Genomic DNA, 62,906 nt, shown 5'->3' with positions numbered 1-62,906 from the left:
GCTTGTTTGGAGTAAATAGTTCTGGGGTTAAAGAAAGTTGCCTTTTCTGATGGTTTCCTGCCTCTCAAAAGGTTGGAATCAGGGGGTTTCTGATCGTTTCCAGTGGTATTCTGAACCCGAGAAAGAAGCACAATACCTTCACCCTCACTGGGCTGGTCTCTGGACGGCCACCAGACAGACTGGAGCATGAATTTAGCAATATCGACATCAAACTAGCCTATAAGAATGTAAAAATCCAAAATTGATGTGGACCAAGACTCAGAATCAACCTCACCTGACACAGAACTCCACACCTGTTTCAAACTCGGGACTTCACTGCAACTCTAAAGTGCTGCCACAATACCCACCCTCTGGAATACTGCAACAATAATCCCAGTGCCAAAACCTTCAGACCAACTGAACTTCATTATTACCGGTCCATCTGCCTCACATCCACAATAATTAAGTTCCTGGAGGAACAAAGCATCCTGCCATATCTCAAACCTCCTAGACCCCCTCCATCTTGTCTATAAGGCCAAAAGAAGCCCAGAAGCTGTGGCCTCCCTGCTGCACCTCTCCTCCTCCTACTTCGGCCAGGATCCTCTGCTTTTAACAGTTTGGGTAGGCACCATACCTTCTGGAGCACTTCCGGGTTGTCTGCTAAATCCATTACTTTCCACGCTCAAATACTGAAATTCCGTCTCTCATCACGAACAACAGCGGTGATTGGACTATCACATTATTATTATTCTCTCCACTTGGAGAGAAAAGAATCACTTCCACATACTGGCTTTAGGGAGCCAGTCAGAACCCTATCCGCATCAACAAGGGAACCTCTTAAATGTTTGACAGCTTCAACTACCTTGGACTCTGTGATAGAAATTTTACTATTAGGGCAATGATTGATATGAGGAACTACTTTGATGTTTAGAAAGATAACAAATGTCACCCTGAGAAGTCAGGGTTGCACGCAAACTGAAACTCTTACCTCAACCTCCCTAAACAGTTTGGAGACGTGGGGACTGGATGCTGAAGAGAAGGAGAGCCCTCTCACTGAAGTGATCAAGCGAACCGAGTACGACAAGCTACAGTTTCTTTCTGGTGAGTCAAATTATTGTTTTAGATCTTTAGAAAAAGGTCAAGGGTTAAGAGATCCACTCATTTAGTGAGGAACAGATGTGTTTGCATGTCAAGTTTTTTAGTTACAAAATCGGTCTAGGATCCAGGGGCGCTCCAGGTTGGAACCTTTCAGGAAAAAGGTCCAAATGTTAACGGGTTTAACAAGGTATATATAAATGTATGGAGTTGTTTATTAATTTAAACACACCTTTAAGATTGAGCTCTGACGTCGAGTTCATGATACAAATAACTGTAATCATAAAATAAATAAAAGTATTTCCAAGTATTTAATACCTGGAGGCGTATTACTAGAGAGAAGTGTGTGTCTAGAGATTTGAATGATATTTCTCTAAAAGTATTATGATGCACTAAGGGTATTTAAAAAAAGAGGGAAAAAAAAGGGGAAAAGAGATTTTCTAAAACCTCCTATTAGGAAAAGTAACTAAATACGAGATAGAATTGAGTTTATTAAAGCTAAAAAGGAAAAGAAAATAATCTCAAATCAAAATTCGAATTTGACTGGTGGGGGAGCTGGGGACAGATACAGATCTAGGTGTGGCAAACGTGGAGAGAGAGTTTCAACCCTCACAGCAGTATCGTAAGAACACTGCCACACACACACACACCATGCAAATTAATGTTGGACACAGAGCAGATGATTATGAAGGCTATCAATCATTGTGAGGTTAAACAGGATATGAATAAAGGTGGGCTCATTGAGCTTTAAGCTAAATATTCACACGGTGCATATAAACAAATGCCAGAACATACGATTGTAGTGAGTGGTAAAGACATCACATTTTTGGTAGATTCCCCAAATCATCATATAGACCTGTTCGAACACCTATTTTTTTGCTGTTAGGAAAATGAAGGAACCTTGACAACCATAAGCATGGAGATTTGTGCAGGACTTGCAAGCAGTGAATGCTGCAGTCCAGGCTCGTGCACCAAATGTTCCCAATCCTCATACTATTCTTTCACAGGTTCCATCCCAGAGTAAATGGTTTTCTGTGGTTGATTTGTCAAATGCATTTCTCAGTATACCCATTCACCCCGAAGGTGAGTTCTGTCAGACAACTCACTTCGATCATGTAATATATTTATTACAACAGATTTAGTGTTTGGCGTCTAGGCTCCAACTTAATCACTCCCCCATATGATTACATAGGAATGATGGGAGTGATGAGCAAATACTTGTAACCCCCCGTTGGAGCCTACAGGTGGATGCTGGGGTGGTGGAGGGACTGAAGCAACATGTAGCAATACTGCAGCAGCAGTGCGAGCAAGAGGGGTTGATGGGAAATGTCTCCCTGATAAGGTGGGTGTGTATTATAGATGGTTGTGGAGATTGAGGTATGTCACATGATTTATGTCACATGATTGGCGCAGCGCAGCTCGAGTTGCCTGCAAGAACTAGCTCGCAGGCGTCGCCATATTTCTGGTTTGCATTTTCTTTTGAGGGAAAAATTTACACATTTACACGCCTTTGCCAGGGGTTCTGTGAGGCACCCACAATCTTTAATGCAGCATTAAGGGACAATCTGGAAATCTGGTAATGCCCTTTTGCAGTATAAGGATGATTTAATGATCTGTTCCCCCACAAAGGAGACATGTGTACAGGACACAGTGGCTTTACTCAAACATTTAGCGACAAATGGTCATAAAGTTAGTTTATCTAAAATGCAGTTTGTTTCGGAAAAAGTTACCTTTCTGGGTCATATAATCACTTCAGAGGGTAAAACCCTCTCATCCAAACGAATTGAAGCTATTCAAACTATCCCAAAGCAGGAAACAAAGAAACAAGTCATGAGTTTTTTAGGGATGACTTTGTATTGTCGGCAGAGGATTCCACATTATGCTGAAAAAGAGGCACCATTAGCAGCAATTGTGTATGGAAAAGGTCTCACTGCAAATAACAGAGTCACTTGGACACCTGATGCTGAGAAAGCGTTTGTTGATTTGAAGTTAGCTATGCAATCTCCTCCAACATTAGGCCTACCAGACTGTACCAGGCGTTTTACACAGACTGTGGATAAGAGAGGCCAGGGCCGGTCTTTCCTACAGGCGACACAGGCGGTTGCCTAGGGCGCCACTCAGAAGGGGGCGCCAAAAACTGCACCGAGCAAAACAAATTAAAAAAGTTTTTTATTTATTTTTTGCTAGGCAGAGTTTTTTGCGCCCCCTTCTGTATGTGGTATGGCCAAAAATATTGTATTTAATTACTTTAACAGTAATTTAAGTAGTTTCATTAGAGAAATCAGTGAATGACAGCAGCACTCAGGTGGAACGTTTGGCACCGGAGCAGTTGCACCTTGTCCTGTCTCTTTGGCCAGATGCAGTCAAGATGAGGAACTGAATGCTCCATGTCTTTATTGCTGCTTCATACATCCTGTATTCTACAGATTAGTAGTGGGTGAGAGTCACCTACGTTAGCTCCTAAAGCTTCGCTTGATCACCACGAGTGTCATTGAGACGTGTTGATGTTGTTTTGATTATCTACTTAGATTGGTAAAACTAAGAAACTCCGCTGGGCAGTGAGGGGAGACACTCGCACACTAGGTGGGCGGGGCTACATTCGCCTGTATAGGTGTTTATTTTACCTGCACGTCGTCTTGCAGGCGGGTCGCGATAGTATATTGTTTACTTTACAGTGTGTAGTTCAGCTCCGACACACACAGACTCTGTAATTCATGTATTGTTATTGTGCCTTATAAAGACCAGTTATGAGCTAAACTTCAATAGGTCTGTATTGTAAATGTTTATATTTCTTTATGAGTGATAATGTATATTAAGATGTTTGGAGGAAAGAGACACCATCATAATTGAATGTATGTTTTATGCACTTTAAAATGCAGTTACACTCAAAGAAATGCTTGTACGCCAGGAGTGAAGCTTGCCTAGAGCGCCAAATGTGCTAGGGCCGGCCCTGAAAGAGGCGGGTATATGACAACTGTGCTGCTGCAAGACCATGGGGGACGACTGAGACCGGTAGCTTATTTCGCCTCACGACTTGACTCTGTGGCAGCAGGACTCCCAACTTGTCTCAGAGCTGTTGCTGAGAAAGCTCTGATTGCATCACGTGATATTGTGGGTTATGCTGATTTGACATTACTGGTGCCACATGCTGTTTCAATGATTTTGCTTGAACAGAAAACTTCTCACCTTTCAACAGCTAGATGGCTCAGATATAATACAGTGTTACTTGAAATGCCAAACATCACTATTAGGAGGTGCACTGTTCTTAACCCTGCTACTCTCCTCCCTACACCAGGTGATGGAGAGCCACATGATTGTGTTGCAGTAATAACTGAAATTTGTTCTCCCAGACCAGATTTACAGGATAAACCGCTGATAAATGCAGACATGGAGCTGTTTGTTGATGGCTCAGCATCAAGGGATCCAGCAACTAGTAGAAACCTAGTTGGTTTTGCAGTAACTACTTTGTATGATACAATAATAGCTGAACCACTTCCATCACAGTATTCTGCACAGGCCGCAGAATTAGTTGCGTTGACTGAAGCATGCAAATATGCAAGAGACAAGAGTGTCAACATCTTCACTGATAGTAGATACACATGGTGGGTGGCACATGATTTTTGGCAGACTTTGGGCTAATAGGAAGTTTTTAACCTCTACAGGTAAACCCATCACACACCTTGGCCTAGTTGCTGCTCTTCTTGATGCTGTGTTGCTACCTAAACTGATTGCAATCTGTAAATGTGAAGCACATGGTAAAGAACTTGACTCAGTTTGACAGGGAAATGCAAGGGCAGATATTGCTGCAAAGGCTGCAGCAAAACGTAGCCTGCCGGTGAATGATGTTTTTGTTTTGGATGTGCCTGTGACACCTAATGCCGATTTACAGGAGCTGCAAGCGAGGGCAACACCAGGGGAGAAAATTGCTTGGAAGAAAGCAGGCTGTTCTGTTTCTGACCAAATTTGGTGTGGCCCAGATAGAAAACCTTGTTTACCGAAATATCGGTTTCCTCATTATGCTAAGTTGATACACGGTAAGGACCATGTATCAAAAGGGGAAATGCAAGCAGATATACAGAAGTATTGGTTTACAAAAGTATTGGTTTCAAACTACTACAAAAAATTCTGTCAGAAATGTGTAATTTGTGTTACAGATAACAAAGGTAGAGCTATCCAGACTGCACAAAGTGCACATCCAGCACCGAACAAACCATTTGATCATTTACAGATGGATTTTATTGAGCTAACACAAAGCGAGGGAAAGAAGATCTGTCTTGTTGTGGTTGACATGTTTTCCAAATGGGTGGAGGCTTTCCCCACATCGAAACAGGATTCTTCAACTCATTCCTCGGTGGGGAATTCCAAGAAAGATATCCAGTGATAATGGTACACCATTCGTAAGCGCAGCTTTAAAGAGAGTTTGTGAGTATTTGGGTATCGATATGAGACAGCATTGTGCCTACCATCCTGCCAGTGGAGGGGCAGTCGAAAGAGAAAACGGCACATAGAAAAAGAAACTGGTAAAATGCTGTGAGGAAACAGGGCTGACTTGGACAAAAGCGTTGCCAATTGTTTTAATGTACATGAGATCCAGGGTGAGAAGTAAGAATGGTTTGAGTCCTTATGAGATTCTCTTTGCACGTCCAATGGAGACAGGAATTGGTCCTGTTAAAAGGCAGCTTCCTCAGACCAATCAATGTGAAGATGAAATGTTGCGATATTGTGTAAATCTTTCCTCTGTTCTCTTTGATATCCACAGACAGGTGAAAGACGCCCTACCAAAATCCGTAGACGGCGAACTGCATGATCTGAAACCAGGATTGGATTGTGGTGAAGGAACTGAGTAGGACGAACTGGAGAGCACGAAGGTGGAACAGGCCATATCAAGTGTTTCTCACCACACAGACGGCAGTGAAGGTTGCGGAGAGGGCAGCCTGGATACATGCAAGCCATTGCAAAAGGGTCCCAGAGCCAGTGGAGGATTCTTCAGGACAAAACGAGCGTTGATGTCAGCAGGTGTGCTTTCAGCCTTCGATTGTTTCGTGCCCGCACCGTCAGGTTAGAAGTTTGTGGAAATCATCGGAGCTACATGTCTCTAAAATTCAAAGAGAGGCGACACACTGATTAAGAAGTTGACAAGCAGAACACTGCTGATATTCAATGGCGCCGACGGACAAACAGTGGCATCTGATGGGACGGCTGGTGCGCGGTTGGAAGGAAGGGAAGTGCTCCCTGTTCTTGCTGACTGTCATCTTCGTCCTACCACTGCTGCTTTGGAGAACAAGCCAAAACAACTCGAGCATAGAAGAAATAATCAAAAGAGAACTTTCGTTTGACCTCTCTGATGAACAAATAAAACCTGAAAATAATGCATGGTATGAGTCCATAAAGGTAATCGCTAGAAAAATAACTAATGAGAGCTGTTATGTCTGTGCACAACTTCCTCATGGTGTGGGTACTACTCTCCCACTTAAGACCATCCCACTAAACACTTCAGAGACATTAGGAGTACTGATAGCTTTCACTCAGGGGGTTTCACTAAAGAATAGAAATGTGAGAGACATGACTAGTACACTTAAACTACTGAATATTAGTGTAGTTAATTATTGGGGTTCCACAGCACGATTCTGGGATATGTCTTTGGTGGCAGATCAGGAAATTCACCAACCTGTGATGACAATAAACCCCACCGAACAGTTAGGCACTGTTTGTTTTTCTAGACAATGTTTTAAAGCTGAGGATCGCTATCTGGGAACTTCACCATGTAGGCAAAAGGTTGTAGCTACTTGTGGTTTGATATGGGATCGGGGAGCAGCAGGAACATGCAAATATAACGTACCATTTGTTGCTCCGTTAAATTTAACTAATACCATCAGTTTACATAGACCAGGTTATGACAACCCGGTCGTTAGAATGCCCTCTAGTGATGGATATTGGTCTTTGAGGGAACATGTGTGGGTGTGTGGGAAACATGTTTACCAGTCACTCCGACCGGGGTGGTGTGGGACTTGTTATTTTGCCAAATTAGTACCCTCTGTTACTTTGTTATCTAACCTCACCCACTTCCATACAGATTATGCTCACTATTATGTGCCATTCAGACATAAGCGTTCCACAGTAAGAGTGTCTCCAGGAGAGAAAGGATTCAGAGGATCTTGAAAACCGATATTACATTCCGGGGGTCTGGGAAAGAGTAGGTGACAGGATATTGGTCACCTATTACTTCACATCAAAGAGGTTGATGGATAACATTTGTTTCCTCTCCAGGAGGGGCTTGGAGATGTATAAAGTGCTGTTTTTCTTGTATGTCATGGCTCATTGTATGAAATCTATCTCACGGTCTTGTACATTGATGCCCATCTGCAGATGTAGAATAAACTTCCAGAAAGACATTGTAATGACTTGTGCTTGACTATTGAGAAATTCCCATGACAGACTCACACAAGACAGGAAACAGCTTTGAGCAGTCCACAAAGGAAATACAAAAAAGGAGTCACCAAAGTCACCCACAAAGGTAAAAAAGGCTCACACATCATCTTCTGCTGTTGTACAAAAGTATCATCCAGCACATTTCGCTTCACTGTTCAACTTCTTCCTTCAACTTGTGTAGTTAGTCGGACAACACTAACACATGTAACCCCAAACTACTCCCAATAGAACAGGCTCTCCCACACCCAACCTGTGCAAGCTCAATGCCATCAAGACGCAGGAGCTGGTTGATAAGTTGCTGCCGTAACCTGTAGCCATAGTAGCGCTTGTCTTTGTTATTGCTGCTGTTTAATGATGTGTACTGCTTTTTATTTGTTTTATGGGATGTGGCATGTGGGGATGAATGTGCTCTGGTTGTGATTTTATTGCGTGGCTTAAGGCCAATGTATGCTTCTCCGTTTTGACGGATACGGACAGATAGGACCGCCTTCTTTGCCGTGGAACGCCCTCTCCGGGGCTCCACGGAGAGCTTTTCGTGCAGCACTGATTTTTCTAACTACACGTCGGCATGGCGGAGAGCCCATGGATAGCCCTTGGCTGTGATTGGTCCATTAACGCCAGCATTTCGGTATGACATAATTTCCGGACATCAAACTTCCAGTTTCATTCCCTAAATCACAAAAAACCTGAATCACAACTACGACTATGATTAATGTGACAAGTGTGTTAAGCCAGTGGCGTTGTCCGGCTGACGGTGGCTGGTTAGAGCACTTACGGCATGTGTGTACAGTCACATACGGTTATAACGAAATTTCATAACGAGGCTAGCGGGCTAGCCACCATGCTAACTGCGGTGGGAACAGCACAAAAACCCGCTGACTTTAATCCCACGGCTCATGACACTGTTTCTCAAACACCGTCAGGTTAGAAGCAAACACTTGGTAGTAGTTAGTATCGGGTGTCCCTGCTGACTGTGTGTGGAAGCTGGGGGGGAAGACAGCTGCCTCCGTGTAGCTTCAAGCTGTTGCAGCTGTTGAAATAGCAACGCAGTTTGGAAACAAGACCGGGGAACCGCTGCGCTAAGACACAATAACATAAGCATTTTGACCCGCTGGGTGTCACTTTATTTCAGCAAAACTGTCGCGTCATCAACAGCCTTTGTCTGTTAGTTGACATCGTTCACTGTGTGTGAGGAGCCGGGGGGACGTAAATAAACCAGCGTGGACTTCTTCTATATACCTCATGAGGTAGGCTTCTCTAAGCTCGACTTCCGTTGCGCCAACTACTGTTCTGGCGGTGAATTGTTTTCGGAACAAAAAGGCTCGTAGAACTATAAATCAAAAATTGTCCGTCCGCTCCGTCTGTCCGCAACGGACTCGGAGAAGCATACAGAGTAGTATAGTTAGTCGTACAGTCGTAAACAGATTCCTGGAGATTTTTTTTAGATATTCTGTCATGATTTTAGAAAATAATCTGAACTTCTCCACTAGCAGACCTTCTTCATTTTTCTGGTGGAGAACTGAGCTGAAGTCGATTAGGACATACAATGACATGTTGTCGCGCTGATGGTTAATTTTGAATTGTGTAAAATAAATTGTCAGAGTACGAAAGTGTTAAGCCACAGCCCAGGTGCTCTGTGACCTATACACCTGTTGTTTTATGGGTGTAAAAGTCTAAACTCAAAGACGATTAAGTGTTAAAGATTATCAGAGTGCAGACGTCGCACCCACGCTCAAGTCTTACATAAAAGAAAACAGTCCCGTTCTCTACTTTAAATACTCATTCTACAAAAATGAACCATTAACAGACCCGTTAAGAAACCCCATACCATTTTTGAAGTTAATTTGACTTTTTTTCTATAAAACAGTTGTCACTCCTCTGCTTGAGAAGTCCAAACATTAAGAACGTCCATAGTTGAAGCTACAGGCTTGAACTCAAATGTGTTAAAGAAATGGGAACTGCACTATAATACTGTGAAAAGGTTAAAGGTGTAAAAAGGGAAGGAAGTCTTTTATCAATGAGTTGTTTCTTGTGTCCCTGTTTGGTATCATGTCTGACAACCGACAATCTGCATTGATTCATTACTGTGAGACGATGGAAATCAGTTGCTCCCTCGTCCATTGAGCAGAAGATAAAACTCACGTCCAACTTATCAGGCTGTCAGGGGCCGAGCAGGTAGATCAGAGAGGTCACGGTAGTTTTTTAGATTTTTGTTTTTATTAACATAAAGGCAAAACTAAACTCGGGTACCAAGTCAACAGCACAAACTGACACATCGGGGAGACATAATGACTGATCAGGCCACTAAAACACAAAGGGGGATAGACATTCTAACATTTAAACAAATTACAGCAGCCATAAAACATGCCTGTATTATTCAGTCTAATATTAATTTTTTGACTAAAGTTCTGTTTTTTATTTCTGATAAACCCAACTGCTTTTTAACCAGTTTTTAACTGGTTTTACTTTCATTGTTACTGTATTTCATAATTTCATCTTTATTCTTCTTAATCTAATTAGGTAATTTTTTACTTTGGTAACTGGCATTTAGCACAATATATATTTATAGATTTCTCAGACAACATCGAAAGTGTTAAACAGTTGATCATCAAATTTTCTTGAGTTGAGAAACAAATTTGAAGATAATGGAAAACAGTTTTGTTATTATTCTTTTAATGATTTACCATCATTAACATGGGTGACACTTGACAAACAGTATTTATTATTATTTTTTCACAATTATTATTTGCTGATATGTTGCAAATAGTGCGTTTTCTATGATCAAATGCATGGCCATTAGTCAACACAGACAACACCCAGAGCTAATAACAAGCACAGTTGTATTAAAAGAAACCAATAAGACTAAAAGATGAACATTCCAAGTAAATGACACTTACTCTCGTCTGAATTCTTAGAAAATCATTGGCATCAAAAGGCACTGTGTCAGAAACAATCATCTCTGACTTGTGATAATACGCCGATGGAATAATTGCCGCCATTATCGGCACGGCTCCAGTACTTTTGAAAAATGCTGCCTGTAATAGTGGCGACCATTTTTCTCTGGTGACTTAATAGTAAACAAAAAATTGTCATCAGCCCTAACCCGTGGAAACAAAATAAACTTTGTACAAAATAGTGGGGCCCTCTTCCACTGCTCTCTTTCAACAACAAAGCTCACAGATCATAAAAAAAAGGCAGGAAGGTTAATCTGCTCCGATGACTTCAGACCAATGTGGCTTAATTGTTAAGATAATCTGGGAACATGCTGTGGATTTAAAGTGTCACAACATCTTCTTATTGTTTGTACAAGAACTAATCGTGAAGGATTCTCTGAATTAAATTTAAGTCTGCTTCATTAGTCAGACATGAGGCCTTGAAGTTTGGGGACCTAACAAATAATGTAAATGTCATTTTGATATACAAATATGTTGTGAATGGCTGCTATCCTCAGAATAACATCGACACTTTGCTTCGAGCACAATAACACTGACACAAGCACCACTGTTACAGTGACAGATCGAAATCAATTTGAAATAAAACAAATCAACCTCCCTGGACCCAAACAGACACGTTAACTCAAACGTTCTCTGACACTAATAAGCAGATTTTTATCACAACATTCAAAACAAGCCATATCATAGCAGAAGTGTGTATATCCCAGTATCTGGCTGTGGTGTGGAGCAGCTGTACATGCATCGATACATGGAACAAGTGCTCACATGATATTTGCAAAGTCGCACAAGTGCAAGAGTAATTGTTTGTGTGTGGGACTTTTTTTTTTTAAATGTGTATTTATGTATTTCTTTACAGCTGCCTTCATTAAGGAGTTTAAAATCTCCATAGCACATTGTAAAGATAACCCGAGAGTTCAAAAGACAGACGGCTGTGTACAAGAAAAAGCAAGAGACACACACACGCAGACAATTTAAAGTTATCCATGACGTTTGAGTCACAGCAGAAAGATAACACTTGGTTTTGCAAGGCATTTTAACAATATCACAAAGCAGCAAGGTCAGTACTAATAAGCACCTAGTACGGAGGCCCTTCAGTCCCAAATGGTGATATTCACACAAGATAAATAACTTGTCTGCACACAATACATTGCTTTCAAATGAGTCTTTCCTGGCTTCAGATACACTCAGCCACTTGATGGAGAGTACTCAGCTCATCATGTTCTATTTTCACTTATGTCATACAATGAAACTACTGCAGCTGTTAAAAGCTTTGAAGCAACTTCCCTGTGGTTTTCAATACATGCAGACTGGACTATACAATAACTAACTTTTACCACAAGGTTATCTTGTGCAAACAGGATATTGACCACGTGGGAATGAGTCAATATCTTGCATTAAAACATAATAAATTAGATCACGTTACAAAATCCACAAAGTGTTTTAAAAACTCAGACTAGTCATAAAATCCGTTTTTCAAATTGAAGATATAAACACTTTGATGTGTAAAAACCAATACGGAACGTCGAAGCTGAAATAGGAAAAATTAAAACCCAAATAGAATCAGGGAAGGCTTCACGACACCTAGTGAGAGATCACGTACTCACCTCGGCACCAAGATATTTATCTATACAAGTAAACCACACAAAATTCTATAAAATCACCTGTCAGGACTTTAGTGGCTCCGTACCAAAGAAATTTAGTGGAAATGCAGAGTATTTCTATCAATGTTGAATTCCACCCAGTCTACTTTAGTCCTCTTAGTATTCTCCTGTCAGGCCTGGAGATATGACTATATAAATATAATGTCTTTTTGTTCTCCTTTCCTCAAAATGACTTAACTGACCCTCAACACTTAAGTGGAGAACAGCTTACACTTGCATGAGCCTTTCAATCAAAAAAAAAAAAGAAAAGGAAAAGGCTATTGTTACAGTAACAACTCCGCCTTTGAATTATGTGAATTGAAAAACTGAACAAACAAACAAAAACAAATCCCCTGGATACACACGATGCCAGTGATGATGACATGTAACAGTAGTGGTGAAAAGAGGCTGACAACATCCATGAGCATCTAGGATACAAATTCATTTCTTACCATTTTCAATGGCAGTAGTTGACTAAGGGTCTGAATAACAGTTTTACTCTTTAAGTGGATCCTTTATAAAAACTGGTGTTTTTCTTGGTCAATAAAAATAACTAATTTTTAAAGTGTAGCCACTGAGAGCAAAGTTAAAACTTAACTTGACTTAACTGATATAAATCTGGATAAATATAAAGTGTAATCCTGTTTTGTGGGATGAACCCACAACATTTGATTACTAATATTCTTAGTTAAACTGTCAGTGACAATGCAACTCAACGATCATTATTTCTAACTTGAAGGTGACAAAACACACATACTGTTTTGAACAGGGACTGTAGATTTGTCAGTGTTTAGCTTTTTCCATTTACAATGGAATCAGACATATTTGATAAGGGATTTTAATTGATGACACCATGTGCAACAGATTTTGGTTCAATCTACTGCACATTTGACTTGTTACAAGTGAGGTGTGTTTGTTAAAAAAAAAAATCTAAAAGGTAAAAATTACATTGAAAGGCTCAAGCTTAATTTCAACTGTAAAAGCTGGAGAGTATTGATTTGGGAACTTTTGGAAACAAAGGAGGATAGGTCTATTTCCTGAAAGGTTTGTATTCCAGAAACTATTAGTCTGAAGTCATCTTCTGTTCAGCACCTAATATTTGGCAATTATTTTTGTATCCAACATTAATTGTCAGGAATTCCAGACATGGATGGAAAGATATGTGTCATTTTATGTTGTAACTTGTATGTAATTTTGATTAAGGAACAACAGGAACAATATCCCCATTTGGAAAGCTCACATCTGTCCAACTCACATACGTGGCAGTAAGGTTTAACGTGACGAATGCTACAGGCACTGCAAACGTACACACAAACACACATATTCCACCCCCATGAACACATTTTTTAGATGCACACTTATAAAAAGAGAAATGAAAGTTCACAAACAAAAGCAGGGATGTGGTTTTTCAGTGAGTTTTCCACAGGGTTTGCATGTTTACGTAAGGCAAAGTAGAATTAGTTCTAAATGTTTTACTCTTTTTGGGGATGGGAGGGGTGCGTTATGGCAAGCTAGTGACAAGGGGCATCTGTGCGCATCTCGCTCCTTGTGGAAGACTTGCGATCAGTTTCGACCCGTTCTGTATTTTCCTGGGGCTGCAGAGGCCCAGGCCATTTCTGGATGGGAGTCAGTCGTCAATGTCCTGGTACATGTTGTCGTCAGAAGGCCGCCCCAACGAAGGCTGTATTCTGTGCCGGGAGTACTTGAGCTGAAGCAGGTCTCCTACCTCGTTGATGACACACAGAGCCTGTCGAGACATTCACACGAGAAGAAAAGCTGACAACGTGAAGGGCGATATGTGGCCTGAGCAAATTTAAAGATGCACCTAGCTGGATTTGAACAGAGCTGTCTCCTAAGATTAAAGCAAAAACAGAAAAGACTTCCAACTCTAAAGCTGCAAATGGACGGAATATTTTGGTCCTATTGTGAAGGTGAAGCAGTGTTAGTTCTGGCTGAAACTCAGAGTTTTAGTTTATTCAGAGTTAAATTCAAACCTCTCTACATTTGAAGCTGGTAATTATAAAATGACACAGGGTTGATAAGTGTGACGTCACATGTCTTAAGCTTACACACAGTTCTCTGGAGGGATTATTAAAAAACGATTTGCCAGGGGTGGTGCACATTTACTACAGCTCAGTTACTGCAGATCACTTTTACTGTTTCAGACAGAAAACTGCTGCCAGCATCACCACAGACCAAGCAAACAGCACTTGTTTTGACTTAAAGATGCATTAATAGTATTTTGGCCACTTGGGGGCAATGCAACAAGTTGGCAACACAACAGGCACATACAATCACATTTTAAAGCTGATATGGTGAATGTGACAAGATCAATACTGTAGGCTACTTGACTCGTATCATGTGTGCACAGACAATAGCATCGACTGCAATACTAGCACCATCAAAAAACAACACAGTTGGTGTACGGAGTTAAAATGGCAGTGACAGTGGACACAAGGACAGGTAAACACTTCTTGCTACAAAGATCCCTAACTGCACCTGGGCTGACTTTCTGAGACTTCCACCACTGGTCATGTAATGATTTGTAACCTCATGGAGAAGTCCTGTTCATTTACGTGCCCAACCAACATTCCTAGGGAATGAAGGGGATGCAAGGGAGCCAGAATGTGCAAGAGAATGTGTGACCAAATCAGGTAAATGGGTGACCATGGTTTATTGTATCTGACTAACTAATTTATCTATAGAGTCTATAAATCTACCTTCAGCTCTGCTTTAATATTTACCAACTTCTGCTAAAAAAAGGTTCACAGGCATGTTTCCAACAGTGTCTGTCTGCGGCTGCGTGCTGCTGCACAGGTAGTGAACCGTGGTTCTCACCGAGGACATTGAGGAAAGTGGTGAAAATGAACCAAAACAGTTGTGGGCCATAAAACGCAAAGAATAAACTGATCGCAGAGTCTGGTGATTATTCTCCCTCTCCTTTCTCCTCACACATTAGAGCCATTAATTCCATTGCCAGAAGTGATTAGTGCAACTGGAAGGAGATGCATCTTTAAATGAGTTTGCAGCAAATGTGTCTATTCATCTCCATCCTCGTCTGTCCATTAGCTTTGTTTGCATTAATGCATCTGAATGGTGGCGGCCCGGAGGCCACAGAGTGATCTCAATTGAGTCCTCATGTCTCTGATCTTATGGTGCGAGCATGTGATATAATAAGACAAATTTGGTCAGAACTGAGGAAATTCCCAATGCCATCTCAAATGTAGCAGCTTTTTCACCTGGAGATAAATTCCCCAAACCCAGATCTGAATTAATGGGTAGATACTCGAAAAATATACTTAAGTACAGTAACAAGGTGTGGGATTTGTTGTGTGTTTGAAACTGGAATATAAATGGACACAAATAAAATGAGTGTGGAGAAGAAAAACAAAAGTTACAATGACATATCAGATTGTGAGAGAGTGACAGGGAGGAGAAGTTTTAGCACCAGGACAGACACAACCCCCCCTCCGGTCTGCAGCTTATTTCATTTTACTTTTCCGTTCAAGAAGAGGAACAGGAGCTGATAACTAGACAGCACTTCCTGGAGACACACAGTCAGCATCAGAGGCGGCTGAGCCTCAAGGACAACCCAATTAGATATGAAATGTAGGGAAAGTTCAGCCGCTGCGTGAGATGATCTATATTTATTTCTGAGTAAGAAAAGGACTGAGGAGAATCTTAGTTTGAGATGGTGAGTGGAAAAGGAAGAGCGGTGAGCCCTGCGGTTACCTCATATCAGTAAAGTAGAGTGGCCTTTTGGAGAAGTGTCACAACATCTTCTTATGTTTTGTACAAGAACTAACAATTCTGAAATTAATATATTTAAAGCTGCTTCATCAATCAGACATGAGGCCTTCAAGTTTGGGGACCTAAGAAATAATGTAAATGGCATTTTGATATACAAATATGATGATGATGATGAATATGTTGTAAATGCCTGCTAAACTCGGATTAACATCGTCACTCTTTGCTTCGAGCAGAATAACAAACTAATCCATTTTACCACAAGGTTATCTTGTGCAAACAGGGTATTGACCACGCGGGAACGAAAAAGGAAGAGCGGTCAGCTCTGCGGTGAAGTAAAGTAGAGTGGCCCTTGTTGAGAAGAGTGGGCAGCTATTGGGATGTGATGCCTGGCCAATCAAAGGTTTGCACTTTTGTGGAGCAGCACAATGAGTTTATTCATTCCAACTCATCTTCTCCTAAATCTCAGGTCTCATATCTTGACAGGGCCTCCCTTATAATGATGTCAGAGCCAGAGAGGCGGCAGCGAATCAGTGTGTCTGGAGCTGCACGAAGAATTCTACAGATTTTGAAATCTTTAAACAAGACTCAGCCCGACAGAGGAATATTATAGAACACGTAGTACATATTACTGTGTCGCTCAGCAGTGAGAAGTAATATTTACCCTGTCGAGTATCTCTTTTGTGTGGGCGGCTGAGATGCAGAAGCGCGCCCGGGACTCAATGATGGGCGTGGCTGGGAAGCCCACCACCACCACCCCGATGTTCCTCTTCAGCATCTCCCTCCCAAATGCTCTGGTGGGACAAACATGGAGGAGATGAACAAATAAGTGAGTTACAGTGGGTTGTACAGAGTGCAGGACTTAAATAGCAGGGGACTGTTATTTGTATTGTTAATAATTTTTTACAACGTCAAACTCAACTTTCACCCTTAAAGAAAAAAAAATACACAGATATATAAATAAATATACATAAACTTAATGTAGACATTTCTAATGAATATCTGTTTTCTAGATTTCACGAGATGGTCTTTTATTTGAATCTACGTAATATGATAGAATTGAATCTGTACATAATGCAATCTGTGTTTTAATCTACTGGAAACGATGACTTCTTTTTAATACATTTCACAACTGAAAGTAGCAGCTATGAGCAACAATCAAATTAAATAAAAGTGGCATCTGAAGAAATTAAATTAATTTGGAAAGCGTCACTTCTAACATATCACTCAAACTAATTATCTTTTAGAGTCGACATGATTCACAGCTTCCTACTTGTCATATTACTACTATTTCAGAGAAATTAATTATCTGATGGTGATAATTACATCATCCCTCTGACTATGCTGTTATCAAAGACATTCAAAACAAATGTGCAGTATCCAGTTATTTTATTAATCACTGTGTATTGATTTAAACTGTCTAGAGGGAGTGGGCAGACCCCCCCCCCTCTCTCTGAGCAGCAGCCAGTTCAAAGCTCACCCTATCTTTGCAGGCATGTAGAGCATCATGGGTATGACAGGAGAGTCGATGTTGCCGTAGATGATGAAGCCCATTGCCTCAAGCCTCTCGCGGAAATAGACTGTGTTTTCTGCCAGCTTCCGAACACGATCACAGCCTACGGATGATAAGAAGAACATATACTGTAATTGTAAGATATACTGTGTTTGTGTAATTAATTAGAAGTGTGCTGACCAATAGTTTAAATAGCAGGAATTTACGATAATATCATATGAAAGGGAAAAATATATTTATTTTTTATTATTTTGATAATGAAATTTAAGTCGAAAAATAAAGTCGACGATTTCAATGATGTTTTTAACAAAACAAATCAAGTCAAGTCATCAGAAAAGTTGTCTTAGCCTCCTGAAGATTCACAATTGATACGTTTGTGTACGTTTACCCTTTAGTTTTCTCCACAGGTGCATATGAACAGTCAGAGCCAAAACCCAGGCCGGGAGTCGTACAGGTTTAGATTCATTCAGGTTTTATACAGACAATTTGCCTGTCTTTTTGTGAAGGACTCTAAGCTTTAATATGACATGGCCACGTTCAAATTCGATATCAGCAAATTTTGTTTTACCTCTGCCATTAGTTAGCATCGTCAGTTAAATGTATCGCATTGACTGGATACAGACATGAGGTCATTTCTGTTGAGAAATTCTTGACCATCCTCACACATTACTGTATGCCTCTATATACTGTATATCGTATATCATATATACCCAAGGTCAGGTTATAGATAAAGGGCCAACCAACAGTACATTGTAGTGTCTACGCTCATAGACTTTCAAATCTAAACCAAATGTGTGCATCATTAGTCCTCTGTAATAAAAATAAAAAATAAAAAATCCATATTATGCATCCCTATTAACTCAGGCAGTCCTTGAAATGTGAACCTGCAATGCACACAGTCAAAGGTTTCAGTCAGATGTTTCAGTTTAACTAAACTAAAAAAATCCATATAACAAGAAGTGCAAGAGTTAAAAATGACCTTTACAAACATGTTTTCTTTATCAGATTTAATATTTCTGGTTCTAAAAAGAAAGGAAATCGCTCCGAGCTCGGCTGGTGCTTTGAAAAGAAGAAAATTGACAAGCAGCAGAAACACTATCATGAGACGAGTGTGAGAAAACATGATCCACCAGCATCCAGGCACCTGGGGGGGGGGGGGGGGGGGGAATACAGTTCTGAGCTTCGCTGTATTGTTTTCTTCTCCCACAGCAGATATCTTCACTGCGTTCTTTGAAAAGCAACGGTTGCATCGAACGCAAGGCACCAATCTCTTGTTTAGTGTGCACACGCATTAGGTCCCTGACTACACACAGGGAACTATTAAATGCTGACTGTTGCAACCAGGTGAGAACAGATAGACAAAGTGCTGACAGAAAAATCTGCTTAAAAAAATGAAAACCATTTTGGGAATAAAAAAATAGCACGAAGGCAGATTCTTACCTAACTAACATTTATCTGTATGAGCTTTGCCACAGTGCAGCGGAGTGGAAAAACTCAAACAATCAAAGTCCAGGTTATAACGTTTCACCCACTCACAATAAATATAGATTAACTAATAAATGATTGCCAACCGTGAACATTTTGTTAGGAACGCCATTAGCTGGAGGGGTGTGTGTGTGTGTGTGTGTGTGTGATGTTATTTTAAATCTTTATCTAAATTACTAGCCCTGCTCTTACAGACCGACACCTGGGACATCCGTTCAATGCCGTTAACTGCAATTACCTTCTTGAACTGACCTCATTGCTTTCAGATGGACTCAAATCAGTGTGTTACCTTTAGGTTTAAATTATAGCTGTTGAGACGTTATCAGGACTGTCCTTACAACGACATATTGCCATGGCTGACTTTCGGTCCAGCCAGTGAAGGAGATGGACTTGTGCACAGCCGGGGAGGATCACATCGAGAGAATAAGACCAAATAGTAATTGATAGAAATGGTCTGTATTACTTATCCATTAATATCCACTGAAAATCGTTTTATAGTAGAGGTGCATTTACCCATTTACACACACACTCAGATAGCATTTCTGTATACCGTGCTTTTTCTACCACATCCTTCATACACTGTGGACACAGCCATCAGGAGCAATTACGAGTTCATTATGTTGTCCAAGGCCACTTTGAAATGCAGACTGGAGGAGCTGGAGATTGAACTATCCATCTGCTAAGTGGACCATCCTCCTCACCTCCCTAGACACCCACAAAAATATGCAAAATATAATGTTGGACCCTCTGGTCATTGAGTGTTTCGGGTGGCCAGCAAACCATGACATGGATTAAACAATAGCTTCATCACCATTAAAAATAAAGAACCTACTTATGTCAAAAGTGGCATCTAAGCTTAAAGAGATGAGTGGAGGGGTTTTTACGTTTTCCACACAGAGCAAACTACAGATTTAGTCTTACTCTGTCCCTCACAAGCCCAGCTATTCTTGGCAGCCACCCTGCACCGTTGCCAAAACCAACATGTGGACAACAGGCGCCAGTGGAGCACGTCCCTAGAACTAGGCTTTGAGAAGATTTCATGAGACAGGCCAGGTTTAAATAATACGTTGATATAATACCAACACCTTCCAAAAAAAGGTAGATATTTCTTTTAGGTCAAATCCCTGAAACTGTTAGTTAATCAAGGATTTATTTGAATCATGCTCTTGTAACCTCAGATTTTCTTACTAAGTTTACTGCAGGTGGGAGTTGGATAATATGAGATTTACTTCTACTCCGCTGTTTGCTGAATAGCTGATATAAGATGAAGTAGTCGAGGTCAATGTGGAATTTGACTGGTATGCACTGACACCTGGTGGCATATGATAAGAATTGCAGCTAGGCTAGAACTAATGGAAGACAGGCATAGTAAGCAGCCTGGTGTGCTGATTGTGATGTGAATATATAAGTTTTTTTAAGAAAAGGATGATTCAGTGTTAATTTTAATAACTATCACATTTAATGAATTATCTTTCTATGGCTTCTTTGTCCATTACAGTTTTCTAGTGAGATTAAGTGATTTCTACAGATTCCATCAATACTCTCGATCTATTTTAAGGTCAAAACTTCCAATCAGTTTTCCATCATCCATTCCCAGCGTAGTGCATCTGACCTTGTAATGCTCCCATAAATCTTTAAATGAGTCATAAATGCATCTTTAAAAATGTAACGGTTGAATAAGCTTTTTGAGTTCAGCATTTGAAAGAACTCATGTCAATAACTTTATTAGGCATGACAGCTTTCTATTGTGAACACATCAAAGGGCTCATCTTCTTGTTGTGGCAGGAAAACAGCAAAAGCTTGTTTCTTCTTGTTTCCCCAAGATTTGACTGTCTTGACTTTGTCTTTTAGTATCTGTCAGAACTGGCTCAATACTTTATGTCATTAACATCTCCCTGGTTTTCTTACAAACTCAAATAGAGCTGCTCTTAACCACAGAATCCTGTGGTAAATCAGAGTCTTTAGAAACCATTTTTAAAGAGTGGAAACTTTGGACTAGTGTAATAAAAGATAGAAGACATTAGATCCACTTAATGGGGCTTCAGAGATTAAATGATTTTACACATTATGTGAACATCTTTTTTTATTGGACTTACCTATTGTTGTGCCATCCTCTCCCATAATGCACTTCATAGAAGTGATGATTTGCTCCACCACAGGAGGAGACATGGAGGCGGCGTAGACTGCACTGTGGGAATGGGAGCGCAGGTACTCAATAAGATCCTAAAGCCAGCAAATACACAGGAGGTTTGAGTAAATATTCATGAACAAAACTGATTATATTAATCTACACTCTGAACCCTGAGCACAGGGTTCTTTACATGTACTTCTTTAACCGTATTTCCTACTGTATGAGAATATGCTTGTCGTATGCTATGATTTACAGATGTTCCCTAAACAGCTGCTCACAGACTCTAGTTTCAACTCAGTTACTGCAGTGCATACAGCACAGACAGGTCTTTGACAAGGAATGAGGTAGTTTGAAGTAAGGCCTTCTGATTTACCAAACCTGAATGATTTGATCTATTTTTATCAATTTACAACCCTACATTTTCTTAACATGGGTCCAAGGTTGAAAAATTCCCCTGTAATTTACCTTGGAAACTATACGGTGTGAAACAGATTGTAAGAATAAAAAAGGCTCAGACATTCAATGCAAACTTTTATGCAGTAAAGTTGAGGAAATGTAGATCTGAAAAAAAGCTATAAAAAAATGACTCCTCAGATGTTTGTCCTTCCAAATCCAGGTTATTTGCACCTCGTTGTCAGCTACATTCTGCAGCTTGATGACACCTTTCTACACTAAACACTCATGCATTATGTCAGCTTTCTGAAAAAGGAAAAACAATAACTGAGAGACTGCCGTGAAGATTGTAAGAGGAGCTGACAAGACGCCATTTCACATTTTCATTCGTTTTAGAGTAAGCTACACATGTGCACCTGCTCACATCTCGTTGAGGAACGTTTGAGATCTGAGTGTCTCCATCTGTTCAGCATTTCACTGGGACAAAAAGTTGCTTATGTCTTGAAATCAGGATAAACCTAGTCTTGAATAGCTGCTGTCACTCAGCGATGTGACATGGAAGAGGGCTAATGCAGCGTGGAAGAACTGAATGGGTGTAAATGTACATTAATGTCTGTCACGCGACACTAACTTTTGCAACTAAAGCCCTTTTGGTAAAAAGCAGTACTGTAAACGTACTGTTCAACACGAGTATTTGATTTACACTGGGTCATTAAACTATTAACAGTAAATACTGTGACTTGCTGACCGGAGTTTAGCTGATGCTACTGAATAATGCCTCTCTCATCTTTGAGAACACATGCCCCAAAAATAATAGCCCACAATCCTTCATCCTCACCCGTTTCCCTGCAATGTATCCCCCTGCAGCACCAAAGCTCTTGGTAAATGTGCCCATCATGACATCCACGTCGCTGGGATCCAGGCCAAAGTAATCGACCACACCTCTCCCTCTCAGCCCCAGGGCCCCGATGCTGTGGGCTTCGTCGACGTAAAGGTAAGCCTGGTAGCGCTTCTTGAGGGCGATCACCTCTGGCAGGCGGACTATACTGCCCTCCATGCTGCAGGGAGGAAAAGGCAAAGTCTGACAGTCAGTGTCACACAGATGTCCTGATGTGTTCATGTTCATTGTTTCCTGAAATGTGAGCTCAAGGAAGCACTTTGTGTTGCTGAATAAACTTGATCGGTATGAGCAACACATAACTCCAGTGTCATCTTCCTACTAATTACACAAAGGTCTGTCTGTCCATGGAACACATATCTGATGGACTGTTGAGAAATTGCATGAGGAAGTGCAACGTGGACATGCCATCAATTTAATCTCAGTAGAATGTGGATAAACAGGTGATCAGTGCTCTGTAACGCTCTAACATGGTGGTTTTGACAGTTGGCAGATATGAAGGTGTTTCGATTCTCTTGTAGCTAATTTGCTTCTGCATCTGTTTGTTAAGTATTTTAAGCCCATGCAGGAACGGGCACATTTTGGCGCTTGACACCTGTAAGAAAAAGGAGACCTTTAAAGCATCTAGTTTATAAGGAGTATGGATGAATTACCTGAAAATGCCCTCCACCACTATGAGGATCTTCTTCCATGGTCTGTGAGTCCTCGGCTGCCCGTGAACTATGGCTTCTCTCAGCAGTTTCTCAAGCTTCTGCATATCTATCAGGAGTCAAGAGGCATTCAATATGAAAGTTGTGGTATCAACAGAGTTGGCTGACAGGACAAGCTGTATATGGAGATGGACGATATGACTGCTCCCCAAATGGAAGCCAAGTATCTTAAAACCTCCTCCATATTAATTGATGGGACGTGGACAACATTAAAAAGTAAAAGCACGCTGATGGATGTCCAATGGCAAGCGAAGTGACAGACTGAAATGTCATGATTGACAGCTGAGACTGACTTGTGTGTGTTTTGGCAGCCACTCGATACCACAGCTGCGTGCCCAAAACACTTCTGTGCAGACTCTTTATCCTCCCTATATACAGTCTATGGGATAAACACAGTCCAATTATTTCAACTGTGTACCTTTTCCAGCTATCTAACTATTTTCCTGCATTTACAGATAATGTTGATGTGCGACCATCAACGTTTGTGATAATATACAGAAAGATGACATGTTGTACTGAGTGTCAAGATGACTGACAAAATGACTTATATTTGGAAAAGTACAAGTGTTTCAGTAAAGCATAACAGTTTGACCAGGAGCCAGCATGTCAAAATACTAGGTTCCTGAAAATGAAGACCCTATTCACTAATTTATCAGCATTTATGCATTTCACACATTGTCATGCGAAAAACATCTTCAAGTTATATAGATCTAATGCTTATTATAAAGTACTAAAGTACAGCACTATGTAATAAACATTCTATGAGAGCCATAGAATTCACAGTTATCTTCTCAGCAGTGACAGTGACATTATAATGGGATTTACTTTACTCTGTATAAATGAGTGTGATGAGAACAACAGTGACATACAGCATTTGGAGGGCTACGTTAAATAACAACATCATTACTCGAGGTGTATCGATGAACTGGGACGATAAAAGTAATGAAAGAAAGATGCAGTTGGTGAAGATCAAATCAAAGCACTTGAGCCGAGGAACGGAAATAGACACAAGACTGCAGCAGGACAGAGAAAATAAATGGAGCTATAAATGTAATTTATAGTCAGACAGAGTCGGACCTGTTTGTAAGCACAGACTCACTGTTGTGTTTGAAGACTCGGATGGTGGAACCAGAGAGTCTGGCTCCCAGGACCAGTGACGCATGGTTCAGTTCATCACTCAGGATCAGACAGCCCTGCAGGACACCACACCAACATCAAATCACATAAATTATTTATATATATTTATATGCTTTTATAAGCACAAAGTGTTTTTATAAGCACCTACTTAAAAATCTTGTTTGGTAAAAATCATTTAATGCTCGTTTGATATTTAAGGTGAGCCGCTGGGCGACTATGTGCGATTATCACCAGCAGTTTTGCATATTTTCAAAGCAGCAGTCTGGCACTCTCAGTAGAAAGTAGGAGTGCTTTACCAAACAACACCAACTAGGTGTTGAAAGTATCTACCTGCCAAAAGACATCAGCAGCAATGTGACAAAACAGAAAAGAAAAACAACAAAGCCCTCACACCAAATACACAATCAATCTAATCGCGACTGCAAACACAGAGTTTCCTCTTGATATGACGCCCAGCTGTGGTCTTATGTCTCTGTGTATTTAGTGCTGCTGGTGACCTGTTATGGAATGTTTTTTACAGATTGTATTAACGCTGTGCCAACCAGAGTGCTGAGTTGTAAACATATTTCAGACTTAAATCCACTAAATTTAAAGAAAGGAGTGATAGTGAAAGTGCTGCAACAACATACAGGACATCTGGTTGGGAAATAAAAAGGAAGCCGAAGAGTGGAGATAAGAAATAGGTGCTGCAAGAATAAATCCCAGCTTTGCCAAGGAGCCACCTGCGCTCTTACCTTGCCTACCAGTGCTGGTATGTTCATGGAGTTGGTGGCGAACCCCATCCCAAACACCATAGCTGATTCAACGCCAAGGAACTCCGCCATCAATTTCTCCATCTCCTCGTGACAGTCCAGGTTGCCTGAGATACAGACACATGGCAGGTCACCAAGAGCACAAACCAATAGGCAGGGTTGAACAAAGTACAGTTACTTAATTACTGTACTTAAGTATATTCCAGGTACTTGCTACCCTTACTCCACAACATGTGTGTTACATGTGTTGTGTTACATGTTCACATTGCTACCTCAACCAATGAAGTTAAGTTCTGTCACTGATCTGGATCACAGGCTGGATCCAGGAATTTCTTAAATTTTCTTAAACATTGCAAGCTTTTAACATTTTTGTTGATGAAAGATTGGATCTTTCCAATCTTTCTGACCATATTGTGTGCAATATGGTGTGAATCCAAATAAAAATCTGGATCTAGTGAATTTAAATGTAGATTTATGGTAAATGGACTGTTTTTATATGGCCCTATCTAGTCTTGATGACCACTCAAAGCGTTTACAGCACAGTTTATTGCCATTCACTCATTCACACACACATTTAAAAAGTTCAATGTGAAAGAGGTGAAGGGGATTTATTGGCAGAAATTGAATAAAAGATAATCCAAGTGATGTTTTCACCAGTGTGTTTCATCCAAATTGTTTTCTTTACCCTATAATGGGCTCTTTTTTAAATACTTTATATTTACATCTCTACGGAGGCCGCCATGTTTTTTACAGTCGTCTAAAGGTGATGTGAGGTGAGATGGGGGGTATTCAGCTGCAGCATGCAACTTCAACACTAGATGTCACTAAATTCTACACATTACGTATTAACATTTAATACAGTGCATCTATGAGTAGCACTTTTTCTTCTATGAGGGGCAATTGGGGGTTAAGTATCTGGCCCAAAGACACTTCGGCTGGAGATGAGGAAGACTGGGATCAAAATGCCTGAAGGTCACAAGGGCTCTACCCCCTCAGCCACGGGCACCCTCTCATGACTCAACTGAGTGCCGTTCTAGTTGAATATATTTTTAAAGTAATCAATAACGAGAGGGGAATCGGGTTAAGGGTAGGATCCACTGATCCAATCAGAGTTGGCAGATAACATTAGACCCCGCCTCTTGCAGCAGCATCACTGAAATTGGTTCAGAAGAGGCCACCACAGTCATGATGATGAAATAGACACATACACAGTACTTTTAGTACTTCAAGCATATTTAAACGCAAACACTTACTTTGACTCAAGAAGTGAAGGGGTAATTTGATCATACTACAGTTTTGTCTATTCATGTGCTTTTACTCAAGAAAAATGTTTGAATATTTCCTCTTCCACTGCTAATAAGAACCTCTGAAGACCAGTGGCTTCAGAAAGGACATTTAGGAAATAAAAAAAAAAAAATAGAAAGCTAAACAAATTATAGCTACATAATGCCAGTCAGCTGCAATCTTTCATGTATCATAAACTCAGTCTGTCTCAGTGTTATACTATATGTCATTTCCTGTACAGTCAACTTCTGATATTTCCAGCTGAGAGCTCTTATGGAGCAAGCAAGCACACACACACACACACAAACACACACTATGGCACTATCAAAATGTGGACAGGCTTCCTCTCTGGGTAAACAGAGAAGCATCACTGGTTATACACTTTGAGTAAATATCTGCAAACCAGATGGTGGACTTCACTTCGTCCAAGCTTGTCCGGAGCTTATCTAACCTGCTCTTCCTGACATAAATTTTTAAGTAAATAAAACCCACTGTAGAGACCTCGGCCCTTATTTACAAGTTCTTAAAGCTTCATACTCTGGTTAATCTCTGGGCGTTTAAGACAAATCCATTACATGGGATTCTTTAATTAACATAATCACATTTTTATATAACAGTATATTTTTATTTCACTTATAAATGTAATTTTGTTCTAATAATATATTTTTTTCCTTTAAAAAATATTTTAATCAGAACCCATAGAGGACAACTGATCATCTGACCTTTGCTAAATGTAAATAAATATTTAGGGTTAACAATACACTTTTGAGCCTTTGCCAGTGAAGCTGCAGAGCAACAATTCTTAGGAGTGGGCCTCTATTTTGTTTGTATTGTGCACATGCAGGAGACAGTGAAGAGGGACACTGCTAGATAGCAGAAAAGAAGAGAAAGATGCTCAATTTGAAATTGCAAAAGCGTTTTTTAGAAACTGTGCTGAAACAATTAGTTGGTGATTCAGAAAACAAGTTAATGCAATGTATTTAGAGCTGATCAGGATGCATCTGGGTACGATGGATGGTAACTGGTGGCCCACTGGCAAAGATATCTGGCCCCCCAATATAATTGTGAGTATCTTGTTGTTTTATTTCAACATATCGGACTGACAGACATTTAGACGTGTCACTATTGCTAAAAGTAAAAGCATATTGTTTGCATATTTTTATTTTGAAAAGTTGTTTGAAGCAAGATTACAAATAACTGAATTTATTTCCATGAAACTTGGTAGAGGGTATGGGTCAGGACAAAAGAAACACTTTTTGTGCAGATCCAGAAATGTATTTACCCTTTCTTTAACATTGACACCATTTGCATAGACAATAATGAATGGATCTTGATTAGGCAATTAGGCACTGACTTTACTCACATAATTCATAGATTCTTACAAGCCTCCGAAGGCTTTTTCAGAAAAAAAAGTTTGTTGTGCAGCAGAAATCAAGCATTGAACAGATGCTAAAATACTAATCTGTCCGTGGCAGCAGGAATAGTGGGTGTGTTTTGGTGTGTGTTTGTACCAATCTCCTGCCTGGAGCTTGCAACTCCGACGCCGTACTTCATGGTGACTTCTGCCGCCGAGTCAACACACGGACCTGTGTTCTCTGCAAAGCCCAGGTAATTATAGGAGCCCAAGTTAATCACATCCGGCAATGACCGACCTGTGTACCTGGGAGAGAGAATCACACAGAGATAACAATAAATGAGGGGAAACCAATGTTTTTCAAGCAGACTGCTGGTACCAAAAAAATAATTGCAATGGATTGAAAAGCTGGATTGCATCAAAGTGCCCTTTGTTTTTCCAATCTTTCCGGTCTCATAGAGAATTGTGACATAATGTGAGATGGAGCTGTCCCCTCTCTCTCTGACAGGGACCACATGATCTCAAATTTGTGCTTTTCCTCCTTTCTTGCCATAGATTGTGGGGTCTGACCACACCTTTCTCCTCAGACCAGTGAGGAGTCGTGATGACAAAACAGAAGGTTCTCGCTGTCACAAGTTACATTGTGCATCCGTATAGTGAACTACATTGGAAATTGAGCCAAAGCAGAAGGAAATGATGCAAGTGGAGTTCTATCTGATATGTTGACCACTGCAGGCGGTCATGTGTCAGAGAAGTAGATTCAGCTCATTTCAGTCCAGCCATTTAGAGAAGAAGAGACGTGGATATGCATTTCAAACTACATACAACTATGATCTCATCTAATCTAATCTGCACTTCGTGTATGGTTGAGATATTTGAGAATATACCTGGCTCATAGAAGATCTGGATCACTAACTTGTGATGCAGCCTGTTGCATGAGAATAATATGAAACCAATGGATTCTGTGTTTGTGAATGTCAAGTAAAAGTAACAAAGTGACTAATATCAATCACTACATGCAAAGGTGGACAGGGTTCAGACAAAAAATTTTCTATACAATTCAATATAGAGGTTATTCAATACAATTCTACTCAACAGACCTTTTTTTTGTATATTCCTGAATATATAGCCAGGCTATTAATGTTTTTTATCTGGATTATTATTATTGCCCTCATTATTTCTTCAATCACCTCCTTCTGTTTTTAGATCATTTGTTCTCTTGTTGTGCGGAATTTTTACTTTTATGTTGAAAAGTGCTGTATAAATAAAGTTATTTTTATCATTGTAATAGACCTGCAATAAAACTATATGTTAAATATACAGTCTGATGTTTGTTTTGTTAAGAGTGTGTCCAAGGGGAGTAGATGGCCATGTCTGAAGTCAGATTCTGTGTCATAAACATTTTTATTCTACAGATTTATCTGATCTCGTCTTTCTCCCTCACATAGCAGGTATAAGGTGTGAATAAGAACGTGTGCAGGGTTTACAAATGTATATTGTTTCATTGTTCGGAAACTCATTTATGAGGCAAACAATCCAAAGGTTTCAATGTGAAGATGCTGCTTCTGAGGTTTTATAACCTTGTAGATTTATATTTAGGTTGATATAATAATTATTAGAATTAGCCAGTACCCAGTTCTTTCTCTAAAATGAAACATGTCAGTTTCAATTTGTAAAGTAACATATGGTACAGACATGAATAAAAGGTGAAAGGCTTTCTCACTCAAACGTCCAGTTGTAGTCTCTGGACGTTCTTTCCATCAGGTCCATCTTGGCCCCAGGGGCACTGCATATGGGCCTGTTACAGTTGTCTCTGATCCGCATGTAGAGGTTCCTGGTGTAGAAGTTCTCAAAATCCTGGTAGAGGGGCACAAAGTCCTGGACACAGGCGAGCAAAGAGAACAGAGTCAGTGGGAGTCTAGAGGCTCGTGACCCGAGCGGCAGAGAGTGTAGGAATTTCTATTTCTGTTTCTTTATGGAGTATAAAAACTAGAAGTTCAATAAAAGATACATGCCTCTCAAAGCTTTTGAAAGCTTAGCTGGAAGGAATTTAATCTCTGGAAATATAATCTTTAACATTTAAACACATGACTGGGAGAGGTGATTTTCCTCGCTTCTTGGAGGGAACATCTGTGGGATAACCTCGGGGTGATTTGATGACTTCCTTGCGTCTATTCCACGAGCTTCCTTTCCTCAACATAACCAAACACTTAAAACAATGGGCTTCTCTATCAAACATTACATAACTCAGGAAAAACAATCTCAGCAGTGGGGGACACATTCCAAATGAGCTGATAACTCCACCATTGGATGTGTGTTGACACAAATGCTATCTTAAACTTTCAAAACACTGCACATGATTATGAAGAAAAGCACCTCACAGAGGATTTTTCAAATATTACTATCAACCTCACTGAGTTTGCATGTGAGGCTCAGAGATCTTTCTGAATTGTCCTGACTTCTCTCACCATATTTTCCGTTTGGGATGTTATCATAGCTGATGAGATTTAAAGTTCACTTCTTTGGTAGACTTCATTTAAAAAAATTCCACAAACGTCTGTGTCTGTATGTGGACCATAAACTGATCAAACTGTTCATCTTATCGACTTCACCCTTGGCATATGTGATGTTAATTCCCAAGGGATGTGCAGTGTCAACTTTGGGGCCATTCGGACACTTGATACTGTAATATTAATAAAAATCAACATAACAAGCAACCCGTGTTCTGTAGCAGTCAGTAAACATGTCTCCCTCTACATCTGCAGATAAAAAAAAGAAAGATCTGTCAAACAGATTATTTTGATGATTTGATTAGATGTCTTATTTTACCATAACTTAGACATTTATGGATATCATGGGTGCTGATCTCCATCATAGCAACACCATTCATAGGATAAATTTCCCTCTTAAGCAATTTGTCATCAAAGTAAGAGCACAGCAGTTGTTTTGTTGCTGTTAAACTTTATATTGGGCTGAATTGCAAAGCTTTTATTTTGAAAAGTTGTGAACGTGTGTCTGAAGATTGTGTTGATTTCTAAAATAGCCATCACGCAGTGTATAGAAAAACATAACAGCAGTTAAATAAATCATTAAAAGTTGACTTTGAATGATTTACTTGTTCTAACTGTTCTAACCTCACTTTTCTCCATGGACTGGTTGTAAAAAAGTTTGCAGACAATGTCCAGCACACAGACAATAAAAAGTGAAAGTTTATTGTTGGTCAGTTTGATGAGGACTCACTAATAAGCTTCCAATGTTTGGAAGCTCTGCGGTGTGGGATGTCATCTTGGTTAAGTCAGGTTAATGCAAATTACAAATGGATCAGGTTTAATTGTCTCTGTGACCAGGCCCTGAGTGAATGCTGCTTTTTTTCTTCTTTCTTTTTTAAACAACTGACTAATGACAGGACTGTGGCACTTCTGGGGCCAGTGCCCCCCTTTGCCTCACCCCTGGTCTAATTCCTAACAATTTCGGAATATAATCACAGTGTGTAAAGATGCACATACCACCAGGGTCAGTCAAACCACTTAGGACTGTTCACATGTTCTTATGAACCAGGCAACATTTAATTAGACCTCCATCCAACAAATTATTCGATTTGTTCACTCAACAGCCTGAAACACACCCTGCCTCATTTTTTCCGCAACTTTGCTCACAGCGTCGTCACTTCTCAACTAACACAATGAGTTTCAAGTCTTAATTAAAAACACAGTTTGCCTCCTGCAACATGTCTGCTTTTTTTAATCTGCTCAATTTCTATTATCATAAAAGGAAAACAGTTTCCAAGACCTCTTTTCTGTGTGTGGAAAAAAGAACACTCCCAGGGTAGTTACATGTGTGATGATTGATAAGTGCAAAGCTGCTTATATCAGTAAAAGCTTTTCCACACTTGCCTGATATTTTTCCTCTCAGTCCTATCTTTGTTTGTCTTCCTGTAACTGAACACATTGCTCCTGGGGCTTATCTCACCTTTTGCTCCTCCCTCTCGCTGGCGACGTTGCACTTCTCGATCTTCCAGTGACGGAGGAAGTCGCGGAGGTACCCGAAGATGGTCAGGATGCCGTAGCCCATGTAGGTGAACACCGCCACCAGCATGGGCGTCTCCTCAAACGTCTCGATAAAGGGCTGATTGTACAGGCTGCCATCATGGGAGGATGTTCGGACCTGAACAACATGGAAAACAGTCAAATCTACTTAAACAAAAGAAAAGGAACACACAACGAATGGTGAACCACAGTGATGAAGACTAGTTGGATTATTGAGCTTATTGCTTTGGATGTTTATACTCGGTTAACTTAAGACTGGATTACTCTTTTTTTGAAATAGTTTTATCATAGTGTTTCAGAGAAATAACTTTTAGTCCATCTTTTTTGCAGTTTGCTATATAGTTTTTCAAAATAGTCATAATATTCTGAGAACTATTGTGACTATTTTCAAATTAAATTTCAACTTCATGTCCTCCACCAATGGAAGTTATGTTTGTTTCTTTGTTAGTTAGCAGGATTACAAACACTTCCCAGCTGATTTACATGAAAATTTGTTAAGGGCTGAGGCATGACCCAACGAATTAAATTCTGGAGCAGATCCAGGGTTTTTATTTCACTTACTAAAACAAGGGGAGAGAGGGCATTTTTGCCTTAGCGGAAGTACACGCTCTCCACTGGTATTCAATTAATTAACTCTCATAATACATAACCTTATTCTTGAAATCTCAGATTATTAATAAAAGGTGTAATCATGGAGTAAAAGACAGTTGCCTAAGGTTTGTGTAATTCACTCAGAGGCGACTCATATCATGTGCAGCCAAATTGTAAGCAGGATGAAGATAAGGGAAACCGCATTGAGTTCTTCAGCTATCGAGGTAAGACAGCACTGAGGTCTGACTGCATAATAAGGGAAGAGCTGGCTGCATTGGAGGAGATCTGTGCACTCGGTGATCTATAATGCAATAATACACTTTACATGCATCTAACTTTCACGCAGAAAAATCTGCTTTGCATGTCTTGTTTACTCCATTTCGACAAGTGGAGGGACAGAAACCTGCGACTCACACAGACGGTGCAAGTTGCCTTCCCATCATGCTCCCCTCGATGCTCATTGCTATTAGGCACTACATGTGACCGGTCATGCCTCTCTCTCAAATACCTTAGAGAGCAGTCGCGCTGACATCTGCATGAACTGTGATCAGCTGAGGTTCAGTCACCAGGCGCTCACTTTCTGAGCCGGTGTCGACACAGGTGATGACAAAACCTGTCCACTCCCAGTCTCTCCCTTTATTTTACATAATAATTTCAAACTTGAGATGACTATAATTACCTCACTTCTGCTGACAGCTCCCCTACTGAGTTGTCATTATCACTCTCTGACTGACGGTCACTGAAACTGTTTGTGATGGAGAAGGAAACTGAATCAAATGAAGTTTTGAAGATTGAAGAATTCTACTGTTCAACCTTCCCTCCACTTTGCTTTGCTTTTAATTTTGCTTACCAGACTCAAATTACTGCACCACACATGTCTAAGAGTGTGACACCCATGTGTGCCACAGTATCTACACATGTATTCACAAAGGGACCTGTTAATTAGGACGGGCACAGAGGGTGCACCCGTGGGTGGAAATTTCCTTAGGGTCTTGGGAAACTGCCGTTTTACTGCAAGCATGCGGTCTCAGTAGAGGCGCCTCTGACTGATCATGAGCTCCAGCTCAGTGTCTCCATAATCACTCACTCATCACAGCTTCAGCCTTCAGATGTTATGGCAGTCAACCACTTCAAGAAACAAACAAAAGACAGCCCAGCCAGGTTTATTACTGAGCCTTGTGGTATGCACATCATTGCACACTCTCTGAACTAGACCAGGGGTGAGGCACCCATCTGACAGCTGATTGGCCCCAGAAGTGCCCCTGTCCTGTCAGTAGTTAAAAAAAACGGGTCACACGCACAAAGATGTGTCAGTAGTAAACCTTCGCCCCCTTGTTAACCTACAACATTTGCGAGCGAGCAGGCAGATAAAACATTTGCTTCCTGCGCCAAGAAAAAGTAAGCCATGGGGCGAGTGCCAATCGAACACCGATCAGGGGCTTTTGTCTGCGGCTTGCAAGAGGCGACTGGCAAAGTGGGCTGAGAATTTTGTGGACCGAACAAGGCTCTACCAGTAACACTGATAATAAACAGGAGAATTTGCCGGGAATCTTCATTTCCTTGAAGTACACAATGGGCTCCGACAGGGAACAATCTTCAAAATATCCAATAATCTAATAATTAAGGAGGTGTGGCCTCACTCAAAACTATAGAGCTAAAAGTAAAGGAATAACTAGAATGTGCCGCTTAGTTAATCAGGAGTCCTGCTAAGCAAAGTATTATTGACTAAACAGGTTTTCTCATATTGTGAAATGTCAACTATCCCAGTTGTCACATCGCCCTTCCACTTGTGAAACGACTGGGGTGACGGTGTGTAACGCAGTAAAAACCCATTCATAAAGTTGAGATTTCGTTGCGTCGCAATCCTGCTCTGAAAACAACAACTAGGCCGAACTGAAGAGCGTCTCAACATGATTCAGAGAGACACTTTGAGTCATGCTGCGGGGGAGAATAGAAACCAGCAGTGAGCGGGAATATTAAATCCAACGTGTTTGAATAGGGGTTTGGTGCCGTGTCTCGATCACAAACTAACGGATGTCATCTGCATGAGCAGAGCATTAAATCGTTGATCGCGTTACATCCCGTTAACGCCAGAGTTGTCACGAAGACAACAAGATGTCAGCCGGCGGCAGTAGCGGGTTTCGCACCGTGGATGCTTCCCCGGCTCCGGCCGCCTCTCCTCCCCGTCCCATCCCGGGCCTCACCTCCTCCTCCTCGGGGTGGCAGTGGCGCTTGTGCTGGCGCTCACGGGAGCGGTGGAGGCTCTTCACGAAGCCGTTCCTCTCGGGCTTCAGTCCGTTCTTCACCCGCTCACACCGTTCCCCGGCGGGCGGCTGGGTGGCGGGGCTCTCAGTCATCGCTGGCGGACGGGTGGAAGAGCCGCGACGGGAACTCGCATGAAGCGAACACGGAGCTGTGGCCGCGGTGTGAGGCGGTGACAGCACCCGAGCTGCGGACGATTCCAGGCGCGCAACAAACTCTCAGGCACCGTCACACTCACACACGCCACTCACACATGCAGCTCTCACTCACGCACACACGCGGCACACACGCACACGGTCACCCACCCACGCACTTTGAAATCTGATAATATAAGCATCCAAGACCGGAAATCACGCCCACAAATCACACCGTAGGCTGGGTGAGTGGGCGGGGCCACACCCTTCACACGAGACGTAGGGCGCGGCTCAGTGAACATTTACATTTTACGTTTTCATTCAAACGTTAAAACATTCGCTGTGAAAAACATAAACACATCGAAAGACACGCACTGCTTTTATTGTTGTATATTCTTGATCAAATTCTTGGGTGTGCCACTGGGAGCATATTGCGTTTGCTTTTATTTAATTCATTCTTTTATTTAAGAATTAATATGACTTGCTATGGACAGATTTATATCACTGTGTGTTGTATACATATAAGTGAATTTTTATTGAGTTTTGTGTAAGCATGAAGGCGGTGCTGCCAAGTCAAAACCGCTCATCTTCATTAGTGTGGAGTGAAAGCAAGGACATTTATTCTGTCTCGGTCTCAGAATCACGTGGTGCAAGTTTCTCACTCGAGTCGACTCTTTGCTCTGCTGTACAAGACACATATCCAGCAAATACACGTAACTGTGGTACCGAGTCTTAAGTCAACCTTCATCCATCTTTATAATAATTCGAATAAAAAAAACTGTTCTTGTGATAACATTGCAGTTACAGGGGAACTCGTAATTTCTGGTTGAAGGTCTAGTTTGGCTGCTCCCTCTAGTGGCTTGACGGTGCACCGGCATATGTTGAGAGGGAGATGTAATTACTGATGGTCATTAACTGAACTGACCTGCAGACCTTTCACCCCCAGAACACACGATAAAGGGCAGCCACGAGGGGACCAGTACAACCACTACAATTGTTTATCAATCACCCATGTCATGTAGAACTATTGGCTGAATATAACAATCCAGTATCTCTCACAAGGACACTTCAAAAATACAGATTGGAGAGGGTCGAGGCTGCTCTCCTTATACCTGAGTATGTATATAGTTCCCTTTATTGTATGCTATGTCACTATACAGCTTTATTGGCTTGACAGTGCTGGACGTGAATGTAGTGTAGAAGGTAAATTAATCTACAAACTGTCCAAACTTTCCTGCAAGAGCACATTCCTTTCCTTTCCCACAGGTCACTCTTAAATAAATGAACATTCACAGCCATGACGTCCGTCCTCAGCTGTAAATGGTGAGAAGACATCATCACCATCCTCCCTGTACGACTTCCTTCCTTGAACAAAGGCTTTTGGAAATCGGCACAGGGCCTGAAAACAAGCCAAAACATTAGATGTCATGAAAACTGAAATGCGAAAAACCAAGCTGTCCACTGTTGAATAATTTAACCACATGTTCCCACAGAGTTGAACCAGGAAAGCTTTGTTCCAGTCCTGAGAGGCCTGGGCCCATCTCTTATGAAACCTGAAACAGCAGCTTACATTTACATTGAAAGCTGGAGGAGGAAGCAGCGGTCAAAGTGTTTCCTGATACGTGGAGAGGAAACACGTGTTGTTACCACTGTCAAAACCACACTCCAAGCTTTCTATTCTCTATATCTCAATGAAAGATCAGCTACACAGACTTGCACATACATTTTGGGGGGCAGGGGCTCCAGTGAGAAAAAACTTTTCATAATTCTTTATATTAAAGAAATGTTTTAAAACCAAAAGTTAAATATAGTATCACATATCTGACTAGATTGACAACATTTATTTGAATAACCACACACAATAGTTAACTAATAAACAGTAGGAGAATGAAAAGTTATTAGATGAGGAGCCTACAATCATGATTATAAAGTTTAAGGCAAGACACTACAGGCAAAACATAGCTTTTTCATGTAGTGGTCAGTTTTGAGTTGTTGTTTTTTGCTTCAATGTCGTCTTCTTTCACTCTAATGGAAAGAAAACTACAGAAAATACACATTAAGATGCTGTTTGTTTAACCCTCTGTCTGTTTGCTAGCAAGACACACGTTAACTATATTTGCTTTTGTCTTTAGGCTCATTAGCTGTAAGCTGGAGGCCCTGGTAGCGTAGTCGTTTGTTCATCACCACTTAGCTCCACACAAGATAAGAAAAACGACCACAACTGGCCCAGGAGCTGTGAGGTGGGAGGCGCTTCCTGTCTAACATGACTGTGGTGATTGTGTGCTCACTACTTCACTAGCCCCATGATTCAATAAGGATTCAGCAGTCAACAATTTAAATGCACAACAGTGTATCCCGATGCATTTCAATGTATCACGTCAACAATTTCCTATATTACTGCACATGGCTGCTTTCATCAGTTAATATCAGATTATAAAATCAGTTGGACAAAATATGAACTCCCTTTTTATTTAGAAAGTGCTTTAAAAAGTATTATAGGATGTTAGTGTTATTATAATTGTGCTGTAATTAACAAAATAAGGATTTCAATTCAAAATCTGACTACACCAGTAAGTCTACATGACAGTGGTCAGTGCTCTCCATACTGATTTGACATACATTCACTTTAGACCTCTGTGCTGCATGTGGCACGTGGACACATAGACATCAGGCTTGAGTCCCTGCACTTTTTCTTCCTTGAGACAAATAAGACAATGTTAATAATTGTTTTAGTTGTTTTTTTCTAACCATTGTTTAGCTATCCCACTTTATCAAACATTATTGATAATGTGAGACAGCCTGCTCTGGCTAATCTGGGTCACTTGAGTTTTCTAAATAGGGGAAATATGCATTATGATATGCAGCTGTCACACAGGAAGTTAAATGCAGTCATTCCCTATGTCTGTTCTAATCGATCTGGTTAGTTAACCAGAGACAAGAGAGTGAACACCGTAAATTAAATGAAACAACACTTAGCTGTAATGTTCTAGTGTTGTTGGAACAAGTAAGAGGACAGAGATGAATATAATCACATGGAGCAGTTCAGCTCCATGAAAGAAACAAGTTGTCTCATTTGTTTAACTGTTGTGTCGACAGCTTCTTGCCATTGGATTTGAACAACCATGTCATGAAGTTGACGATTATTAGTAAAGCTGAAATCACTAAAATACACTCTTCATAAAATGCGCCTTTACCCCACCATGTCCCTGACCACACAGAACCAAATGTAAATTTACCAGTAGCCTATTTTATTTTAAATAGTTTAAATCAAAATGTTGTTACCGCTGATTTACTGCATTACTCGCCTGTACACTCCAAAGTTATCTCACTGGGTACAGATATGAGAACCTTTTTCTTTGTGAGCAGGAGGGCTTTGGCTTTCTTGTGGATTTGAAACAAGGTTTGCGATAATCAATAAGTGATTCACTTGCTGTCTCGGTAAGATGTGTAAATGAGCCTTTTGGAATTTCTTTGTTTGTTTTGAAAATTACTTTATATGTAGACCCAGTCCAACCTTTGAGTTGGACTTTGAGACTTTGAGGCAGTTTCCCAGCAAGTCCCTTTATGCACACTTTCCATAAGTCAGACTTTCTGCAGACTTTGCCAAAGGGAGTTACCCAAAGTTCATAGCGTTGTGGGGTAAACAAAACCAAATGGCAATGTAACAATAAACTAACACGCATGGAACCACTCTTGTCGTTGACGTTACAAGAACATTTTGTTGTAATGCCAGTGTAAACACAAAGCTCTGTGCTGATTCATAACCAGAATATGTGTGATGACATTTAAAAGAAAGTAAATCAATTATTTAAAAAGTGACCTCCCTCATCTGTTTTGTGTTACAAGAACCTGGAACATGTTGACATTTTCCTGTCACCCATCATCCCTACATTGTCTGCACACTATTGGGTTCAGTATCTTTCCCAAGGACACTTTGGAATTCAGACTGTGGGTGCTGGGGAACAAACCACCGTGGAGGCCCCTCTCTACCTCCTGAGTCACAGCTGGCATTATCCCATTGCCTTTCGTTAAAGGTAGTTTAATGTAATATTTTCTAAGGGGAATAGGAAAGGAAGCGTTCAAGTGCCTTTCCATAGTATTGGACCAGTTTCTACCATGACTGCCACTTCCAGTTAATTTCACTCAGCGCCCGTATCGCTGTTGGATGAGGAGCAGTTGCAGGCATATTAAACTCGGGTCGAGAACATAATTGGGGACATTAGGAAACAGCTGTCGAGGCAAGCGAGAGGCCAGAGGGTCTGTTTGTGGATTTAGCAACAGGTGAGTGGAGCACGAGAAGCTGCTGAGCCCACATGTTCACACAGAGACTGAGAGGAGCACATCCTAAATTCTTTAGCTTTAACAAATGGTTGCATCATTTGTTCAAATCCATATCTTTACTTCTCAGTCGGCTGTAGGAGTTCCAGTGTGCCATCACATATTCTCACTCATTTCTATGATATACTCTCACATAGTCTTCAGTTATAGCAGTCGCTAAAGCAAGTGCAAATTCTCCAAATGTCACAAAAAGCAGTGGCAAATGTAAAGGAGTTGTGTGTGTGTGTGTGTGTGTGTGTGTAAAGAGAGAGAGAGAGAGAGAGAGATCCAGACTGAACTGGCAGGTCCCATATTTTACACTTTTCCATGATTTATTGGAATCTATCCATAAGAGGATGTTTTAAGAACCACAAACTCATCTTTGTGTTCTTTTTACTACCCCTCTCTCATGCTTCTCTCTGGAGCTCTAGCATGCCTGGCCAGTGGGTGCTGATAAAGTCGACATTAGCAATCAGTGAAATACCAGAGAAGACATTTTGAGCATGCTCAGTGAGCTTATTCTCCTTTATCAGTAGTAACTTCAAACCCCAAAGAATAGTGGCTTATACACCATACAACATACATCTCTGCAAAAAAAAATGATTAATCTATTTTATCACTTTACCCACTACCTCTCTGGCATATGGCCCAAAATGCCATCGGTTCTTAAACACTCATGCTTTCCGAAAAATTAATGTTAAGGTGACTTAAAACACTGTTTGTGGAAGAGAGGCCCAAACTTAAATACCATGTATAGCAAAGTCAGTCATTTGTATCTTAACCCTTTGATACACAAGCTATGCAAACCCCTTCTAAGGCACAACATGGGTCAAAAGTGACCCGTATTGACCTACAATGTTATTTCATGCACGGCTGAGTGTTTCTTTGCTGTACTTTTGGAAATCAATTTATTTCATCATTTAATATTCAAAGTATTAATTAAATATCTCGTTTTTGATTACCACAAATAATTATTATGAACTAAAATGTTTTTTTTTATTTTTACATCAAGTTTACACACTTAGTCAAAAATGGCCGATGGAGTTTTAATTGTAAATATCTTTGCAATTAATTTATACTTATATATATATATTTTTGGACCCATGTTGTGCCTTAGAAGGGTAGTGATACAAAAATGATTTTGATTAAAAAAGTAAAAAAGGACAAATGAAAATAAGAATTTGTGATGAACAAGAGTTGTGAATGATGAAATAAATTTATTGCAAAGATATTAACAATTAAAACTCCATCGGGTCACTTTTGACCCATGTTGTGTATCAAAGGGTTGTCAGTTCCCATTCTTTTCACATGTTTTTCACTTACTATGTAGTCCTGAATTGTGATGTTTGAGCGTTTTGACAGCATTCTTGGTTCCTGTTTTGGAGAGTCTGAATAGGGGACAGCAGATCATCATCATAAACTTTGAGTTGTCTGCAACAATCAGACGACACGTCAGTTGGGTTTTTCTCACATTGTGTCGCAGTCTGTAATCTCTAGTAACATAAAAGCTCCACAAGATGGCAGCAGCAACATTTCAAGTGTTACATGCAGATCTTTAGTCATGGAGTTTAACACACATCGTTCCTCTCTCATGTTCCAAAACAAGAGCCCTGTGTCTTAAAAATGATTGTTTTCTGTATTCTAATTTTAATTTGAAACGGCTAAAGGAAGTGGCAGGTTTGTATCAACAGCATTTTGTAGAAACTTTAACAAGGCAAAGGGGAGCTGATCAAAACAAGACTAAGTTCTTGGACAAATCTGCTTTACACTATTTGAGGAAGTATTTTAGCATGATTAAAACACATTGCCCTCCTCTTCGAGTTGAGAACGTTTTTCCTCCCAGCTGATTTAATATCTTATGTTTAATTTTATTGCATTTTAAGTAACATTATTCTACCTTCTTTCTTGTTTTATTTTTAAACTTTTACTCTGATGTATTGCATGTTACTGTTTTTTTGTACCTTATACTCGTGAAGCAATTATGTCAACAAATTTGAGATATAATTACAATTGACATCAACATTGTCATTGACCTGCTCCCTGGCGCCCCCTACCAATCCAGTCACCTGTGCAACGTCTCCCGTCCTGAGAGACAGTCCATGAAGAAATGGTATTAACTCGCTGGCAGCAGGTTCCATTCCCTCTTCTTCCTCACCTCTACGTACAGGTTTTTTCTTTGTGGCCAAGAAGGACAAAACACTTTGCCCATGCATTGATTTTAGGAGACTAAATGCCCTCTCCCAGGGGCAGACTGGGACAATAATTCAGGCCGGGAATTCGACTATTTTCCAGGCCACACTTCACACAAAGGAAAAGACCTCTAATGTTGTGGGCTAACACTTTTTGGGTTACATCACTGCCCTTTGCCCTCTTTTCAGTGATGTCATCATTGCCAAGTGCCATTCGAATTTCTGTTGCTATAACCAAAGGAGCGAAAATAAGATATATTACTTAAAATATTCAGATTGTCCTGATATTGACGGGGTGAAAGTCTGAGGTGGTGAATTGTGAAGTGAAATTAGACCGTTAAACAGGTAGTTTCTCAATGTTTCTCATGATCAAGATTATTCACACAATGGTAATAAGAAATCTAAATAGTTTTGTGTGACTTCTTTAAAATGAAACTTTTATTTAGAAAAATATAACAATGCATCAAGAACATTAAATTCTAACAATTGCTACGCAGGCTCATGTGTCAGATAGCTCGGAGGAGACTAAGCAGTGTTCACTGAGAGAGGAGGAAGAGGAGGCTCAGGAGGAAGATATGATATGTTTTTATTTATACCAAATGCACAGACATGCACTACACACTCATGCAATGTTAGGTAAATGTAACCTCTGCATTTAACCCATCTGTGTGCAGGACACACAGAGCAGTGAGCGACCATGTACGGTGCTCGGGGAGCAGATGTTGGGGGAGTAAGGTGCCTTGCTCAGGGGCACTAGACAGGGTAGGGAGACTCTTGGATATTTGGACAGATCCCTCCAGGATTGTCTTTTGTTGTCTCTCCGTGGAGTCGAACCCGAGACGAACCAGAGACCTTCTCTGCCCATAGTCCAAGAGGAGGAGGACGAAGAGGAAGAGGAAAACGATCCTCCAATTCTCATGAAGACCAGGCTAAGGAAGCAAGGTGAGACGGAGCGAGAGAGGGAGAGAGAGAGAGAGAGAGCAAAGGATGCCAGAAACGATCAGTGTTTCTGATGGAGAGGAAGACGTCGGCATTCTGTTCCAGTTGAAACGTGCAACAAGTGTTTTCTTATATCAACTCTCTGTCAGGTGCTGATGTGGCTTCAGCTCTACTTAGTCACTGAGGATGTTGAATATTGCTGGTGGTTACAATTTTCTTGTGTTTTGTCTATTTTGCATGCAGTTCTTTCGCCTGCAGTGTGTTGAGGTTTCAATCCTTTGTAAAATATAGTATCATATGAGTAAAAATGTTTACCTACACACATTTTTGCAAAAACCCTTAACAATCAACCCCTTCATATATCAAAGAGCTCATAACACCATATTATCCAAATAGATCACTTCACTCCCAAAACACAGGCTCTGTCTTGGTTCCAAGAATCTGTGAGAGTCGATTGGGAGGTGGAGCCTACACCCACCAGGCTCCTCTCCTGTGGAACCAGCTCTCACTCTGGGTTTGGGAGTCAGACACCATCTCTACACTTAAGGTGAGATTTAAAATGTACCTTTTTGATAAAGCCTATAGTTAGTTCTGGATCAGGTGAGTCCTGAACCATCCCTTAGTTTTGTTTCTCTAGGCCTAGACAGCCTGGGTAACTCCCATCATGCACTCTCTCTCTCTCTCCTTCTCTCTTTCTCTATCTCTTTGCAGGCATATCTGACTCCAGAGCTGCAGGATAATACTATTCATATTAATAGCAATATCAATCTTTTTTTAAATTATTATTATTATCATTATTATTATTATTATTATTATTATTATTATTAGTTGTAGTATTATTATTATAACTTATTCTAACTTATTATAAATGTATTATTATCTGAATTGTTGCTGCTATCATTAATAATCAATAACATCTTGACACTTTTATCGTTTCCATTAGCTGATACCTGATGGTGCACAAGTGTTCTCTCGCTCGCAGGAAATCGACAACAAGGCTCTGCTGCTTCTCACGAGGATCACCTGGTCAGCACCATGAACCTGAAACTGGGACCTGTACTCAAACTCTGTGCCCACAGCAGCTCTCTGAAAGACACATGAGCCTTTAACATTCCTACTCAGGACCAGGACGAAGAAAAACTATGGAGCAGATCATGAAGTCCTGGACGCACAGATTCTCCTGAAACCACGGCCACAGGTTTCTCTCCTGACACCTGCAGCTGTTTCCAGATGTTCATCATATTGAAGTCCACTCAGGAAGAGGAGCGGTTTGATTATTTTACCTCTGGTCATACCATCATAGTGATTTTAGCGTCACTTATCCATTTGTTTCAAAAAGCTTCCAACAAATCTGTGTATCATTTGTAAACAAGCGAACAACTTAAAATGTACATTGTTACACAAAAGATGCTGTGAAATCTTAAAGGTTTACAAAATAGATATTTGCCTAATGTCGTGATTTTGACATCTGTCATCAGCAAGCATTTAAAATGAATATGAAATCTAACTGATGACAAGGTTATTTTATTGTTGTTATTATTGTATTATTGTCGTAATTAATATAAACGATTTTTTAAACTTCAAACGTTATTTATAAAATCCTTTTTGGATCCCCATTAGCTGCCACAAAGTTGAACTTATTTAATGAGAGCTATCTAGGCATACTGAGGATGTGGTGTGTGTCTATTTTATGAAGAGTTTTTGACTGACCTGCTGCTCCCTTGCTGGCGAACAATTCTAATATATTTAGCTTCTTCTGCAGCCAAGGCTTTTCTTTTTCTCATCCTCTCTCTCTCTCTGCTCCACCTTTCCTCTTCTGCTCCTGACTGCGGTCCGGCTCGCGCTGAGATCTCCGTTGGGTTCAGTGCACAGGTGCGTGGGGCTTTCTGTCGACTTATGTGTGTAAAATATGCTCTCAAATGTCAATATTTACTTTATGTTTCTAATTCTCAGTGCAAGTAGGTGATGTGTGAATGGTTTTTGTATTTATATAGCGCTTTTCTAGTCTTGATGACCACTCACACTTGGTGTGCATAAAGAACTACGAAGGCAATATAGCTCTGCTATCACTTTCCACTACGGGGTGCATGCAGCACCGCTGTGCTCTGAACACTGGGATCGGGCCTTGTTGATGCAACCCGACACCAAGCTGCAGTTGTGTTGGAGGTGGATGCCTCTGATACTGGGGTAAGGGCAGCCCTCTCCTGGCGCTCTCCCAAGGACCACAAACTACACCCCTGTGCCTATTTCTCCCGTCATTTCTCCCCTGCAAAGAGAAACTATGATGTAGGAAAACAGAACCTCCTGGCAGTGTTGTTGGATCTCGAGGAGAGGCGACATTGGCTGGAGGAAGCCGAGCAGCCAGTCATTGTATGGACCGACCACAAGAGCCTCTCCTACCGGCCCTCCGCTAAATGGCTGAACTCTCACAAGGTCCGCTGGGCCCTGTTTCTAGGTACTGATGTGGTACTGATGTGGTACTGATGTGGTCATGCGTCCCAGAACCTGCAACACCAAGCCTCACGATTTCTCGCGCCACACTGCTCTTGAACGTTTTAACACTGAGCCAGAGACCATTCTTCCTCCCTCCTGTATGGTTGCAGCTGTCACATGGAAGGTTGAGACTCTGCTACAGGAGGCCCTACGCTACAGGAGGCCCTACGCTCAAACCCTAGGGGATAGAGCGGGTGTTCTGCAACAAGAAGGTTGCCAGTTCGAATCCCACTCTTTCCCATCTGCATGCCTAAGTGTCCTTGGCAAGATACTGAACCCCTTAAATGGCCCCTCATAAATGCTGAGTGTTCTAAAAATGTAAGTCGCTTTGGACAAAAGTGTCAGCTAAATGTAATGTAATGTAATACTCCAAACTCGCCTGTCACCCAGAGATTCGTCCATGTCTCAGAACACCCGTGCATTTGTGTCCGCCTGCTCCATCTGTGCCAGCAAGGCTTCCCATCAGCCCCCGTCTGGTCTACTGTGCCCCCTACCTATACGCAGCAGGCCTTGGTCTCACATAGCTGTGGATGTCTGTAACTGGTCTGCCACCTTCACAAGGTTACACCACTATATTAACCATTGTTGACCAGTTCTCCAAGGCTGACCACTTCGTCCCTCCCCCTAAGTTGCTCTCAGCATAAGTATGGAATGCTTTTTGTCGGACACCGGGGGCTACGGTTAGTCTCTCCTTGGGATATCACCAACGGTCAGACTGAGCAGGCGAGCCAGGACCTCAAGACAGCCCTTCGTTGTGTCTGCGCTCGCCACACAGTCTCCTGGAGCACTCAGCTCCCCTGGGTGGAATATGCACACAATTCCCTCAGCAGTTCGGCCACAGGTATGTCCCCATTCATGGCTTCCCTTATTTCCAGCCCAGGAAGAGGAAGTGGTGGTGCTCTCTATACAGGCTAACCTGCACAGTTGCCGACAGGTTTGGAGAGATGCTCATAATGCCCTGCGCCGCTCCTCTGCCTTGAACCAACGCTTCGCTGACCGTCACCGAACCCCCGCTCTTGCCTATCAACTCGGTCAGAAGAAGGTGTGGCTGTTATCTCGTGATCTACCTCTCCAGGTTGAGTCCTGAAAACGGTCTTCCGAAATGGCTAAAATCATTAACCCCTCGATTGTCAGATTAAAACTACCCTCTTCTCTGAAGATCCATCACACGTTTCATGTCTCCCAGCTGAAACCGGTCACGGACAGTCTTCTCTCAACTCATCGCCAGATTATTCCGTCACCTCAGTGGTACACACTCTTGTGCCTCAGTATCGCCCAGAGCCAACCTGCCTGCCTTTTCTCCAGGTCTCAGGATCACCTGCTCAGTCTCAGCCAACCACCAACTTGTTACCTGTCTGCCTCAGCGCTTCATTAATGAGACTCTTTGTTCACTCACAAACTAATGCTTCTCTGTGTCTGCTTTCAGGTCTGTTTAAAAAACAAAACCGAACAAATACATTAACAATTAGTTAAATTTAAGACATTTTTAAGCAAAGAGGGAAACTTTGTCATGGCAAAACTTTTGAATAAATACATTTAAAAAACGTTAAAGTTTGAGTTGCTGCAATAAGCTGCTGGAGTTAATCTAGATTTGGCTCAAACACTGGATAAAGTCCGGCCACTCCACCCTGCAACGTTTCCATCCGCTTCTCAAACAAAAGGTTCAGTATTTATCACCCTCTGTGCTGTGCAGTAAAGGAGCAGTTTGCCGTTTTATCTTTTAGCTGGATGCTATAAATCATGGATGGATCTCACCTCTTCCTCACCTGGTCACCTGAGCCCCCGGAATCCATGAGCCACACTAGATGGCCGTATGGGATGGATGTGGAGATGCTGTGTGTTTTAACAGCAGTTGCAGAGAAAATGGAAGAGAGAAAAAGAAACAACATTAGTGTTTTTGTAAAGTGGCCTTGAACTGAGCTCTGTGGTCAAGTTATAATTAGTTCTCAGGGGGATGAATCTTCTCTCCGACTGTCTGCTGTTCTGTCTCCCTCCTTGCTCTCCTCCCGTGTGCCTCTCTCTATCTCTGCCCCGTCATTTAAACCCTCTTCCTCTCTTCTCCACTGCCCCTTGCTGTCTCTCTTTTCCCGTCTCTGGGGCAGAGGTGTGAGTTCTTTGCTTTGGGAGCGTTTTGTTACCTAACACAAGAGGGAATAGATATTTGATAACCGCTGAATTAGAATAAATTAATTTTTGAAATCTGAAGAGAAGAGTCAACTGAAAAAGAAATTCAGGTATAGAAAATCAAAACTAGGTTCAGTTAAAGTCTGACAAATGAAAGGACACTCAAAAAATGAATAAGCTAAACTCTGCTTAATTCATTGTTGTAATATGCACATCTGGACAACTGTGTTTTTTGAAGGGATTCTTTTATGTTGCCACAAGATGGCAGTCCGGTATAACTAATAAGTCACAGATAACGCTATGAGGCTTTGGAAACAAAAAAAATAGGACAGGTTTTTTTAAAATCAGCCCAATATTAAAAAAAATATGAAGACATAATCCAGCAGCTGATTATGGACCATCATTGTGCTCCTCCGACATAACAACCAGGGCCTTGAAAGCACAGTTAAAACAATGAGGCTACATCAACCTGGTTACATTATAATGATAAATAACCCTTTTCCATTTGGAAAATTATTAAATAACCTAGGATTGTAAGGAAAGAAAGGAATCACAAACCAAAATATTTTATAGATTATGTGCTAGATAAAAACATGTCGGTCTGTCATTGATTGAGAACCTTATACTTACATACAGATTGAATTTGAATTCCAAAAGAATACTCTTCTTTAAATGACATATGGATGCTTCCTGACTTTATGTCTAAAGAGACTTTAGGGATTAAAATGGGCTGCAGGCCTTTATCACCGCAGATGAATTTCCTCCATTGTTAAGAGGAACATTCACACTTTCTATGATAACACAAATCCTGGTCCTTTTGTCAGTAATCAATACATCTGATTCAGCATGACTCCGCTGTTGCTGATGGGAAACATCTGGAATAGACAAAGTGTGCAGGTTAGACACATGAGGGGAAACTCAGTGGAGGCCACCAGTGGACAGGAGAGGAACAATAGAAACAGGACAAGTCTGCAGTTGAGTCTGAAGCTTTGTTTTAATTTGTTAGTGTGTCGTGTGCAGTGAGTAATCATATAAAAATGACAAGATTTTCACCGTTAGATAATAGAAAAATTATGACAAAGAGCTGTCTCGTTATTTCTGAATCAAGTTCTCTCCAATTCAGTCCTCCTCTTTCTCTCTTTTCATCTACTTCTCTCCTTCCCTGCCTTTTCCTTTGGATCCCCTCAACTCGCTGATAATGCCAGGCTCTTAATCCCGCAATCCCCTTTCAATGATAGTTTGCATTGGTAACTTTAATCAGTTTTAATAGTTAGAACTTTACTGAAATTAATGCACGGATCCCTGCACATATAGCAACTTTAACTGTTTTAGAGGAAAGCAGTGATGTATAGAAAGTATAAGGACTTTTTTCACTGTGCCAAACCATCTTCTGCTCTTTTTACACTATATCAGGGATGTTACATTTAATATAACCTAGTAGATTCCCAGGCAGCTCAGGTCAACCTTTATACAGTAAAACCCCCAGAATTAACCCCCCTGTGGGTATTACTCTGGCTCAGGCTTGTCCCTGGATGGTATAAACCCCTGCCCCCTCAGAATGACCCTTTTGGATATTAAATCCGCTTTGTTCAGGCATGTTGTAGGACAGCCTGTGTATGGCCCCTGTAGTGATTATTGTTATGGTCACTAATTACAGTCAGGCAAGTCTCAAAGGCAGATCATGTTTGCCGAGATGACCAGTGTGGCTCTAAAACTAAATATAATCAGGCATGTCCAAGGCCAGCCTTTTAATGACCATGTCAAGATATGGTTCAAGGTACACTCGTTTTATTCAGCTGTCAGGGACAGTTCTGTGCTGAGGTCCCCAGGGTCACCCCAGGCCCCACAGGATAGTACATGATCCAAATACAAGCACATCCCCTGGTAGCCTCTTTATATAATAGCACCTTTTAAGTATTAATATCAGGGCACCATGACATTGACTTTGTGGAATAATATGGAAATTGTGTCCCAGACAGGGAAGGTCAGGAAACTTGATAATGTCACAAGGGATCTAGAAGGGCACTTAGCAGTGAACATATACCACCGCCAAGGTCAAACTATTCTACGTTCGTATTCAAGCTCTTAAAATAGAACAAAAAGGAGGTAATCTGGTATTCTGCAACAAATTGTACTGACTCAACGATAAATACATCCGATTTTTTACTTGTAGATTCAGGCATACATTTTTGAGGAAAGGATGAAAATGTCTCAAAATGTTAAAGATAAAAAAATGAACTGCCACAGGTGAAATTTTAATGTTACTTGGTGTAGATAATTAAGATAATCTTTAAATGTTCTACTACCCTTTTTTATACTACATAGCCATTTCAAGGTCAAATTGATTAGAAACCAGTGCCCCCAGAAGAGAGAAGGGAACATGAAACCCGGTCGTGGAATTGTGAAGGGGGGGACAAGAAAGAAAGAAGATCTAATAACCGTCTACCTTCTCTACTTCATCACGGCAACTGTATCATTAAAGCAAGCAGATAAATAATAATGTATATAATAGCAAACATATGTTTTGTTAATTTTTAATATATATTGCTGCAGCTATCGCAAAGTAGCGGATTGGAGGCATTTTCTGTTTGTTTTGTTTACATTAGAAGAAATGGTCGTCATTTCCATCAATTGTATTGGATTTGGCTGCAACACTGTATACCCCCCCCCCCCCCTATCGGCAGAGGTGAATTTTCATTATTGGGTGAACTATCCCTTTAACGTATTTCATCATCGACAGTTATATAATTTGGTAAAAACCTTAAAAAATAATGCGCAGAATCAAATTATAATCTTGTGTAATATCTATCATCCTGAAAAGGGCTATTCAGTATAACTTTTGTGACTTTAAGTACAAGTGAATATCTACACTGGTATTAGGTTTTCTACTTTTACCTAAAGAAGATGCAAGTGGTTCTTCCAGAATTTTGTTCAGCACAATAGATATTTATTTATAGCCGACTATGGTGACTTAAGGCCTGTGAAGAGTAGATGTTGCAGCAGCCTCAGCCTCTGCAGCACCTCAGGAGCTGTCCGAGTTTCTAAATCCACTTTGCGCCAATTGGAATAATTTGGTGGCAGCCAGAGATTCTCAGCCAATGACAGAGCCTGTTTAATAACCATTAACATCTGGTAACATGGTGAAACAGCTTCTTTCTCCTCCTGTAAATCATTGGCTCGTTCCACAGTGACAGAAACAGAGCGTGCCCATAGCCATAGCGAGTCACTTACACATGTGCACACAGTGTGAGAGGAGAGAGAAGGACTGAGAGAACGGTCTGAAACACTCACTGCTGCAGGCTGCTGATGTTCGGCTGGGCTGCTCTGTATGTTTGGCCGTGCGCTGTCCCTTGCACAGTGACTTCATCAGTTATTTGTTTTTCTCTATGTGAAAGTATATTCATGTGGAAATGTCTCGGCATGACCCCAGGAAGGGCCTCAGGGAGTCGATACCAGATTTTATAACACTTTCTTTAACAATTGCAAAATTGGGCATTTTTCATTGATTTCTCAGGGAATTACTCTTGGGGATTTTGATGAAAGAAATCAGGCATGTTAAGGGGACTGATGTGAGCAATTGTCTGCAATCTTGTGAATCTAAATGTGATTTGTTGAGGGAGCATTGATAGGCTGCTCAAATGTAACCAAATTGAAATCTTTGTTCCCCCTATCTAAATAATCAGGATGCATCTCCTCCACTTGCTCTTCTGCTCCGGTGCCTATGAATGCATACATTCAGGTAAGTTCACCACAATATAGGTTATTTTTTAGATAAAGGATCAGCCCATAGAAAAGCACTGCCTACTGACCAATCAATTCTCTTAGAAATAGAAACACTATTCGTAGAGGGTCCTGTGGAGCTCGATGTGTGGATTGTGAGAGGTCTCTTAGGATGGCAAAAGTTTTCAGACACCAGCAACCCCCTTTTGACTTTATGACCATTTCTTTATATGAACTGCCCTCATTATTGGAGAGGGCCAGCAGGTGCAGCAGTGCTCTGTTGTGTAATAGGCTCCCTCCTGTCTTCATTCCCTTTTTATCCTGTTGGCTGCAGCAATGTCAAAGGCATGTCATTGTGCTTTTGTACAGAGACCGATAGGAACACTAAAGCCTTGTTCACGTTCACCTGATACAATATTTGCTCATGTACAGTTGGAGCTGAAAAGTTGAAAATTACATACATGGTCATACACAGCTGTTTATCCTGCATTTGTCATTTTGGCCTGGATTATGTTTAACTTGTCGGTACCTGTTTCAGAGTAAAATCACCTCAGTGTTTCTTTTGACTGAATCACTTTATTCATTTTAACAAGGTTTTCGTTATTAAAGCAGGACCAGAAGATGCTACCGTAGACTCCTGGCATTTAGTTGACTGCATTTAATTGAGATAACACGGTAGGAGACACGCAGCAGACATGCTATTTCAGCATGATTGAGGTTGTTAAGCTTGGTGAATCCAGTTAATGAAAAAGATATCCTGGCGTGTTGAACTGGATTTTTAGTACAGACCTGATGTGAACATCATTACAACATCACAGAGTTCAAACACACATAATAAGATTTACATTTCTAAAAGGCTGTGAAGGTGGTGGATGCTGTGTGTCATGCCCTATATCCTCATACCATCTAGTACACTCCATACTATAAATTTCTGAAATCTTGAAACTAGCTGAGAAATCCCCTGCATGATTAATTTGAGTTCCCTAAGTTCACTGCACCTACGACACTAATCTGCATTTAATGCAGTGAACAGTTTTATATATTGACAAAACATGTCATTAAACTAGAAGCTGCTGCTCATGTCTCATTTATTTCATCCTACACTATAAGGACCATGAAGACAGCCCTTCACTCATACTTCTGTGTAGTTTGTGTCATTTACTTCAGCTGAAAGGGAATTGTATTGCTACATAGTGGTTTATTAGACTATACTGCTCTTCCGAGTCCCAGCAGTTTCTCGTATCTGTTTCAACATGACAAAGCATCCGTAAAACAAAACAAAGCTATTATGAGAAGTGGTTTGAGTTTTTTAGGAAGGAAGTTGAGCGGCCTGCACAGAGCTCTAACGCCTCTGGAATGAAACGTTGACAGTTGGCCAGGCCTTATCGGCAAACACCAGGGCTGACCTAATTAGTACTCCCGTGGCTGAATTGGATCAACTCCCTGAAGCCTGGCTGTAAAAGTTTTGTGTTCCAAAAACAGTGGATATGGCGGCATGTATAGATGAGATGTTTTTGTGTGTCATGAGACAACTCTTTAACTTAATATTAGAGCCCCAGCTTGACTGAATCCATTGTTACAATCTCCCTCTCTGTCCGGCTCATTTCCTTTTGTGCTTCGCTTGCCTCATCCCCCTCCTCTGCATTGCCCTCCCTCTGTCCCACTTTCTTTCATTCCTTTTCAAAGAGACACCCTCCACCACTTTGATCCTGCATTCTCAGCTTTAATTTTCTTCAAAATTAAAATCAGTCTCTCTGAAACCTGCCTCTTTTTAAGTGATACTCTTAATTGCCTGGAGAAGGGAAACATGTGCTAACCTCCCTCCAATGGGGGGCCGTACGGAGGTCAACAACAGCAACAAACAGCAGTGCATGAAACGGAAGGGAACTCTTCAGCATGTCCAGATGTGTGCCAAATTTTTGGTGATTCAACTTTTTGAAGAATAGCATCTCAAAAAGAGGGGAAGGCGGTATCATCCTGATGATGTGCACAAACACATGCAGGGCTCGTTCACCTCCTCTTCTCCATCATCTTCATGTTTATCAGTGTGTGAGTAAGTGGGGGCGGGGCCGGGGTGGGGCCTGTGTGTGTAAATGCCAAGGAGGAGATGAGGAAGTGACACAACTCAATCAATTTCAGAGACACATCAGATAAATGTTGGGCGACATGTGGGACCAAGCAACCTTTTTAGTCGCACTCTGGATCCCTGACATGCATTTGTACCGTGACTGAAACTGATTAAAAACATTATATGTACGTATATAATTTTCCGATTGAAGATTATCAGTGAACTAAAAGGAGTGCATGAATGGGCTTTACAAAGTAAAAAAAAAGAAGGGTGAAAAGTGAAGGAATAATGAAGGCGTTAGACGAAATCAGTGGTTTTAAGGCAACAAGGTTTGGGTACCGAAATCAAGTGCCTATCAAGCACCGGTTCCTTCATGGCAGGAACATACGAACCTGACAGATTCATCGTACAGATTTTATTTCCTCATTTTTAGTTCCTTAGGTCTGTACTGAAATAGTTGCCCTGCTTAGCAACATTAAACATCATGTGTCTAGTTAACATCACACTTCACGTTTAGCCTTCGGAAAGGATTCCAACACTGGGATGTGCTGCAAATGTTTGAAAACAATTCTGTGTCAGGGGAGGAACACGAAAACTTGAGATTGAATTACTGTGCACCATATTTACTGCCTGACATTTTTATTTAAAAAAAACAAGTGAAACAGCCACATGTATATTTAATCAGGAACAATTGTCCACCTGCTTGTCCATGCTATTATTCAATCAACCAATCATGTGGCAGTTCTGTAGAAGGAAAAACACTGTTAATGAGAGAAAAATGGTCAGATTGGTCCCAGCAGATTTAATGAGCTCTAGTTACTCAGATAACCATCCTTCATACTTTAGGGATCGGAAAAACTACGTGTTGAACTTTGAAGTTGACGGTTATAGGACAGCAGGGACCACTGCGGTCAGACAAGGACATGTGAGGCTGGGGGTTAGGGCGATGTTTGTGCACATGCACCATAGATGTAAAGAACTCTATAGGAAACGCTGAACAGCATGAATCCATTAGCCAACCAGCCTCGTGTCAACTGCTGAGAAAAGTTTTGCCCCCAATCAAAAATATCTCATAAATATAACACAAATAAAACGTTAATATGCTAGCTGTCATTATATGTTAGAATACAATAACTTTAAAAAACTTTAGAGGCATACTCATTTGTAGTTAATCATGTTTATTATCAATGAATATACTGGCTTCTCCCTACTGCTCTAGGTTCCCTTAGCAAAGGTTAACTGTGTGCACAGCAGACAGATTCAAAGCAGACTGCAGACAGTTGGTTCAGCTTCGTGCCTCAGAGTATTCACCATGATAAATAGGCATATTACCCCTCTTTCATCTGTTTAATTTGGGTAGTCATCAGGACTGTTAAATTGGTTAATATTCCTGATGACTACCCAAACCTAACATTGGGCTTATGATGATGTTGCTTGTATCCGGAAGTATGAATCTGTTTTAAATATTTAAGGGGTGTAGAAATACAGGGGATACAAACAGCTCAATAAAATGAATCCACTTGACATCCAGTAGTTTAAACTTTAATGGCTGTTAGTGAAAGAGATGTGATGTGTCTGCACACATCCCTGTGTGTGTGTCTGTGTGCAAGTCAATCTGAGGGCGAGTGTTTGCAGTTCTTTTATTAAAGCCTGCATGCAAACTTCTGTGTGTATATATGTGTGTTACCCGGTGTGTTGGTTGTTGTGCGATGTGTGTGTATGCTATGAATATTTGATGCGCTGCAAAGTATCCTTTAGACTGAACGATAAAGAGATGATGAGGTAGAGCTGTGAAGGAAAAGAGGAGATTCAATTCATATAACAACAACATTTGATTACTGTGATCATAACAGTGTCCTCCTTTAATGTGACCATAGAGACATTGGTACATGATCCACCAAGGCAGGAAAAGTTTTTCTTCACTGAGATTTCCACTAGTTTTAACAGATGAGCATTTGAAGAAAGGATGATCACACCAGTGGGATTTCACCTTAACTGCTATTATGAACATTTCAAGTATGACATAGAAACACGTGACAGAATTAAAGGGCTGTTTAGGTTTCTGTCTCCTGCTGTAAATCAGCAAAAAGAAGAGGATTCACCCTCTGGGACCATGAATGTCTGCAAAGTTTAATGGTTACTTCTTCTGCTTCGAAGTTAAAAAATAGAAAATAACAGAATAGCTTATAAGGGCACAAAGACAATGGATCAAATGATGAGGTGGACAGTGGAATGGAATTACCTGGCTCCCTGACTCACTCTGCAGTTGGGCAATCACACTCCCATGGGTGCTCATGTTGAAAGAGGCGCTGAAGGACACACATTTTCTCATCCACCTTCCATCATCTTCAGCGTAAACTGCAACAGATGCAGCTCTGAAAGAAAACATTGAATCTATAATTTCCAATAAGGAAATTCGAACGGGGGGGTGGGGGCGATAGTGGTAACCACTGTATCACCATGCCGTCTTTGACACCTGAGTTCTCTAAATTGCAAGTTGTTGTGCTGAAAAGGGAAACAACTTTCTAACAAAGGGATGTGAAAGTTCCCCCACGATCACAAGTTTTACTGACATTCTGTTCTTAAAAAGCCACAACATTCAGTGTAACTAATCATCAAAGAGACCAGATAATGTGCTGCTCTACTGAAAGCTCTACTGAAAGCAGTAGTCCTTTGCGTCTGCAATTTTTTTTCACTGGTGTCTTCTCCTCTTAGAAGAGCAGCTCCTGCCTCCTCACAGCCACCTGGAAGGTTCCCTGGCATTTGTTTTCTCCTGCGATGTATCTGTGCTGTGCATGCCTCCATGATTTACCATGTTCTTGTTTAAGGTCAGGGTTGACCGGTGCAAAGGTTGACTTCCTTGCTTGCTTTTGCCCTTTACAGTACCTGCAGTACATTTTGTTATCTTCAAAAATGAGCCATACGATAGTTCTCTGCCACACTACTAGACAACTTATTTTCCAGTAGGGGTTGAGGATGAACTGTTATCACTTCTGGGGTCTTAAGTGAACATTAGTCTCTTCCTTGTCATCTCATTCTCTTCCATTTCCGCCTCAGCATTGACGGTTTCAGTTGAAACTTCAGCTTTTGTAATATTTGTAGCCTGACGTTGTCATACTCATAATTCTAGTCAGAAGATGAGTCTGATAGCGCTCCATTGGGCTGTGATTATGGGGCGTGTTTCAACCGAACCAGGAAAAAAAATGCCCGCCGAGTTGCATCGCCGTGATGCCCATTTTGGTCGCCTCTTTCACTTGGTCCTCCATGAGTGCGACCAAAGGAGAAACCACAATGACCACTGGGTTTTCATTGTGTCCCATCTTCTTCGCGACCATCGGGGCCAGCTGATAAATTTAACTTTTTCCGAATCCCGTAGGAAGGACGGCAAAAACATCTTTTCGATCTACAAATGCCTTGATCGCGTTTCTCTGTTCCTCTTTCAAAATGAATGCGCTGTCGATGTCTTCTAAAACAGGCTCAATGGCAGCATCTACACATCTCAGCTCTCCAGCGGCAGGCATGTTTGTTGAAAACAAATTCAACCCAAGCGCTCTTTGGTGACGTGGTTGATTACGTTACTGTTGATCATCTGTCCATCATCATATAAAGCCCGCCCTGACAATTTTATTGGAACGAACAGCTTCTGTCCGGGCATACTTTCTCCCAAACGGAGCAATGCCAGACCGAACTTCCCGACCTCAAATGTTGTGGGCGGGGCTAAGTTTGTCTGTTACCAGGCTAGTATTTTTGTCTTGTATTGTAAAAATAATAACATAAGCTTAATACCTTGTGTATGTTTCTAGCAAAATGAGTTGTTTCGCCAGCTCATTGAGTCATCACACTTTGGTGTCTGATGACGAAGGGGATGATGTGACAATATTGGTTCAGTAGAGTGACGATGTCAATGCAATTGTTGTCCTATTAACCATTGTGTTAAGAAAAATTAGAGGCTGAACTTTGTAGACTGATGACTAATGACATAAATTGAATTTTATTCACATGTTCCTTAAATCATTTAACTCTAAACCCATCTCATGGTCACAAAAGTGAAAGCAATGTTTCCACTGTCAAGCACTAAAAAAACTGGTATCAGGGTAAACAGGGTAAAATTCCTGACTGAAGTGTCTTTCACTTTTTAATTATCATTAACACTGCAGTTGTTAACCTTGCAAATACACAGGCACAGCAAGCACTGGGAATTAGTGATGTGGAGTAAAAACGTGTTGGAGAGACACAGAGCATGGATATTTTCTACGAAGGACAAAGATAAATTGTTCAGAACAGCAACCTTCAAACCAAATTCAGATTCATATTCATCCTTTATTAATAGGCGAGGTATATCACAGAGTTTTGAGGTTGCAGTAATTAAACTTCTGCTCAAAAGGCCTATTCACCACTCAAATGTTTTAGCTATGAGCCCATAGCAAACCTCCCCTACATTTCTAAAGTCCTGGAAAAAGGTGGAGCAAACTAGCTAAGTAATTATTTTCACAGCAATGGTTTTATTTCAAAACTCGGAATGCAGGATATCATGGCTAAGTATTACTGATTACGTTTGCTAAGTGTCATGTGTAACAGTAGATCTCACAGGGATGCGCTTCCCCAGCCACCTGCTGCACATGAAGCTGTCTACAGTGTTTGATCACCTAGACCAGGGGTTTTCAACTGGTTTTGTCCCAGGGACCACCATTTTGACTAGAAAGTAATCCGTTGCCCACTGATTTGCCTGCGCGCGTGTATGCCTACGTGTGTGTGCATGTGGATAGAAGGAAATTTTAACATTTGGTTTTCCATGTTGGTTTTATTGAAAACAAAATTTAAATGCAGTTTGTAGTTGTACTGCATATCAGGGTGGTGGGTGAGTAGTACTTCTGTGTGTGTGTGTGTGGAGAGAAGGGTGACCTATCAGTGTGATATCTGGTCATGGTGAAGTCCACACAGCATGTCTATTCGTGGCGAAATGGTAGACAGCGACAGTATCATGTCATTCTCTGTTCAAACCTTGCCCTGTACTTATTCTTCAAGTTCTCCAGTGTAGAAATAACGCTCTCACACAGGTAGGATGTTGGAGAGGACAAAAGACACCTCATTTCGTTTGCAGCAAGCTGTGGAAATTCTGTCTGGCAACTTATCCAGACCTTAACAAGGGGCTGCGTGTGAGTCTCAGAGCTCTCCTAAGAAATTGTTTCTCAATCAGCGAACATGGTAAAGTTTACTGTTATTTCAATTAACCTTTAATGGATATTATGCCAACTTATTTGTCTTATTACAAAGTATTGTTTTTCGCTCTTTTGTTTTATTTAATATTTTCATTATTAATTCTGCCCTTTTGGGCTTTCTTTTCTGAAAAAGAAAATTCCCATTTTGCAAACTACATTTCCGCTCAACCGCTCTACTACAACACCTTTATTTTATTTTATACATATTTTTCTTATTTTAGATTTTTGTCACGATATTCAAGCGTAGTCTGGAAATGTGTTGAAATATCACAGCGAATTTCGCGGCCCCCCTGCAATGCCGTCGCGGACCACCAGGGGGCCGCAGATCCCTAGTTGAAAACCCCTGTAGGACCTAGACTATATCATTCTCATAATAATATAAAATATATTTTGGTAGTTTCTGGCTGTTGCTTCATTCTAAAGTTTACAGCCCCCGGCCTCCCTCTCTCTCTCTCTCTCTCTCTGGTTGGCCTGGGTGAGATCACTTCTCGCTCTGGTCAGGTTGGACAGAGGTTTGCGGCCCGAGTGGCGCTCAACTCTACTGTGTGGAGCAGACACTTTAATTTTTTGCATGCATTGATATCTAATGACCTGGGCGCTCCCTCTGATACACAAAATATAATCAAATAAGTTTAATGTGGCATTGCGGCCTATAATCACCACGTGTAAAGCTGTCTACTGTGGCAGCCCTAATTTCCAGAACATTTTGTCTCTATTCGCAAAGCTAATGCCAACACTGCCATCCCTGTAGCCATACTGCTAACGCCACTAAAAGAGAATACGAGGTAAGAAATACTCAAAGATGTTCATGTTTTCTTACTTTCCGAATAAACTTTTAATGCTGGGACAAATTAAACGCATCGTTTGGTAAGAAATGTGTCGTAACGGAGGCAGTCAGTGTAAATACAGTGTCTGAGTTATTCAGGAAATTAACACACTGAGACGGCTTCAATGTTAGACACACACACACACCCACACAGTGATCGAGGAGTTGAACTGGCTCTCTTCAACATTTAAGAAGCTCTTTGAGAGTTCTGCTATAATGTAACTGGAGTAACTGTCCCATTAGTGTCTGCTGTCGTTATGTGAGCAGGAAAAAAAGAAAGCTCACATTCACCAATCCAAGCTGTTCACAGAGTTTTTAAGTGAACAGGATCCGCTACTTCAGACTGCATGAAGAGCAGCTGCAGTTTTCTGGGAATAAAGACAGTTCACTGCTCCTCTACTGAATTTTTCCTACTGATGTTTCTAGAAAATAAAGCATTTGCTCAGTATATTTGCCAATTTCCATGTATTCCATTTATTTTGACAAAATGTTAGCGTTTGCCCGACAATAATTATCCTCTTTGTGCTGTGTTTCTTCACACTCACTGAGCACTTATTATTACTATTAGGAACACCTGCATATCTGTTTATTCATGCAATAATCAAATTAATAATGTGCAGCAGAGCACAAAATCATACAGATCTGGGCTGGTTTGAGTGTTTATGACACTGTCAATCTCCTGGGATTTTCACACACAACTCACGCAATGAGATGCCAAAATGGATGCTGCACAATAGAATTTTTCTTTTCTTATAATCTTCAGAACGCACACACTGGACGATTTGGCACGAACATCAGACCAGACACTTGCCATTTGTAGAAAATGAATCTGGAGAAAAAGTAGCGATTCCAGAGACTTGAAATGAAATAAGATGGTAATAGCTGAAGTATCGAGCTACAGTAACTCAGATAACCACGCTGTAATTTCTGTTAATTGTGCTGAGAGGAAAAATGTGTTGAATGTTGAAAAGTTGAATCTTGAGGCGGATGATTTACATCAGCAGAGATTATGTCACTGCTGCTCACAGCAGTTGACTGAATAACTGAAATGTAGCCCAACCTGCCTTGTGTCAGTAGTCAAGACTGCTGCTGTGGGTGTGATGGTGTAGTCATTATGTTAAGTGCTCTCATCAGAACAGTAGGGATCTCTCATCATAGTTTTTGTTTTCAATTGGAGGCACAGAAATACTTAGATCTCTTAAGTCTTATGATTATGCTTTTATTTATTTAATTATTCTGTGACAAAATTAAGTTTGCATAAATGCCTTTAGTTTGAAAAAGGGATTTTTTTATTTCAAATTTATGTTTGTATGTTCAACTTCAAGAAAAGCATGAAAAGCCAAACTTAATTTTTTCTGACACCAATTCACTCATACTCTGACGTTCTGTCATTTTAGTTTGTTGATTTCAGTCTCTTTGAGTTTTCTGCTTCCTGTTTTATTTTGTAGTCTCGTTTTCCTTGTGTGTTTTCAGCTTCTCTGGTGTCACTTCCTGTCTTGGTGATTGTCTTCCCAACTCCTCATGTGAAGCACCTGTGGCTAATAACCCCTGCCTCCCCTGTGTCTCTTTATACGCCTCTGTGTTCCCCGTTGTCCTCTGCTGGATGGTTTGTTCTTCTGCTGTCGTTCAAGGTGATGTTGTGTCCTGCTGTCCTGTCTGCTGTCCCGTCCTGATCTCTCGTGTTCTGCTCCTCTGCTTCCCCAGTGTACCTGTGCTTTCTTCCTCTTGTTCTTGTCTCTCCAGTTTTCACCTTTTAACGTTATCCAGTTTGTCTACCCCTTTAGTTTTATTTTTGTTTAGTTAAAGACTCTCTTTAAATGAAATACTATTTCTGTTAAAACCTCTGCACCCTGGGTCCTACTCCTCCCCCCAAATCCTTACAGAATGATCCAACCAAAATATGGACTCAGCAGAGATTAGTTTTTTTCATGATCAAGTATTTTATTTAGATTGATTGGTTGAAGGGCTGGGTTTACCGGGAACCCAGAACAAGTCAGAGACCCTGGAGGAGATCTCGGTTGTTGAAGCATGGCTGAAAGATCGGCCTTGGCTGAGTCATTTTGTCCCGTACCTCGTGGAGGTGCGGGACAGACTAAAAAGATACCCTCCAGCCCAATCCTCGGACCCGTAAATGGGAAGCCGTCTGGCTCTGGGTGGACCCCGGAGCCTGCAAAAGATGTCTGCTATTGGGGGAAGATGTAGAAAACCCTCTCCTCAACAGCCTGCTCACAGGCACCAGCCTCCAGCCTCATCCGCTGACCGGTACCTGGGGGGCTGTTGGGCTCTGGGAGGACCACGCAGCCTCCAAAGGGATCTGTTGTTAGGGGTGGTCGTTGGAGTGCGGGCATGTTTGTGTGTGTTATGTTTGTTTTTGTCTAGTTAAGACTCTTTATATTAAATATTATTTCTGTTAAAACCTCTGCACCCTGGGCCCTACTCCTCCCCCCAAATCCTTACACATACAAAGTAAAAGTTCCAAACTGGTTTCATAAACAAGATGGTGAGTTCAGTGTTCTCTCCAGTCACCAGATGTGAATCCAGTAGTCACATTTATGATGCTGTAGAATATGTCACTGGCAGCATTAATATACAGCTGACAAATCTGCAGGAAATTGTTAGATGTATTCATGTCAACATCGAGCAAAAACGTATAGAAAAAAGTTTCTAACATGTTCAACTTGTGCCATGATGAGCAAAGAGTAAAGGCAGGCTGCTGTTGAAACCACTGCTGCATATGCTAGTGAATAAACACCAAATTTGTTGTCTCCGTAATCATTATTTGGATCCGGAAACAACTAATGAAAAAGTAATGACAGCGACAGAGAAACAACAAACAGCATAAACAGCTCCTCGAGTGTTTGGGTTTACAACTGCTGCTGTATAACTACGTGAACAGATGGCCTAAGAAACAACAAAGGAACAAATACAATTTTAATGTTCCCTGTGGGGTCACTGAGTTATTACAACAGTATAAAAAAAAACCTGCTACAACGAAGAAAATCTAAAATAAATCAGTGTAGAGCAGATTGGGTGTAGATGTGGATCTAAGTAAAACATGAGCCGGTATGGAAATACAATACAAATACATGTGCACTTCAAGCATTTGTGAGGAATATTATTATTGCACCAAAACAAAGTAAAAATTCGGTGGAAAAAAGCCTAATTCACTGTGCGGCGAGCGAGGCGGTCATTATCACAAAATGAATCCTAACTGGGTGAATCAATTGATGCAATGTGGACCTCATGGCCCTGAACAGCAGCCTGTACATCATCCTGCTCATTACACAGCAACCGACCAAAAAACATTCATCTTTTGGCACAAAAACAACTTCATTACAAGCTCAAGTCATTTACACGCTTTTGCCGACGAGCTGATTTAACACGCCTGCAGCCATGCAAACGTTTGGAGCTGAAATCCTCGGCTCTGTTCTGGCACTCGTGGCCTGCTCCTGATTATTAGAGAGGGGGAACGTAAGCTGTCAGACAAGATGAAGGCTGAATCATTCTGTTGCTGATAAGCCGTGGGATACAAGTGTCCTATTGGAGGAGAGACATTCTTCACCTGAGTGGGTCCCGAACACAACGCACCCTGAATTATTCCTTTTTGTCATTGCTGCTGCAGGTGCTTCTCCCCCGCCTCCCTGGTGAGTTTAACGCTGACTCAGAGACGGAGAGGTGGAGATTTCCACAATATTCCTCCTGCACAGACTGTATATAACGATGGATAATGCATCTCCACTTCCTCCCAACATCCAAAAATGCAGCAGGAGAGATATGCCGGATACGATCGCTCCCATCATAGTGATTGTGGGATGGAGCCGGGGAATCGAGGTCCCGACGTTACATTCGCTCGACTAATTGCGAGTCGGTCTGAGCTGGCCAAGGTCAAGGTTGTCCCGAGTTGTCTGAGCCAACGGCACAGGTCACTTGTGCTGGGACAACTTGGCCTTAAGCAACTGGGGCTGAGGTGTGTGTGTTAATATTGATTTGAAAACGAATTGTGACTTTCTAGATTCCTACCACTGGGGGTGAGTTCCCGGCAACCTTTGATTAGAGGGTGTTAACCTTTTTAAATATATATATATCTGTCACGACGTAGGGACAACCCAACGATTTAACTCTACTAAGTGTTGTCCTGAGAGCTCTAACATGGTTATAAACACTCAGTGAGCTTATGAGCCATGTTCAACCAAAAAAATGCAATAAGTGTGATATTAAAACCAGCATTTACATAGTTTATCAAATAACAGTCACGTAATTTAGTTTACAGCTCAAAAAACACATTTAAGTGTGTGATATCTTTTTAAGTTATTCGGGAGGGTTGCCATGGTAGTCAAATTTCGTTCATTTTCCTGCCACATACATCATCAATTTAACATTATGAACTGAGTACAATAATTGAATAGATTCAGAATCTCTATCTCTCTCTCTCTCTCTCTCTCTCTCTCTGACCAATGGTGAGTTGATGAATCCTAAA

The 62,906-nt window shown here is 41.0% G+C and overlaps 2 protein-coding genes across 2 annotated transcripts; one reads left to right on the top strand and one right to left on the bottom strand.

The window, feature by feature from the left end:
* Nucleotides 1–6,181: 6,181 nt before the first annotated feature.
* Nucleotides 6,182–16,522, top strand: LOC133961942 (uncharacterized). The gene is made up of 3 exons (XM_062397355.1): nt 6,182–7,588; nt 16,128–16,247; nt 16,331–16,522. The coding sequence occupies exon 1, from the start codon at nt 6,235–6,237 to the stop codon at nt 7,231–7,233; it is 999 nt and encodes a 332-aa protein (XP_062253339.1). The 5' UTR covers nt 6,182–6,234; the 3' UTR covers nt 7,234–7,588; nt 16,128–16,247; nt 16,331–16,522.
* On the bottom strand, nt 10,160–34,701 carry LOC133961940 (serine palmitoyltransferase 2-like). The gene is made up of 12 exons (XM_062397353.1): nt 34,343–34,701; nt 31,471–31,665; nt 29,225–29,379; nt 27,659–27,807; nt 24,846–24,970; nt 24,074–24,167; nt 22,918–23,023; nt 22,205–22,424; nt 20,939–21,065; nt 17,325–17,460; nt 16,509–16,638; nt 10,160–13,844 (listed from the first exon to the last, which is right to left on the bottom strand). Exons 1-12 carry the CDS (start codon nt 34,493–34,495, stop codon nt 13,725–13,727), a joined length of 1,710 nt encoding a protein of 569 aa, XP_062253337.1. The 5' UTR covers nt 34,496–34,701; the 3' UTR covers nt 10,160–13,724.
* Nucleotides 34,702–62,906: the final 28,205 nt, after the last annotated feature.

The sequence above is a fragment of the Platichthys flesus genome, chromosome 10, assembly GCF_949316205.1.
Source record: "Platichthys flesus chromosome 10, fPlaFle2.1, whole genome shotgun sequence".
NCBI lineage: Eukaryota > Metazoa > Chordata > Actinopteri > Pleuronectiformes > Pleuronectidae > Platichthys > Platichthys flesus.
The sequence above is the reverse complement of the archived record's forward strand: the minus strand, read 5'-3'. Positions and strand labels throughout refer to the sequence as shown.

Excerpts from the sequence above, each read along its gene's own strand:
- LOC133961942 (XM_062397355.1), top strand. The coding sequence starts at position 6,235 with ATGGCGCCGACGGACAAACAGTGGCATCTGATGGGACGGCTGGTGCGC.
- LOC133961940 (XM_062397353.1), bottom strand. The coding sequence starts at position 34,495 with ATGACTGAGAGCCCCGCCACCCAGCCGCCCGCCGGGGAACGGTGTGAG. Across the intron at positions 29,380-31,470 it reads GCGAGAGGGAGGAGCAAAAG|GACTTTGTGCCCCTCTACCA; the intron begins GTGAGATAAGCC and ends GCCTGTGTCCAG. Across the intron at positions 23,024-24,073 it reads CCGAGTCTTCAAACACAACA|ATATGCAGAAGCTTGAGAAA; the intron begins GTGAGTCTGTGC and ends GACTCCTGATAG.